Source organism: Parasteatoda tepidariorum, chromosome 5 (genome assembly GCF_043381705.1).
Source record: "Parasteatoda tepidariorum isolate YZ-2023 chromosome 5, CAS_Ptep_4.0, whole genome shotgun sequence".
Classification (NCBI taxonomy): Eukaryota; Metazoa; Arthropoda; class Arachnida; order Araneae; family Theridiidae; genus Parasteatoda; species Parasteatoda tepidariorum.
In genome coordinates, this window is record NC_092208.1 from 48,741,860 (window position 1) to 48,813,948 (window position 72,089).

Sequence of the window (72,089 nt, forward strand, 5' to 3'; positions counted from 1 at the left end):
ATTGAAAGTATTATTTGATGATTTTTTAATACTCTTGAAGTAGAAAAGAATAAATATCAAACTAATGTTTTAAAGAGCGAAAACGTTACAAAAAAATGTACTAGAAACTGATATTAAATTTTTGTCCTCATTAAATTTTAATTCAAATCATCTTTAATCAAAAACTTCTAAGAAGAAAATTCATATTTTTTAACTGGTGTACATTTAAAAACTCAACAATTCTTTTTCATATTAACACGTGGAAAAAAAATTGTGGTTAAATTACCGTACTGTACGGTAATGACCAAATATTTTTATTTATTTTTTAGCTTGTTTTATTTATTTTTTGCTAAATTTGTTACATTAACTTGTTTTTATATTTTATTTTTTGCTAAATGTGTGGTAATAAGAATTATAATTTCGAAAAACCAGAACTTCCGGTAAACCGTTACCATGAGAGCAGGAAAAAAAGACTAAATAAATTGTTCAAATACCGTATATTTCGGTTTTATTAATTACAATTATAGTTTATTTATCAGATATGTATACTAAATAGAACGGTAACTTTACTAGAACTTTTTTCGCCTTTTACATACACCGAGATAGATGCTTATAAAGAACATGCATTACTTTTTTTTCAAATTTGATTATTAATTGATTTGTGTATTCATAACAATATGATCATTAATAGATTTATGCATTCATATGCATAACAATATTGAGTTTCAAAAGGATACACACGTGCCATTACGAAATCTTCAAAAGAGTTACTTTCTTCAGTCTTATCATTCTAGAACTGATTCAGATAACTTTCTTAAATAATATTTATTTGTGAATACTATACAGTGTTTACAGAAAACAGAACAAACTTTAAACATGCATGATTTTTTAGAAAAGCTGAAATCATTTTACCGATAACTTTGAAATTGATACTTTTTTTTTACCCAAACAAATATTAGGTAAGATACGTAACAAACTAAAATTTAAGAAGAACGAAACATTTTATTCTACATTCGATTTAAGACTAGTTTAGATGATCATGGATTTTTAAAAAACCATGAATTTTTACACTGGCTTATAACACAAAAATTTGCTTTTCTGAATAAACATTCATATTTTTTAACAGGGCAGGATTTTTCAAAATAAAAACATTGGAAGTTAAGTTGCTGTCTAGAAAATATAGTCCCATTAATCAAAAAAGCGTTTGAAAGTATAATTTTTTCCTGCAATATTTTATTTACTTTATATTTAGGACTATTTAAGCGTATCAAAAAAGTTTTGTAAGTTCACAGTTATAAAACTGGTTAATCAGAAATGATTCAATGCAAAGTAAAAATTTTATGATTAATTATTTGCTTTTTTTTATCTAATTCATTAATGATACTAAATGTTCTGAATTGTAAGGTACACAAATGAAAACATAATTTTAAACCATGTTAAGTTTTTACAATAAAACTGAATCGATCGAATGTTTCTTAAGAAATAAAATCTTAAATGTTCAAATTTTTTTCAAAATTTTGCTGTTTAAACAATATTTGACTGATTACGTTCAAAATTTATTTGAATCTGGTTTCTAAAATTACATAGTTTAAAATAATGCACATTTTAGATATTTTAACAATTCAAGATATTTTCAATCATTTCCTTTTCGAACGGCATTCACTAAACTCTCGTTCAGAATATGTTGGAAGTGTTGTTTATTTAACGTTACCCGGTGTGCACCCGTGAAACTAAGTCACAGGGGCAAGCAACATTACAAACGCCACACTGTTATGGATACCTGTAAATAGGGTGGGCCACATTCACACATCGGGGTACAACACAGAGAGAGAAACATCCATGCTATGAACGAGATTCGAGCCCGCAACTATTGGCTACGCAGTTAGCCAAAATGGCTCCACGGCAACCTGATTTTCAATCATTATTAAATAAAGTAATAAATAATCTTATATCATAGCATACGAACGGTAAAACTACCAAATGAAAGGTTTAAATACCTTATATTTGGGGTTTTATTGCCAAAATTATGTATTTTTATTTGTTTATTTAAAAAAAAAAACCAAAAATATCATTATCATACAGTACCGTAATTACAACGGAATTTTTTTTCTCCAAGTTCGAATTTGTTTAAAAAATAATTATCTTCTGCCATATAACGTTCTTGTGTTCTCTTCAGGTAATCTCCACTAACCATTAAGAGACTAGATCAGCTAGGACATAATATTTTAATCATTAAATCAAAAGTTATAAAGATCTACTGTTTCTAAGTAGAAAGATTAAAACGAAGATAATTTTAAATGTTATTTATATAAATGCTTAAAATACCCATACGATTAAATTAATTTTTGTATGAAAAATATTAAAAAAAGCCGGAAGGTTTAAATATGAATTATGTAAATTTAAGAAGAAAAAATATGGAAAAAGGAAATATCAACGATTGAGTTTTGAAAATTATTGCTAATAATCAAATTAAACAATAATTTTTATATATACATAAGACATATTTTTTCATTTAAAAGTGTAAGCATTTTCAATTTGTGGTGAAAGATCGATACTGTTTTGCATAATATTTTAATACGAAACTTCGGTTTCAACTATTTATTTTGCGTTGTGCTATTTTTGCAAATAATCTAATCTCTCGAATTCCGAACAAAAGACAATCAACTGGAACACAAGCTCCCAGAAATTGAATTCGAAATTAAAACTGTTTTATTGTTTGTTTCCTTTTCAATAAAAGCATTTCCTTCGCCCTATCGGGAGAAAATGCAAATATATTCGGAAACCCAGAACAACATCTCAGCTGATCACTCCTGCGCTTCTAACATGGCAGCTATGATTAATCACCATGGTAATGTGACGTCACACAGCTCATACATACATGTCTCTACTAATATTTGTTTAGGGTTGGCGGTCTATCGCTGGGATCGTTGGCGAAATATGCCAAATCCGGAAATTACGCAAAATTATTCATTCCAGAGATTCGGTGGCATTTTAATTGTGCAATATATCAAATAAAATAGAAAAGATTGAAGAATAACTTTTTTGAAACACATTTGCACGCTCTTACTTGATTTATATTAATTTCGTAGATGTATTTTTTTTACCAGATAAATTTAAAGAAATAGTTATGAAATATAATTTTCATAACAATTTTGAACAATGTTTTTTAAATAGAAAAAATACTTTGTTTAACCTTTTTAAATCATTCAAATTTGTTTATGTCGTATTTCCATCACAGTTTATTGGAGTTGGGCATTGTTTCCTAAAGTGTGCTACGCGTACCACCAGGGGTACGGGTGCAGTTTAGAGGGGTACGCGTTCTTATTTGAAATACTTTTCTTGCAACAAACGAAAATTTAAAAAAATATTATTCAAAAACAAAGCTGGCCATGAAAATTTACGATTGCGTATTTTTCTATTGGCTATTTTTTGCAGAGTTAACAGTTAATATTTAGTAGTGTCAACAGCCAGTTGTGATTTTTAGCTTCAGTGCAATTTTTTATAGTAAAAAATACATAATTTTTTTTTATCAGTGGAACACAGCATTACGAAAAATTTAGAAAGTGTTCGCAAAAGTCATAAGTTTGGGAAACACTGGAGTAAGGGAACTATATCATTGCCGCAAACGATTTTATTTCCTTACCATAAGAAAATGTATTTTTTCTTCTATAAATGGATTCCAGATATTACAAATAACAACCAAAGTCATCCGTTTTGGTTACAAATTTATTGCTTGATTTTCTGACATAGGGTGATCAAAAATACTTGTTTTCTTTCGCAATTTAATATCGTTCCCTGAAACCTCTGAAAATTTTAAATCTTATTGCTAAGCATTAAAAATCGGATGCACTAATTACATCTAAAGTAACAAAATAATTATCTTAGTATTACTAGAGAAATTCCAAAATTTAAAAAAGAAAAAAAAATCAAAAATTGAAAGTGTCTCTTCCATTGTGGTAGGATAGTGTATCTCTCTAAAGTAAAGAAAGATATTCCAAGGATTTCGCTAACACAAGAATGTGGATATTTAAGATTTTTGTCGCAGAGGAGTCACGAATCTTTGACAAACACTCTCTCTCTTCTTCACGAACCTAAAAAAAAAAATCTTGAAACGTAAATGCAAACGTGTACTTTAAGCTTTCGTTTTTCTTAAATCTCGTATTTGTCATTTTGAAACCGAGAAAATTAAAAAACATTCTGTACGTATTTATTTGGTTTAGAAAGATATTACCATTAGAAAAAGAGAAAGATGGGATTGCTAGCAATTTTGTTAAATTTACTTTCCTTTTTTGATTTCTATAAATAAAAAATTATGCCTTGTAAACAAATGTATATTTTGTTGCTATTATCATCATCCTTCTTTCAAGACCTTCTGTTGAATATTCTTTCAGGACAACTGATTCTTTGTCTTAGACAATCAGTTTTTTACCTCAATAACTCTAAAATCTGATTGATTTTGACCCTGAGCCATCATTAATTTTGTTGCTAGGTGTTCCTAAGTTCACTAAAATTCCAATCAATATATTTTTTGATTGAGGTCTTCTGAGGTATAAAAAATGAATTGTGAAACCAGTTTAAAAGTCAGAAAAAAATCCTCCATTGAAATCAGGAGACGCTTATTCTGAGAAAATGTACTGTTGTAGTTTGTCGTGTTATAACGCTAAATTGAATAGAATGTTACTCAGTACCTACCTTTTTTTCATTAGGATCATCAAAAAATAAAAAATAAATAAATAAATAAATTATTCTATCAGATTAAATATTTGGTAAAAACTGTTGAATATAGGAGACGTTATTTGAGGTAGAATGATTTTAGTATATTTATGCAATCCATAAATTCACTTAAAAGAACATAACATTGTGAGTGTTTTCGTCATTGTTATTATTTTTTTGTTTAAGAAAAAATTATACCTTTAAAATATACAATGAACATACTACTTCTGTAACTATTGGCTTCAATGAATTTTTAATGAATCGAATTGATACATGAGACCACGCGTTACTAAGACACTTGCAACACTCGTTTTGTTCCTGTTTCAACTGAAAACCTTCCCCAGTCTATAATTGACATATTTAATGTCTCGATGTTGCGAAACAGTAAAGAGAACTAATTGAATGTCTTCTGACTTGGCGACTTTTCCTTTCTCTTTCAAACTTTACACAATTAACATTTTATTTCCGTTCAAAAACATATTTCAAAGAATTTTCTTGGCCATAAAATTAAAATAAATACCATTTTAAGCTAATAAGAATCTTTTACTGGTTCTCGCAAATGACGCTATAAATACTTTATTTTGAAATTTTCAGTTTCAATTTTTATTATTCAAAGAAATTAAAGCATATATCGACACTTTTTTAGCTACATATCGTTCGATATCAATAATTTGTAATGTTGGGTTAAATTCAGAATCCTGATTTTAAAATATGCTGTTAATGGTAATTTGTTTATACTTCATTAAGAAACAACAACCTTAAACTCTAATTAATAAACAAAATAATAATTTAGGTTCATAATAATATTAGAAATTTTTCAATTTCTTATGAATATTTAAACTTAAGAGAATATAATTTTTAAAAAAATCATAAATATTTAGAATGAATACATTAAAAACTATGTTAGAAAATTAGGAGAATTTTAACTAGGAGAATTTTAACGATTTTTTACACTTTTCATTTAAGTCTTTATTTTCTTTGACTTGATCCATTTTTTAAAAATTTTTTCGACTGCCTTTCTTTTTGATGTAACGGGGTGGTTTCTATTTTGATGGCGAATTCTTATAAAAGTTCTTAGACTACAAAATAAGCGTATTGTTGTTTTATTCACAGCAGGATATCGTCCCTCTTATTCATTTATAAGTTCTTTGATGACACTTTTCCTGACACACTTCCATCCATGCTCCTGTTGGAATGATCAATCCTACCTTTGAAAAACTTATCCATTCCGTATTGCTCCCCTGTTGTTGGATGTACTGAGAAGATGTTATTTCTAATTTTGTATCAATATTTTAAAGGCGAAATGCTATGTAACCAGCAATATAATTCAGTTCTTCTTTTTCTTAAGAATTGATAATTTTGTTTCCCAAATTGAAGTAATATCCCAAGACTTAGGAATGTAGTTAGTTAAGTCATGCATTATATCTTCAATGTTGTCTAGAACATCAGTATTTTTGAAAACTATGTTTTTTGTTGCGCATTTTTCAAACGCTTTTTCTAACAATTCCGCTGTTAAATAACAGCCTATTTCTGATTTTTTTCATTTCTATGCATACTTTTTATGAAAGATTAGGTAGCTTATTTGCAATTAACAAGCGTTTAAGTTAGAGATAGTTAGATCGAACGCTCCGTTCTTGAAGTAAAAGTTCAAGCTTTGCGCCATCGTGACGTCACAGGCGAAAATCGGTGGTTTGGGGAGGCGAAAATTTCTTCGAAGGAGTGAACCAGCCCTTCTATTCTTTTTAGCCCTGGGATACTGCTGTCAAACAAATATAAATAAATAAGTATGGGTTTTTAAATATGAGATTCTTGTAACTGAAAATGCTTATTGCGCTGGAGAAATTTCTGACTATGGAATAATGAATAAATTAACTCTCAAGATATTTTCAATATCTTTTATGCAATAGTATGCAATGGCTTGTAAAGATTAGTGTTTCTAAAGAAAAATCACATTGTACGTGCTATTGGAGCTAGTTCGTTTTTGAAGTTTTTAACATAAAGAAAAATTACACGGAAAAATAAATATTTTGTTGCGTTTAAATAAATACTTGATCATGCCTAACTTATGTGTAGATTTCAAATCTGAAAGTAGTTTTGCTCCTAAAGCTACATATTATTTAAGTGACATTTTTAGTCTGTTTTTTAAGAAATGTGCAAATTTAAAAGCTTTATATGTAACTAGGGTTCTCGTAGCTCTTGCGATAAACTTCTAAGGGATTTAAAACACATTATCAGAATTAAAATGGCATAGGAACTCTTGCCCAGAAATGTCGTCGTACACGGCTAGAAGCGCTTCTCTGTTATGAGCTGTTCAGAAGCACACGGAGAAACAATTTGTAATGGGGAAGCACCTCTAGGGGTGGACGAAATTTCCAATCATGGGTTTCTATAGCATTTTAATCCTGATGATGTGCCCTAACAACCCTAGAAGTGTATCGTAAATTTATGAGTCCCCCGTGGTATATAACGTTCTTAAACTTAAACTCAACAAAAAATAGACCAAAAATGTCATTAAAAAATTATAGCTTGGAGAGTGAAACTGATTGCGAATTTGAAATCAACGATGTGAACAATCCGAGATCCGTTTAAAAAAATCTCATGCCTCAGGGAAAAAAAATGCTATTCGGTGTCATCTTATAAGCCGAAGAGAAAGTATATTGGTAAAATAGAAGAACTTACATGCCATATTCAGACCTCGAGTGTAAATATAGCCATCCAAGAAAAGAGCCTAATTTCACCAATTTCTTGTTTAAAATACGTACGAAAAAATACAATATTCAAAAGGTGACGAATCTTCCCGATGAAATTTATTTCCTTTCTATATAATTAACCACAGATAGATTTGTACAAAAATAGTGAATCTGTAATGTGGATATCTGAGGGTTGCTTTTGATAAAATAAGAAATTAATAGTTCAAACCCATAATCGCAAATACTGTCTTTATTATTATATTTTATTTTTATATCCGTTGTTGAAAAGCAGGCCTAGTTTTTGGATTTACGATGTCCAAAAGGTGTTGATTTCGATTCCCGCCGACCGAAGACTCCCCGCGTAGTAAATGGTGACTGATGTTCGTTAAATCTGTCGAGTCGCAAAGGTTTCCATGTTTCCGTAACAGATCATACTTCTGGGGGTACTGATCTAGGAATTTCCTTGTCTTCTGGATTGATTCAAAATTATTATTGTATTTAAAGTGCACCAAACTTAATACCCATAGGTAACGTCATTTCATTTGCGTCAAGAAATTTTGAACATAAAGGATATTTTATGGTAAGCATAATCTTGAATGTAAAAGATAAAGCGATGTTTTCAATCCTTGCCTACCTGTTGGAATAATTTTCATGCAAAGCACTTCCAACTCTAGATGCATAATTTTCAGATGCGATATTAACTTCCAGATTCGTAACTTTTTCGTTTAACCAATAGAGGTTTTGATTCGTTTTGTTCTGTAATATTAATTCCTGTTTAACCCCTCTGGTGCAGTGTAGAGAGTTTGGAAATTTTACTAACCTCTAGAAATGTAAAACTAATTGGTTTAAGCGCTTACTGTCACTATCCTATAAACAACAAAGAAATAAAGTACGTCGTTTCACTTAGAATGCATTGTCTAAGATCGCACTTGCTAAGTTTCAGACCGACCAAAATTTTAAACCGAAATTTGCTGTTACGGAAAGAGTTGAAAAATTATTCTAGGAAAAACATTGAATCTTGCTGCAATGTGATATGCTATGCTATACCAAGGCTATATTTTAAATAAATTAATACTCCAAAACACGTATCTATTTGCATTACCTATTTGAGTCATTGTTAAACAAATTATATATTACATGATGATTTGAAGTGACATAATTTTTACACTATTCGAAGCTAAAAATAAATATTTTTTAAATACTAATTGAGGTGAATCGAAATCAATATTGTAATAACACTTCCTTTCCTTTCCCGATAATGAAAAATTCTTTTTGTGCTATATTCATATTAATGCAAATGTATAGTAATCCAATGAATAATTTAAGCAACATAATGGAATTTTGTGAGCAATAAAAAAAGTCTATATACTCATATCGCATGCAAGCTTAGGAAAAAAATGTTCATCTGAATAATCAATCAACACAAAAACTCACTGCTTGTTTGTGTTAATAAAAAAAAAATACGATATGTGTTCTGCTAAAGTGTGTTACACGTTCTACATCGCCTTTATTCTGTAACTAACAACAATTAATTACAAAAATGTCATCAAGCCTTTTATGTTTTATTTGTAGCAACAAAGAAAATCAATTAATGATGCAATTTTAACTTTTCAGTGTGTCTCTCTGAATGTTTATGCATCACAAGGCAAATGTCTAAAATCGCTTTGTTACTGTTTATGATTCATTCTTATTGGACACAAAAAAATCACATGACATGACCAGTCATTAACAAAGAAGACTTCGATATATTTGACTGTCATTAGTATAAAATGAATAAAAGTTATAGTTTTATTTACCTGTAATATTTAATTATTCTCTCTCCTTAATAATATTATCTGCAACTTTGGTTGTTTTGGTTCTTTATAATTTTGGTTGTTATTGAAAATTAAAAGTTTATGAAACTAAAAATTGCAAATAATTATTATAAAATTATAAATGAATCATGAAACTATCTTTTTTGTCCCTTTTTATAATGTACTATTATGTACTATTATTAAGTTCTCGGTTTCGACAATCATTTAAAATTAAAAGCTTTTAAAACTGAAAGTGGTAATTATTTATTGCAATGTAACTGCATGATATTATCTTATAGCGCAACATTTTTATGATGAACGTATTTAGTTAGCTTTTTACTACAGATTAAGTTTAGACAGACGGTTGCAATCAAGTTCTATCATGGTCTGGTATGGTCAATGATCAACGTGGAATGTTAAGACTACGTCACCAAATTAGTCTTCTTAAAATTATCTGAAATCACATGTTTATTATTATATATAGTTTTGCTTTTAGAACGTTTTTCTGTAGAACAAATCAACAGTAACTGAAATAAAATAAAAGTTTTGCACTAAGAAGTAAAATTAGCGAAAAAAATTTACTTATTCGTTTAGAGGAGCCGTCAAAAAATTCCTATGCTATTATTGAAGCCCATGTTAAGTAAATTTGGTAACAGGTAGGGGAGAGTGGGGTCAATTGTAACAGGGTACGATTGTAACAGAGCAAAAATTTCGAGTGTCGGGTTCTAGATTTGGTTCCTAGGTGGCGCACAAGGTGTATTTAATAAATCTACATGTACACCCCTGCTGGCCACCATTTTTATGTGCTTTTGAAAGAATTATATCACAAAAGATATTTTCACGCTACGTTAGTACTTTTATTGGCATTAGAATATTATATTGTAACTAAGTAATTTTGTTTAAACAAATAAAAATTGTTAGCCGAATATGTAAGTGGACACCTTAATTAACATTTAAAAAAAAGATTAGTTTTGGTAATTAACTAGCATTGTTTTTAACAAATGAAGCTGAAATGGCGTCATGGGGACGATTGTAACTATAAGTAAAGGGACGATTGTAGCAGCTGAAAATAAATAATCTTATGTTTACAACCATTACTTAACTCTTTAAGAACCACCAATAGTTTCCTATATCATTTATATTATGTTGCATGTGCATTATTTTATTTGTCACCTTTCACAGCATAAATTAAAATTCTTAATCCCTTAAAGTTAAAAGTTTAACCCTTTAGGTCTCTGCTCATTATTATTTTTACTCCTAAAATATCACTACTATTTTGCTCAATAAAAAAATATATCACAACTATGATAATATGTATAATAAACTATGTTTAAGTTGAATTTATGAACTGTTACAATTGACCCCGTAAGTGGGGACGATTGTAACAAGNGTACAGGAGAAAATTGCTTAACTGTGATAAATTTTAAACGTCATGAGTTGGTCACGAGCATCAGCATTAGGCCACGTGTGATACAATTAATCTTTATTTTGCTGAGATTAAGTTCTAAAAATGGGTTTTAGAACTTATTTTTTATTAGTTAAAAATAGTTAAGTGAAAAATGTTACAATTGACCCCACTCTCCCCTACTATTATTGTTAAATATACTACTGCAGGTACCAAGGTACCCGTAATAGGTACTGTGGCAATTAGTTATTTACGGCCTCTCCGAAATGGACAAGTACAGGAGAAAATTGCTTAACTGTGATAAATTTTAAACGTCATGAGTTGCTCACGAGCATCAGCATTAGGCCACGTGTGATACAATTAATCTTTATTTTGCTGAGATTAACTTCTAAAAATGGGTTTTACTTAATCTCAAAACGAAAAGTTATCGGAAAGGGCAACAAATGATCATAAATAAAAATGAAAAAAAAAATAATTTTAAGCTTTATAAACTGTGTCAGTTCTCGTCCTTCTGCTTTCTACATGATTTTGAAATCTTAATTAACAAAGTTTGTTTATTTTTCGTACTTTGTTAATTTTACCACGTATGAAGAGCAGGTATTCAATGAGTTATAAATAAACTTAACAGCATACTTCATATCATTGTTGATTGAAGCATTGTACGAGTCATCAACCAATTTAAAGATATTTATAAAATATAAAAAAATTTATACACCATGGTAAGTTACAGTCATACGTAAATGCTTTTTTGTTAACTGAATGTTCTTGCGTATTTCAAGCGTTTAAAGCTAATCAATAAAACATGTTAACACTTATAATATCAGGCAGTTTACTTTTTCCCATTGTATCTCATATATCGCGAGTCTCATATACTTTACGAGACCCATAAAGTGAATATTAATAATTATAATAAAATGTATTTTGAAGAAAGTTATATATATATAACTTTCTGCGAAATACATTTTCAATCTATACAAAATACAATCTATTTTAAATATAATATGATTATCTCAAAATCAGATGTGTGGAGATGGAGCCGATGTGGGCGTGGGCGAGTCGTCCATAGCCTCCTCGGTCCGAGTTATGAGGCATGGAATATTTTTTTTCTCTAAATACCTGCCAAACTGCCTTGAACTTAAGAAATGTAACTACTTTATTGCTCATATATTAATCTGATAACAACAATCAAGGGATGGATACAAATATTTTTCTTAAATCGAAAATGACAAACCAAATACTTTTTTGTGTTTGTAATTAAAATATTGATAAAAAGTTTGTAATTTTGGAATGTCAGATATTCTATGCGTTCATAAATAATAAGTGCCCTCTTATAAATCCACTGCATGACTAGACTGGATGCAATGAATCTTGAAATGAAATAGAGGATAGAGGAATGGAATAGAGGATAGAGGAATGGAATAGATTTTAATGGTTGATTATCATTGTTCTTCATTATTTAATATTTAAAAAACAGTCAATTTTTAATAGTCATGAACTTTAAAATACTTCAAAAGAGAAAGATAACTAAATGTCTGTAAAATTTCACGGAATGTCATTTCCTGTGTTTTATGATTGGTAACTTTTATTTCTTATGTTGAGGTTTTAATTCATCGGACAAAGGTCTACTTTTTTTTAATATCAAGTTTATCAAAAATAACTGGGAGAGCTGTAAATAAACCGTTTTCAGCTTCATTTTGATCTAGAAACTAGATAATTTTTTTAAAAACGAATTTCAAAATTAGTTACAAAAGTTCTTTAACATATCGCTGGTTCAAAGTTAAAACGACATTTCTGCACTCACTTCTCATTCAAACAACACTAATTATGTTTTCAGAATTGTCGTTTTAACTTTGAACCAGCGATATGGTTTTGCCAAATGTGACTGGAACACTTGCATGTGTCAGTTAATTTTGTTCTAAGACTGTGTCATGTTGCTGCTAAAACTGGTGGTTGCATCGAAATCTGCCTTTAGCTTGTCTTCCAGTCATCAGTACCATCTGTTGACTAATTTTGTAACTACTTTTTGAACTTACTGGAAGTAAATAACTATTTTCCTAAGAAATATGCAACAAACCATGAATTTAAGTTCAATTTTATTGAAGTAGTAGCTCATACAGCTTATCATTTTCAGAGACTCGGTGTTTTGGTTACTCGATGAGAAATAAACAAAGAAATGGATTTTTGTCATTTTAAAGTAGTTAAACTATGTATTCTTGCTTAATATATAGTTGAATCGAAATGTATTCTTATTTCAGATATCAACTTTTAAAAGAAGATTGACATAGTACGAGAAGCGATTTTAGTTTTTAAATTTGTTGTTAATTAAATGTGAGAGTTTACGAAGCATATAAACAAGAATTAGACTGTAAAATTTTCGATATCTTTGTTGAAAAATATATTTCTACAAAATTATGTAGAAAAATGTGTTGATAAAATTTTTAATTGACAAAATATCGCTTTGACAAAGCCAGTTTGATAAATAAGTAATAAATAAAATAGAGGTTAGGCAAAATATTAATTTGATAAATTGTCACGCTTACAGTGTTTCACTACGTAATATTTTAAGTAAAGCATTCCCGGAACAGCTCATTGTGGGCCAGGGGAATAATGAAGGTTAAGGCTTCACAATTTCGTGACCAATGGCGTGACTGTGGTAAACGTAATATTTCAGTGCAGTTTTAATTTTACAAATACTAGACTTTATTTTGTGAAGATATATAAATCAAACTAGAACATGTTCATAAAAAATTTCGTTCCAATAGGGTATTGACCTTCCTTCACGCGAGCTAAGTAATTTTACTTGACTGTCTCTTGAGTTTTTATCTCTTGATGTTTTAACAAATTTAAATATTTATTTGTACACCCCAAAGTTTCATCAACCATGTTTATTTCAACTATTTTTAGAAATAATTATATTTCATTCTCTATATCCTTGGCATGGTGATTAAGGCCAGGAGGCACTTTTACTATATTCCTCTTTTTCGCTTTTCAGCAGTTTGCATACTTTACTTTTCACCACTTAGAAGATTTATCCTTGCCAACATCGAGCATTTTATCATCATTTCTTTCCCCTGAATTATTAGTATCATAATTGCCCGAAATATATTGTTTGGATTCACTACTTTTATAATTATTTCTATATCTCCTTCACTCCAATCGCTAACAATCTCAAATCCAAATACTTCCTTCCCTTTTTTTTCTTCGTCAGTCGATTCTAGAAGAAAGCGAGGAAAAAAAATCACCTGATGGTATATATTTTTTTGCCATGAAAACCGATATAAAAATTATAGATTCGATTTTATACAAATTAAAATAATACACGCCAATTATTGTCACAAAATTACAGAACACTTGAAAAAGAAATATATTTCGAATTTTCACCCACGACCACGCCTGTGTCGTAAATTTTAAGAACAAACTACCACGTAGCATCAAACCTCGATTAAAAATAAAAATTGTCACATGACTTCCAGTTGGCACATTCCATGATTTTGAGAAGGGTTCAAAAGAGGAATAGAAATGACCTTCAGATGTCTCAGCTGCGATATGCAAAATTCCATTAAGAACAAAATTTGCAAAATTTGCGCGGGCGAGCGTGGGAAGGTTAACCAATAAAGATTTCAGAAGATGTTGCCATATGAAAACTGATAATACATGGAAATATAAAATATTGCTAGTTTGTGAAGCATTTAAAAGAACTTTTATTAGCTGCGTTTTGTTTGCTTCAAGCATTTTTTAAAGCATCTAACTGATACATGAGAATACCATATGTTACTAAGACACTTGCAATGTTCATGATGAATCCTTTATGAACAGAAAACATGCCCCAGATTGTAATTGCCAGGTTTGATGCCCGAATATTGTTAACCAGCAAGGAGAACAATTCCAAAGTCTTCTGATTTGGCGACGTTTTTGCGAACTTCTCCGAGCTCGTAACCACTGCATCTGTCAGAATTTCGCTTCCATGCGTCACTTTTGAACCACTGATTGTGAGCAGGAAAAATATAGTGAGAGTAGATATTGCTGTCACACCAGTATATCCAACTGCTAACGGATTTTTTAACATGGGAGAATTCGAGACAAGAACACTGACAGTGCTGAAGAAATTGCTGAGCATGGAACCATAAACGAAAAACAGAATCACACTCAAGATTCTGTCCACATCTCTTGCGCAATGGTAAATTTGCTTAAAAAGATTGGTGTAACGCAAAATTATGCGATTGGTGTCTCGATCTTGAGCGAGCTCGTTCTTAAAGTTCTCACCATAAAGGCAAATAATTTTATTCACAGAAAAAAACGTGTTCTGGCAAAGCAAAAGCACGGCGAATGAAGTTGCCATATTCATGTTGTGGGTGAAAATCAGTGAAAATATTACCAGCCAGGTCAAGTTTTTGATGCTGCTAATTTCTTTTTCGAAATACATTGAAAATCCTTTTAAAATGGCTTCCCAGTGCAAGTCATAAAAGAACAATGTAGTAATTACTATTAAAGATATGTTAAGAATCCCCATGTACAAGCATTGTAATGCCATGTAACGCCCTCCTACGTATATTCGTGGATCGAGCAAAACCGAAAGGCGAAAAATCTTTCTAATTCTTCCACAGATTTTACTTCGCTTATATATAATAATCCACATATTGATGTGCACGAAAATGCAGAAGCCGTGGTAACAGTATCTAACTGCTGTTTGTGGTAAAAGCAGATGGGCATAAAGCATGCTAAGAGTCATACAAATTGTCTTCATTACTATCATTAAAGCACACCAGAATTTAATCGCCAATGATGAAATCTTCTTATTTGTCTGAAAAGATTTCAAAGAAAAGGGGTACCCGATGACTAACATAATCATGAATGTAATTGGAAAAGCACTGTTTGGAATTTTTGGTTTTTTGTTTGAATATTTCTCAGACAGAGGTAAGACTTCCAAAGGCGTTGCACTGTTGTATACTTTCATCCAGTTATAATTTTGATTCATTTTGCTCTATATAATACAATCAAGTTTAGTTTTTCCTTCTGGGCTAAACGTTTAATCTGGTAGTGAAGATTCGATGTACTTACTTCCATGTGGTACCCAAATGAACTGCTTTAGATTTAACTAGTTAATTTTTGTAACATAACAAATTCATAACTGGTTAGTTATTTGATTTGTTTTGGAAAACTAAATAAAGGAAATGTTATATAAAAACTGACTTCATATGTATGCAAATAACAAAGAAATTTCTTCGAGATAACTAAAAAAAGAGGCTATTTATCTCTAAAAGTACTTTTCCAACTAGTATTAATAAGATTTGATGTCTGAAAAAATGTATTTTAATCAATATTTCTTTTTTTTAATGAAATGCGTGTACATGGTTGAATATTTTTACTTCCATTTCGAAAAAAATGGACAAATTAAAGTCTGTCAAACTGCGAATCTTAATACATTCTGGATTTTTTTTTGTAATATAGTTATTTAATATCGGAAAACCGTCAACTTGAAACAATATTTTTTTTTGAAGTACAAAGGTTAAAAGTCTGTCATTTATGAGCGATTCTTTTGAATTATTTTCCTTGCAATATCAATACAAATTTTTAAATGTGATAATGCAAATTGGCCACAAAAAAGTTTGTTATGCTAAATTAAAATAGATCAATATATGCAGCGTCTTTCATAATTGGGTTTACAGCATACATTGTAATATTATTGACAGATGTAAGTCATAAATATGAGAGTAAAAAAAAGTTCAGAACAAATGTATAAATCGTTATTCGCATAAAGAATGCTTTCAATTATAGGAAAAGTTATGAAGCTTAAATCAAGTAAAAAGAAGTTGCTTACTACAACAAGTTTTTTAAAATCACTTGGCAGAACGAAGGAACCAAATGCCACAGGAATTCCTAAACAGTTTTACTTTCTACATAAAATTACAGCGGGAGACCTGAATACAATTTAAAATTAACTCTGATAGGACTAATTGTTTTTTAATATATATTTTTTCAATTCTGAAACCTTTGCTTCATACTTTTTGATTCCGAGGGATGTTACTCACAATGATGCGCGCTTATTAAAATGTTTATTTTGTTTGTATTGTATAAATGTAACTCCATACCAAATTTTACTTAAATTGGATCATTAGTTCTGTATTAATCACCGAAATATGAGAAAAATCGCCAGAACACCGGTAGAAAGTAAAATAAGTGTGAAATTAAGTTGTATTAGCAATGTAAACAAAACAGGCTTAGCTTTTATTAGTAACTAGTGGGCTGAGCCCCCTGCTCGCTAACGCTCGCCAACACCCGAAAATTGCTACGCAATCTTATATGGTTTGCTTCGCAAACCAAGGTCGCTTCGCTCACTACTAACTTAGGTACATTGCAAATGCACAAAATTCTAAGAATTCAAAACAATCATTGAAATCCGTATAAAAACTTATTTTTTAAAAAAGATTATATCTTTTTAGTAAATACTAAGTCATTAAAATAAATTTGAATTCAAATAAATGAGATGTAATTCATTAAACCAATTAGAAATGTGCTATAGTATAAAATCTTAAGATAAAATTTCTAAAAATGATATCTCTTTAAAAAGGTTAAAATTTTGGCTATAATTAAGTCTATTAAAAATTTAAATAAGTGAATTGCAACGGAAAAACCTGCATAAACAAATAAATTCTAGTAAAGCAAATAAATTCGTGACATAAATCAAAAATCGTCAAATAAATTCGTAATATATAAATTCGTGAAAAAAAGCGCTTTCGACAAAATACTAAAATAGAGATCTATCGATAAAGACTACTCACTTCTGCCTAGCTTATGCTTTCTCTGGCTATTTCAGTTTCCGTTTTTAAAAGTGCTATATGTTGAGCCATCTCAACTAGATTTGGCATGTGACATTTTTAGCGGCAATCATTGGTCGATTTTCTAGCGTTGCCATTCGGGGAGTTGTAATGAGGCCTTTTTTTGTCGCCGTGTAAGAGAAATATATATATAGGTTATACTCTAGCAATAGTTAATATTACACAGACTATAGATGGATGTAGATATTCGGGGAAAACACTTAAATTTTATGCCTCAGAAGTGAGAAGCGTAAGCATTGGAAGACCTTTGACCTAAGTACCCTATTTTACAAAAAAGTATTATAAAAATATATTATTCATACTAATCTAAATTCAGATTATTGGATTTATTTTTATGCTAACGTAAGTGATAATTAATCAGTGGCAGAAAGTTAATTGTTTCATACAAAATATTCTTATTTTTTCTTATATGCACAAAATATTTACATTTTATAAGTGTTGTTTGTCTTGAAGATTATATTATTCAAGACAATTTTCAATATTCAAGACAATGAAATTTTATGTTATACCTTACGTAAAATTTCGTGAAACCAAATCAACTCTTAAATAAAAATAATAGTAATGGATAATAGTAAGTTAGTCGTTGATTAGATGCTCATTTTTGGCTAGATGCCTGGAGCTGTTTTCCCTTTGCCAGCTTCTTCTGTCTGCTCGTCACTGAACTCTGATACGCATGCTCAATTCTTATAGAAAAATTACGATTATCGGATCCCTGAGGGACCAGATATAAGCTGGGAAAATTAAAATCATTGGATAACTGGAGAACCTTTTAAGTCGAGTTTCTAAGTACATAAACATCAAATTTTAATTTTAATTACTAATTACAACTTATAATTACTGATTGTAATAAATCTGAAAAAGCATTAGCGTTTTATTAATTCAACTATAAATAATGATTAAATAAGAAAAAAATGATTGTTTCTGTTTTGTGTTGTTTATGCGTTTTCTTGCAGTCAGATTTTGCATTCGTTGTCACAACAGTAATTGAATTAAATTGAATTTAGAGCTAAATGGCCGGAGACCCATAAGAGCAGCAGTAATTGGTAACAACAGCTGTAATAATGATGAAACGTCCGGAGATTTAACTGGCTTCGGAACTGATGTTGAATAACCCAAGTGTCGTATGATTGGACGTCAGGATATAGGGGCTACTACTGTACACCACTCAGTTCATGCCACACTGAGGTCGTTTAAGAGTAGGCAATTGCAAGACTTAAGACAGGTAAGCAATTTTTCGACAAGATGTCAGAAAAAGTTGAACAACGGTATTGCATAAAGTTTTGTCTTTAAGTTTGGGAATTCTTAAGTAAAGCCAATACTCAAAATAAAACATGCTTTTGGGGGTGTAGCAATAAGTGCTACACGAATTAAAGGATTGTACAATACTGTTCATCCATTGTCCTTAAAAAATCCTAGGACAATTACTTATCGATTTTCTTGGTCCCGCAGTGGACTTATAGTAGAGGCATGGTTCCCAGTAGAGCATAGAAGCAAGCATTACTGGCTGTGGTCAGTAAGCTGGTGGGTGACCCTGAGGGATGTTTCCCTAACCATCGCCAATAGCCCATTGTGCAGCTTTGCCTCGACTTTAATAAAGTACCTAACTACCAATCTACTCGTGATTTCTTCTTACGATGTGATGTCTTTCCTCTACGGTATTCGACCCCTTAAGGTTTTATATTCCTTTCACACGGTCTATTTCTTTTTTGCGTTGGCAACAAAGAGCAGAAATATCAAGCGAGTGAGAAGTCATAAGCAAGAACTTCTTTTCTCGCAGGGACAACGAAAAGCTGAAACAAACTGTCATCTTGCCCAAAATATTAAAAAAAAATGGAAAGAAATGAAAGGTTAACAGTGGACACTTCATATCAACATACAAGTTGTTGTTCATATTTGTGTTGGTTACAATTATAAAATTACGCTGGTCCAATAACTAGAACAGAGACGATTCAATAAGGCTCTAATTCTAACAGTCTCGTGAAAAATTGTTTAATGTATATATATAAGTTCCAAATGTAGAGAAAAGGCGGAAAAATTACATTTTTGATCTTATTTTATGAGTTCTATGAGCAGCTCATGCCCAGTAAATAAAAATTATTGATTTTCTTTTTGTTCTTTTTGTATATTGTGATTTGCAGGATTCCTGGAAACGAGGTTGCCAACTTTTCAGCCAAAAGTGGGGCAGGGGTCCTCCTGGGACCTTTGAAAAGCCTCTCTTTTCATTCTGTCAAGCACCTGGTAAAAAGAAGTTATAATACCAGAATAAAGCAGAAAGCATTATGTGACTCTGCCGGTAAGCCATGGGCTAGAAAAATCTGAAATGCCGGTAAGCCATGCTTGAGGATAAACGGTTGATTCCAGATTTTTCTTGAAGAGCAGCTGTGGCACTTTTCCGCCTTACTACAGGTCATGACTGTTTGCCCGCGTATTTGTATCGGTTCGGGCTTTGTGATTCTCCTTTTTGTCTTTTGTGTGGAAAACGTCAAATTCTTGATGCTTCTCATCTTGCACTTGCTCTGCACTTGTCTTTTTAAATTGTAATGTACAGAGGTATTGGAAGGCCAGAGAACTAATGCCGTCATAGCCAATCTTCTGGGCATTTGTAATAAATGAGTACAGTTTTATAAAGCTATATTTTACTTTTAAAGACGTTTCAAAATTACAGTGGAAGAGCAAGCCCTTTTATCAACGAAGATCGATCCGACATGCGTTTTTTTAAAAATTTTCTTATCTTTTTCTTTAGTTTTTGTTTATTTTGCGAGTATATGAATTAGAAAAGTTGTTATGAGTTTTTGTAAGAATAGAGACTATGTTGGGCTTTCGAACACTGAAGTTTATAAGATTTGAATAGATAAAACCATAATGTAAATAAAGTGAATTGAATGTTTATAAATGAAACATTTCACAGAATTTTTACATTGTATAATTTTAGAATTTCATTTTAAAAAGAGTATCAGCAAACATTCAAAACTGGACTAAAATATATAAGTATTCAATGAGTGATCGAAGTTCCATAGCAATATCGGGGGTTAACGAGCGCAGCAAGCAAGGAGTGGGCCTTCTAGTAACATAAGTCTAATGTAAATCACGTACATAAGTCTAATGTAAATTAGCACAATGCAACTTCAGGGGAAAAAAGAAATGAGTGATAAGTATACACCGAGAAAAAATTTTTGATCATAAGTATCAGAGGATGATAAAATTTACAATATTTCTGGCTCTGTGGGAACACCAAAAATCTCGATAATTTTTACCGAAGTGCTTTGGTAATGATTTTGGCAAAATTAGCAATAAAATATGGTTTTATAACATATGATGAAATTTCGTTACTTTATTATAATACCTTAGAGCATGGCATTAAAACCATTTATTCAGTTAAATTTACTTTTCNTTTTTTTTTTTTTTTTTTTTTTTTTTTTTTTTTTTTTTTTTTTTTTTTTTTGCTACATGTATTGTAATAAGGACTATAATTTTTGAACTAGAATTTCCGAAAACTATGTCATATGAACAGTAAAATTACCAAATGAAAAGTTCAAATACTCTATATTTTGGTATCATTATACAGAATTATGTTTTTTTACTAGAAATGTCCTTAGTATACAGTATGATAATTTCACCAGAATTTTTTTCTCCGTTTAAATATGTACCAAACAAGTGGAAATTAAGCTTATTTAAACAACATATTTACTCAAGTAATTAGCTTCGAGGTGTAGAAATACTCGATAGCATGCTTTGATTTTTAAATATTTAAGGATGTGTAAGAAAAAGTTAAAAATATCAATAAAATTAGCCCATTAATTTATCGATAAATTGAAACGCATAATAAACTTTACATATACACCACTATATTAAGCTACATGTAGAGGAGTTGAATAATTAGATCCTCTTTAAAAGTTAGTAATTAAAATAAGCTCTCGTTCGTAAAATAAAGTACTAAAATATATCTTCTTAATAAACCAAAGCATGTTAATTATTTTTGGCCGTAGCAAATCTTTTGTTCTTTATGTAGTGATCCGTAAATTTAACAAAATTCAAAAAGACACGAATTCATTGTTATTCTGGCAAATTTTTTCTTAGCTAACTGCAATTTGTTTCAGGGAAGGATAAAAGTTTTGTGAATGTCATAAGGAGTTAAATTCAGTGGAGATTTTCCACATCTATTGTTTTTTTTTTCTTTTTTTCGTTTCAATAGAGCCGTTTCCTCTTTTAGCAATACAGCTTAACGAAAAGTTTTTAAATGTAACTTGACATTGTCATCGCTGGAGATAGTTTGAAGTTTATAAAGTTTGAAAAAGTAATGTTCATTTTTTTTATGAAACTTTGACACTAGTAATTGGTATAGTAAAATTATTTAAAAAAAAGTCTTGATAATCAAATATAATTTTACTAAGAATTATTTTATTGCAAATATTCAAGATTTATTTAATTAACCCATAAGCTTTATTTAAGCTTTATTTATTTAATTAACCCATAACCATTTAATTAACCCATAATTAACCAATAAGTTAGTTGCTTAACCCATTAATGCCTATGGTTCATCAAAATCTCAAGAATTTTCAATATCAATTTAGAATGAATTTTTAAAAAAATATATTTTTCGAAATTTCTTTTAGGGTCTGTGTCGTTCAATTAAAAAGATGTAATTTAAAAACTATTATGACTAATTGTTTCCCACAAACGTTGTTAGCCCCACTAATAACACCGAGGAACATGTTTCTTGTTGCATTTATACAAATGCTTAATATTGTCTAATGCAGGTGCAGGCATTTCAAATCTGAAACTAATTTTGCTTCTAAATAACGCAGCTTTTTCAAGTGACATTTTGAATCTATTTCTTTTCGAAATGTACAAGTTCAAAAATGTCATATATAGCAAGGGGTCGCATAAATGTGGCGACAAACTTTTAGGGGAGCATTATCAGGATTGAAATTGCCTAGGAACCCATGGCCGTAAATGTCGTTGACCGCGGCTAGGGGTGCTTCCCTATTATGACCTGTTCAAATGCACGGGAGGAAACAGTTTATAAAAGGTAAGCGCTCTTTGCGGCGTATGTTGACGCTCTCGGTCACGTGTTTGTATGTACTTTTATTCCTGATGATGTGCACTAATTCCTTTGAACATTTGTCGTATTATTTATCCATCCTCCTGTTATAGATAACATTTTTAAACTTGTGTAAAAATGTTATATTTTTAATTAAAAAAAAAGAACTGTAGTTCGGAGAGAGAAACTGGCTGTAGATTTGAAACTACTGAAATAAAAATATCTCAGATTCATTGAAAAATAACATACAAAAAAATTGTTAATCAGTGTAATCAGCAATAGAGAAAAATATTTTTATTTATCTATATTTTAATAAATAAGCATACTCGAAGTTCCGAAAAAGTTAAGTTATTGACCTTTCATCAAAACTAATTATAAATTAGAAGCTTTTTCTTTCATTATAATAATTTTGATGATTACCTGCTAAAAAAATGAAGTATGAAAGGATTAAAATTATTTCAACAAAGTAATTAGATTGAAATTAACTTTAAAAATGTACAAGTTATTCTTCAGTTTAAATGCTAATATGAAATAATTTCCTTTGAAATTGTAGAAAAGTCTCAACAAACAAGTGTATGTTTCCTACAGCCTGTCACGCGTGACATAATGCGCAACTCAAAACAAAATATATATTTGAAAAAAAAAAGATAAGAAATGTGTGAAGTTGAAAATTGCAGATCATGCATTTCGTTGACGTCTTTATATTTTGCTGAGAATTTTCGATTCCCTTACATCAGATTGAAGCTTTTGGAGAGATTGAGGTTGCTGATGCGAGAAAAGTATAGTGAGTGCACTTTTGGAGATAGGATTCCCATTTGAGAATGAGGGTTTTTCCTGTTTGATGTATTTAATATCTTTTTCCCAATGATTGTGAGGCTTATTTTGACTTTAGCGGCGTTTATCTCTAAATCTCCTTTGAAACGAAGTGAAGGTATGACTACTACTTTATTCTTTCCCCTTTGCTATTAGATTTATTCCATTAAAAGTTTTGTTTCTAGTTTGGAGCCACGGATTTCTGGAAATAACAAAATTGTTGGACTAAAAATTTATTTTATTTTTATGCTAACGACAAAAAAACTATAGGTAAAAAAAATACAGTTACAGTAGCGTATTAATGTAAAAAGTACATCAAGTTAAAACTTTTTTTTTACTAAAATCACTCAACACTGCTCTTCATCTACCGAACTTAATTTTTGGGGAATCATTCTATATTTTGAAAAATTCTAATAATTTATTTAATGATCTTTCTAGTATTCTACCGTTTTCCAAAATTCGGTAGTCTATTTCAATTTAATCTAATTCATCCTTGGATTGAAATCCCTTTACACCTGTTTCTTACCTTCCCTTTTTATTTTCTTGTTCGAACTTGTTCCTCTGCCCCTATTGGTTAAACAACTTTGCAGATGTTTTCTCTTTGCTTTCTCTTCCATCATTTGGTGTTTAGGCACTGATAGAGATCTTGTTTATAGAATTGAAATTGCTAATGTCCATTTATGTACTTTCATTTGCGCTTGATTCCCTTTTTTTATTTTGCTTTAGTTTGCATGTTACAAAATATACTCTAACCTTCGTTGAATAGTGGTATACAATGCAAAAAAAGGAAGAATAATGAAACGAAAAAAATTTTAACATTATAAAAACAGCAAAAGCCATATAAAAAATATCAAGATTTTAATAAAGTTAGTGAAAAATGTTTCGAAATCTGTACTAAGAAATTTTGGTTAGATTATTATTTTTTTATAATAAAAGATATTCTGTATAGCGAGCACGAAATTAAAAGTGATTTAGTGAAATAAATTCCTTCAATATTTATCAAATATTTTGTTTAGGGTATAACATGTATTACCCTTTTGAAAAATTCATCTATATGTTACTGCATAATATTAATATAAGAGTCTTAAGATTTATGTAAGGTGTTTCATAATGACTGCTTTTAATATATACTTCTGGTATACTTGTACATCATTTTTATTATCAGTCACACAAATATCGCATTCCTTATTTTAAGGATTATGATGTATCAAACTTTCAAAATATTCGTTTATATGTTATTGTATAATCTTAATATCAGAGTCTTAAGCGTTATGTATGGTATTTCCTAATTAGAGTTGGGAAAAACGAGTCATCTAAGGGATTTAAATCAATAATTGTTTCTTAAATTTCAGTTAGTTTTGTTTCCCAGTGATGGTATGTTGTATGCAGTTAAAAATATCTTGTAAAATCTAAGAGATTCTAACTCATTCATTTTTAGGGGCTTAAGATTTTCCAATTAAAGAGTTCGATGAACTCTGATGAAAAAAAAAAAATTAAAAAAAAAAAAATTCTTTTGCAGTTTCTTAAACTTTTCCATATTTTGGATCAATGATTCGCATCAAGTCATTTAAACTGATACGAATAAGATAGTTGATCCCTGATTTAAATCAAGTTATTTGGATCACTTTTCGAATCAAGTGATACAAATCACTGAGTCAAATCACGTGATTCAAATTACCGTTTTTTATTAAGTGATTCAGATCACAGATTCGTATTATTTAATTCGGCTCCCTTATTCGAATCATATGATCCGGATCACTGATTCTAATCATGCTATACGAATTTCTAATTCGAATCATGTGATTCGGAAAACTGATTCTAATCATGTTCTTTGGATCAATATTCAAATCAAATGGTTAAGATCGGTGATTCAAATCATGCGGTTCGCATCAATGATTTGTATCATGTTGTTCGGAACAATATTCGAATTAAGTGATTCAGATCAGTGATTCGAATCACGTGATTAGGATCAGTGATTCGAATCACGTGATTAGGATCAATGATTCGTATTATGCCATTTGAATCACTGGTTCGTATCAAGTGACCCGAATCACTGATTCGAAACATGCGATTTGGGTCACTATTAGAATCAAGGGATTAATATCAGTGGCTCGAATCAAGTGATTTAGATCACTGATTCGATTCTAGTGATTCAAATTACTAATTCAAACCGAATGATTCAGATCAATGATTCGAATCAAGTGATTCAGATCACAAATCGAATCAAGTGCATCAGATCAATGATTCAAATCATGTGATTCAGATCAGTGATTCGAATCACGCCATTTGGATCAATATGATTCGAATTATGTGATTCAAATCACTGATTGAAATGAAAAGATTCTAATAACTAACCGATTCTTGTATAGTCATTCACATCACTATTTGTCATCAGGGAAATATATTTCTCTTTCTTTATCGTCCGCAGAGGGTATTTGGTGCTCCGCATTAATTGGTTTCATTAGTTATTATAATTAATATTGTTTTGAACCTGCGCAAACTTTGAAAATTAGATGTCACCAATTAATATTTAATTAGGAAATAAAACTTTTCAAAACTCTGACTAATTATTAATGTCGTGAAGAGCAATGGTGGATTAAAAACATCTAAAAAAACAGTTTCTTTATCTAGTGTCCCTTGTCTTTTACCAAAAAAGACTCTTTCTTCTCTGCAAATTCTAATTTGTTTATATACGTACCATCAGTGCTATATGAAAAAATTTTATTAAATGTTTAAAACTCTCAACCTTGTGTTTTACTTTGCGGTGTACTATAATCTTAGCAAAATCGGTTAAACAATGAGGCATAGCATAAATGCTTTTAACCGTACTATAGTATAAATTTTCTGTAACTTTAATAGGGTATTAAACTTAGCAATAATTTCGCCCAATTTGAACCACAATATCTAACAATGCACTTGTAGATAATTAATTTGCTCAGTAATAATAATTCAAGTGATTTGAAATTTCTAAAAATGCCGCGAAGATTTTAGTTCTAATTAAAAGAAAATTTCAACACACATTAATACAAAAAAGCAACATTCGAAACTCAAGTGTTTTTAAATGCATATTCGCTTGATTTGAATGCATTCAAAAAGCAATATTACTTCTTTTCGAGGATTAAATAAGATTTTCTTGCTTCTATTTTATTCAAAGAAGACTCTTATTTAATTAACTACAACACGATTGAAACTTTCTTTTTTTAATGATTAACTAAAGCACGATAATTTTTTAAATCTTAAAAAGAGCAACTTAGTATACTCCCCTCATTAAAAGAAGGTAGATTTTATTAGCAGTTACGTCGCTACATCAAAAGCAAATCTAATATTTTCCTTTTAAAAAACTTTCTTTCAAAGAATTAATTAAAAATTCGAAACACTTTTTTTTTAGAATTCATTTGACTGGGTTCAAATAGCTTAATCAAATTGAAAGGAATTTTTTTTTTAATATTTCTTCTATAAACTAAAGAAAATGTTCCTGCAAACTTGAAAACGATGATAACATTTAAAAAGTGTTTCATCGCTTTAATATTGATACTTAATTAGTATTTTTTAAGAGAATATTTTTAATGCAGTTAAATCAGCAACTGTATGCTTAGAAAAAGGGGAAGAAACAGCTATAAGGAGAGATGAAAATAGTAAATAATTTTTTTAGTATACATATTATCGCATAACTGTACAAATCAGTTGTTCTACAGATTATCTATCAGAGTAGTCCATTAAAGTGCCAAAAATTGTGTTATTTCTCAAATTACTTAAGTAATCTTCAAACTACCTAGACAATCTGCACATTAAACTGGAATGACAGCAACTTTTCCGTACGCTTCATTTTACATAATGTTTTTTTTTATTTTTCGTTCTCTAAAAAATCAAGTAACTACTATCAAACAATCAACAGAAGGTTGTTGAAGTGTGGCATTTGTTTACTTTAGCAACTGTTCTTTCCATTCTATTTCGAGTAATCCAAGTTAGTCAACTATCATTTCTTTTAAGTGACTTATTCTATATTCTTACACAAAGGTTCTTTTTCTATATATTTATTATTTAACACAAAAACAGGCATGAAGCCATGTAGGACATAAAAAAAAATTGTGTATCAAAGTTGCCAGATTCACAAAACAAAAATATATCACTGTCACAATAAAATAAATAAAAAAAAAATCTTAATTAAGTGAAAGACGTAGACGAGAAAAAATTATATTTCAGCAAATTTGATATGCGATACAGGGCTGTATTTAATTTACTTCACGTTAATTAACATTTTAACTTACGTGGAGAAACTTAGCTCAACTTTTATAAGCCATTTTGCTTATGAACGATCTGCTAGCGAAGACGTTATCAGTTACATGTCCAGGTATCCATGATCTTCTTCTTGAAGTGCAAGTACCCAATTAATGTAATTTTTTTTTCAATATCTAAAAAAGTCTTTTGAAAACAATCAAGAAATTAGTTGACAGAGCAGAGAGTTCAACTTTTGAATTTAACGATACAGGAAAAAATGTGCATAAGCGTTTGGATGTTCGAAGCAAAATTTTCAATCTGAATTTGAGTTAAGGACTCTAAAAAGAAGAGCATACTCATTTCAAGAAAGAACATCAATATAATAATAATAATAATAAAGCATTGGATAAGAAAATCCAAATTTGAATTTTTATGTACGTACGAGTAAGTTATTCTAAGGAAAAATTACCTTATTTCCACGGAGATAATCTAAATTATTTTTCTCATATACAAAAAATATTTAAAATGTGTTGATCAAAAATTCACTATTAAACTAATTATAAGCAAAAATCATACTTTATTTTACATGAAATATTTTTATTGAGCTAAATATTTATCTCTTAAAATTCTTTATTTTATAAAATTATAAGTCTCTTTATTTATTTATCTAGTGTAGCCCTTGATTAGATTCATGGGGCTGTAAGTGGCCTTCGTCCTCTCCGCAAGCCACTACGTGATATTATTGGTCAGTATGAACGAATAAATTGTTCTGTTTAGCACCGTATTAAGATTGCATCGACTTTAGCAGAATATTAAGGTTAATGTATTTTAATACTGAGGAGATTTTTCTGAGAATATATTTTAAAATATTCAAATGTTCATTGCTCTGATGCTTATAATTTTCCACGAAATAATCTAATAAGTGATTTCAATCCAAAAACCTATTTTAGGACGGATAAATTTTCTTCGTAATAACCTTCTTTTATTTATCTTTTTTAGGTGAATGGTGACTTTTTTTCAAGAGTTCTTTTTAACTTTAAATAAGTGTAAAAATTATTCACTTTAAATGAATGTAGCACTAAAAATTTTACTGCTGTGTTACGTTTATTTCATTTCTTTCTCTCTCTCTCTGAATGATTTGGTTTGGAATTATATTGGGATAACTTTTCGAACCTAAATCAGTTGCTCGATTTCAACTATTTTTTTAAAAAAAAATTACTTGAATAGTCCTGTTCCAAAATTCGATACGCACTATTCAATTGGAGAAAAAAATTCTGGTGAAATATCCGTACAGTTTGCTAATGACATTTCTGGTGGAAAAAAAAAAAGAAAAAAGTTATCATTCTGAACATAAAACCCAAAATATATGGTATGTAATCATTCATTTGCTAATTTTTCAATTGATATGGTAACAGTTTACTGAAAATTCTAGTTTTCAAAGTAGTACTTATTACCAAACATTTAGTAATGCCATGTTCTAAGGTACCATGATAAATCACCAAATTTTATCAAATATTATAGAAATATATTTTACGGTTAATTTTACCAAAATCATTACCAAAGCCTTTCGAAAAAAATTATGAAGTTTCTTGTTGTTCCTATAGAACTAGAAACTGGGTAAATATTCCTATATTTTGGTAATCTTGGTCTTTTTCTCTTTAAATTTTTCTGTCGTATTTTAAATAGTATTTTCTTCTTCTTTTTTTTACCAATAGTACTAATATTTCACTAATATTTTGGTACTGATTACTATTTAAAGATAAAGGAATTAGATACAGAAATAAGGTATTTAGTACAGAATACTACACTGCTTTAATCATATTCATCTAAATTACTAACCTCTTCGAAGTGGTAAGTGTTTATTTTCTACTATTTCAAGAGCATCTGTACCTTCATCCATCAAATCTAATTTTGTAATTACACCAATAATTCGAAGACCTAAAAAGTATTTTCAGTAATATACCATTTGTAACAAATAGTGTTGATAGATCAGATTTAATACTCAGAAATGTTTGAGGATGCACACATTATTTTGTAAATTACACATTTATAATGCAAGTGATTTATTTTGTTATTGACAATACTTTGAAAGTATTAATTTCTTTCTTAAAAAATGACGAAAAGAAAAAGCAATCAGAGGCTTAGTTAGGTAGAACGAATTCTGCAAAATATTACCTGGCCTCCAGAATAAAAACATATGGTTTAATAATGTAGTCATTGGTAAATATTTTTTCCAATTAAAAATGACTACATTCAACTAAACATATATATATCATAATAGTTAATAACTGCATAGTTAAAAAATATTTATAAGAAAATCTATTTTTAAAAAAAAATTATAATAAGAAATCAGCTTATTTCTAAATGGTCTAAAACAAATCTTGTTCAAGTCGGCATTTTGTTTAAAATTTCAGTAAGATTCTTGGAAGAATCAACGTACATGGATATAAACCATTCTTCCAAGTTGATCTTTATTTCAGTGTTGCTATCAATTGAGCTACTTAGTTGCTAATTATTTTATGATTTGATTGAAACATAAGAAAATAGAAACAATAAACGTCGATAACTGTCCTTTTTATTTAAATACCAAAAGAGGCCTAAATTGCAAATTAAATCATTTGAACATGAAAGAACAAGAAATTAAATTCATCCGCCTCGATGAAAGGGCAAAAACGATGGCGTCGACGAGATTTCGTTGAAATAAATACTTCTGAAACTACGTAAATGAGCTTCAACATTCACTTGTCACCTCTAACTATTCCTTGTTTTTCTCCAAACAAGACAATAATATACGGAAAAACGATCCAACACGTGTCTTTTTCATCTCTTTAGCCTTTTTCTGTTTCATTGCTTCAACCACATTTTTGGCAGTCTCATAACTAAAAGAATCAATGTGTTCTAAATTAAGATTTCTGTACAGCAAGGTTAGTAAACATATATTTATATCATATAAGTATAAAAATTTTTTTGACCGTTTATTTCAAATTTTTCGAGTATTAAACGTTAAATGAAAGTTAGTCATAAAATGCAGCCGCAGAGTGTTTATCATTATAAATTTTAATGATTTGTAACTTTTAGGGGGGAAAAGGATAGGTATATTGATGAATAGGATACCTCCAAGTGACGTAGTGTGTGTATCTTGATCCTGATTGGTTGTTGAAACGCGGCATTTGCTTACGTCAGTAACTGTTCTTTTTATTCTATTTCAAGTTATCCAAACCCGTTAGGTATCAATTCTCTTAAGTGACAGATTCCACATTCTTTCACAAAGATTTAAATTCTTTAACTATATATTTCTTACTTAACGGAAAGATAGGCACTTAGCCGTGCCAAACGTAAACATACTAATTATGCATCGAATTTGCCAAATACAGGAAATAAAAATCTATCACCGTTACAAAAAAAACACAAAAACAAATAATAAATCCAAGTTAAGTAAAAGATGTAGACAAGAAAGAATCATATTTTGACGAATTCGATGTGTGAAACCGCGAGGAATTTAATTAACTTCACGTTAATTAACATTTTAACTTATGTAAAAAAAATTGCTCAGCTTTAACACGGAATCTTGTTTATAAACTATTAGCTGGACATGAAATATCCTCAGTGGTAGACGGATCATGGGTTAGAGTCCCCTGGCCGTCTGTCTAACCGTGGGAGGTTCTCGTGGTCTTCCTCTCCATGTAACGCAAATGCGGGTTAGCTCCATCAAAAAGTCCTCCACGAAGGCAAATTTCTCCTAATACTCGTTCCAGGCTTTCCCTTGTCTTCTGGATAGGGTTCAAAATTACAAGATTTCGGAGTTGAACATTAATAGTCGTAAATACGGAGTGAAGTCGTACGTAGTAGAACATTAATTGTGAATAACATTAATAGTGAGAACATAATTAACATTTTAAAAACAAATGATAAAAACAAACTTATGAACTCAAACAATACCTTTCTCTGCTCATATTTCCAAAACCCCATTTATGAGCGAACATATCTAAAGCAATTTCTGGATTCAGATACAATGCAACTTCTACATCTTCATTATCAACTCTAAAACTATAAAAATCTATTGTGAAAACTTTATTTGCACTTTTTCAATCATTTGAGAGAAAATTCAATTTTATTCACGTAAATTAAAACCTATTTCATTTATTTCATTTAATTTATTATCACATTTTTGAAAACAAAGTTTCACAATATGAATCTTCAGAATTAGATTTTGGATCCGAAAGGACAGTCAGTAAGAAATGTAAGTTCATAAATTTGGCATGTTGAGAACAATGATTTAAAATGAGGTAAAAAGTAATTTCGATTTCAAACTGGAATAAGAAAACATTTAAATCCATTACATATCTGCTAAAGGAATTTTTTACGCAAAGTCTTAAAATCTATTTCGTATTTTTCCTGTAAAAACAGTTTAAAAATTGCAATTTAATTACAATTATAACTTATTTACATTGTTTAAACTTACGTTTTCAAAGGTTTTTTTGCTATTACATGCTTCTTACAAAACCAATACCAGAAATTTGAAGATTCAATCTTGTATCGAAATATTGATATCATGCAAAATATANATGAATATATATATATATATATATATGTATTCTGTTACTTTGATTTGATTTAGTTAAAAATTTAATTACTTTTCAAAATCCACCTTTGCACAATCCCGATGATTAAGGGTGTAACTTTTTTCAAAACTTTCCATTTTAACACATGCTTCAACTTCTTTTTCTAAAGGGCATATTCCAACTCTGAAAATGTAAAAAGCTGTAATGAACTTTCTTAGCAGTTTTTTCTAAATAATTGTTAACAGATAAAAAAAAATGCACTGTTATCCATGTCATTTAAAAAAAATAGCAAATAATTTTAACACCAATGGCCGAGAATCAATTTATCTGAATATGGAGTATTAAATTATGAAACGAAATATTTTGCTTCCAAAGGGCAAGTCAGTAAATTACATCGATTTTATTTATTCAAATATTGCATACCGTAAATTTAAAGTTCTTTTCCTAACTTAAATTTAAACATGAAAGCTAGCAGAACCTAATACTCATTCTATATCAGATGTAAGTAAAAATCAACTTCGTGTTTTTATGCAGAAACAATAGAAATTTCGTAGTTAGCTTCATAGCAATATTTTCCAAATTTACATATAGTTTCCGAATTATCCTTTTCGTAACAGAATACAATAGAGATTGCAAAATTAATTTCATAGATTTATAATGTACATTTTACTTACATATAATATCTCGGTAAGGTTCAAAATTTTACAAATTACCAAAAATGTAGCATTTTTGGAGAAAAATTAAAGAATAAATCTTTTTTTACCATATTGAAAGTTTTACTACTCTGCTTTAAGTGAAAATAAAATATGTAGCATTATTTCTATTTCCTTTTTATCTATTTCCCATTTCCTTTTCCTCTATTTCCTTACAAGTATTTTTAAAACGTTGTATTTAAAACAACATACGCATTAAAGTATTTAAAATTGTTTAGTGCTCGAAATATAGATATTCTTTTAAATTTTCAACATTTATAATAATAAGCCTGTTTAGCAGATTGTTCTTTATCTTACAGTTTTCATGATGTTGACAACGAAGTTGTAATTGAGGAGTTTTCATAATTCTTTGAAATGGCTGCAGAAAATAATTTTTTTTACCTTTTAAAATATTTCGTATGAATTTTCATCATAAAGTGAGCTTGCATGCAATAAAAAGTACTTCCTAAAATGTTTTCACAGATATATTTTTCAGAAACGAGTATCAGTCTTTTTTTATATTTCAATGAAATAATTTACATTAAATTCTAAAAAAAGTTATAAAAATAAGTAATAAAAACATAAGTTTAGCTTAACCTAGGCCACTGTCTGGAAAAAAGTGTAATATCTACTAAAATGTATTAATGACAGTACATGAGTTTCATTGAAAGAAGTTTAGGTAAGAAATATAAGTAACTTTTCAGAGTGTGTTATATTTGGTTGATGTTGCAAACCTTTTTTTTATTTGTTTGGATGTTACAGTCTCTGTCATTTCTGCGTCCATAATTAGTTGAATAAAAATGTCCATTAACAAAAGAAACAAAATTTGAAATTATTTTAAAAAGTATTTTAAAACTCAATTCTTGTTTTTTGAATTATCATTTCTGTTAAAAATCAGATATGAAATTTTTTATAAGGATTTGCTTAACAAATAGAAATTTACAATGACTTTATAGTTTTAAAATAATATATGATGGATATTTGGCTAGAATGTGAAAAATATTAGGAGATTTGGCGACTTAGTATGAATTAAAATTTTTAAAGAAGAAAAAGACAAACTGAAGTTAAATTTTTTAAAAACTCGAGGTGCGTACTTTATTCATTCAAATTTTTTGTTTGTAATTATAAATCCTGAAATATTTTTAAAAAAGTGCAATTTTCTTCGTTTTACAAATGAAACCAATTTTCGAAAACTTTGTATCTTTATTTACGTACAAAAGAAACAAAAATATCAGCAATGTAAATTAGGAATTTTATATTCTGTTGATTTCATCATCAATTAAAAAATATTTGGTATGGTATATGTGTCAGAGATTTTTTGTTTTAAATGTTTAATACATACCTTTCTATTTCTATTTTCTTTCTATTTAGCATCATCGTCACAAATTTGCGCAGAATCACTTCTTTCTGCATAATATGATGCTTCAAAATCTACATTTCAATAAATATACCTAATAAAAAATATTTTTAATTTTTCTTAATTTTCGAGGTAATTAAAGCATATGAATACATGCTTTTAAAAATTTATTTCACTTCTGTCATTAAATCAAGATATTTATTTTATAATCGAATAATGATTTTATAATAAAAATAACAGACGATTTAAGTAAAAAAAAGTTTTTGTATCAAGTTTGAAAAATTAAAGCATATTTAATCTATATAACAAGTCTCCTACTGCATTTGTTAAAAAAAATTGTGTTGAAATGTGAAAAAATATTTTTTCTCGATTATTTTTTTTCATTTTTCAACTATTCTAGAATTACTTTATAAACTTAGTGCCTAGATTTGATAATAAATTGTTACTTTATGCGCTTATCAGAACAACATCTTCCGTATTTATACAAATTTGTGACATAAATTTCAATAACCCATGCATGTAAATTAACGTTTAGAGACTCGCCTTTAAATAGAAAGTTTTTAGATATATGCAAACAAATAAAACTATATTAAAGAAAAAAAAATTATTCCATACAACCATCATTTATGCTTCGAATTAAATAATTTTGTATTTAATTGTAGTCCAACTTATGACATTGAAAAATATGTATCTTCTTTATTTTAATAATAAACAGAAACTACTACTTATAAACATAAGTACTAAATATAATTAGAATACCAGCAATCCTTTCTTTAGAATTTTTTGCTTTGTTGATATAACAATTTTAATGTAGCAAAGAAACTAAAGAATATTTGTGACATGTATTAAAATAGTTTTTTTTAAATACTATTTTGTTTAAAATTTGCATAGATGTCCTTCATTGTCAACAACTTCACTTGCCAAATTAGGAGGAACGCTTTTCTCTTCATATTCATATTCGAAAGAATCATGCATCATATCATTCCAAGTATTTTCATCAAGTCTAAAATAATATAATATAGAGTTTATTTATTTTTATTTGGTTTGGTAGTTTTAGCACATAATTTCATGCATAAATTCCTCTTCTGTTTATGTTATTTGAATAAGAAATGTAACTTACTAAAATCGAAGAGTTTTCTGAAAAATTTTGAAAAGTGAAAAAATTTCAAAATTTATATCAAACTTAAAGACAACCTTTTATTATTTTAAGCTCTGAAATATGTAAAAGTGTAAAATACAGCTGTTAAATGAGAATAAAAAGTAAACACCCAGGATTAAATTTTGATTTAATGATTTACATGATGATTTGAGGTTCTAATATAGAATATGATAATAAATTAGTTCTCCTGACCAAACTATTCAGATAATATTCTCAGGATTGTTGCTACCCGAATATTTTGAGAGTTAAGATTTCAAATCTGTTGAAAAAAGGCATAGTTATTCAGAGGCAGTTCATTTGTCTGATTTTGCAACTTAAAATATTGTATGCAGTAATTAATTAGCATATTTAAAATAACACTTTCAAAATATTAAGGAGTCTTAGTAAGTGATAATCCGAACATTAGATCCAAAGTTATTCAGAATATTCTCCTTTTAAAAGCTTTAAAACAACGCATTCCGTAATAAAGTAGATTTGCGTATTAACTTTAACTGTTCACTTTCAAAATAATCAGTATTTAATAATTAAATTTCATTAATAATTAATTTTTTAATTAAATGTAGACATAAAACTTACATTAATAATTACAAAAATCAGTTATTTTTAATGGCTTTTAAATGTTTTCCTTTAGAATTTTTAATAATTCTAATAAGTCTAGATTTTTCAGATTTAGTTTTTTGTTATTTCATAGGATCAAACATTAATTTACTTAACATTACAACATAACATTACTTAACATTTACAAACATTAAGAGACTAAAAAACGAACATTTTCTATATCTCAAACGGTAAGTAGGTATTTGTTTTTAATTCTTTTTTATAAAGACTACAATGAAGTAAGCGCAGAAAATAAATTCTGGTAAAATCTCCGAATCGTATATGGCAGGGGAATTTCTGGTAAAAAAAAACCCATAATTCTAGTTAAAAAAAAACAAAATGTACGGTATTTAAACTGTACATTTGAAAATTTTCCTCTCATTATCTCATTTTCCTCATTCTTATAATATAATGGTTTACCGAAAATTCTGGTTCTTAAGATTATCGTTCTTATTGCAGCACATTTAATAAAAAATACAAAACTGAAAAATAAATTTAACCGAATAATTGCTTACAACATATTCTACGGTATCATGGTGCAATTACCAAATTTTATGACATTTACCGAATTTTACGACATTTACCAAATTTTACAACATTTACCAAATTTTATCACTTATTATAAAACTATTTTTTTTTCTCAGTGCATAGATTTAAAAAGTTATCTTTTATTTATGATTTGCTTAATTTTCTTATCTTCAGAAACATTGAAATATTACTTGTTTGATCTTAATTTACTCAGATCCTGATTTCAGATCTTGATCTTGATTTACTCAGATCTTGATCAGATCAGATTTAAATAATCTTGATTTACTCAGCTACAGAAAACTTATTATTTTTTAAAGTTGTTTTCAAAAATCTCCTAAAAATCTCTCTTATACTCCCTTTCCTGCAACTGTGAATGCATTTGAACTCTTCAACTCCCTTTCTTAAGAAGCTAAACTGACAAACTCTTCCTTTCTTCAAATTTAGTTCCTGGTTATAAAATTTGAAGAAAAAAAAAATGATAGTGGAAGGCCTATTTAGAAAACGGAGACATAAGGGAGAAAACGGGGTCATAGTTAGATTCAACTTTACATAGTGTGTAAGAATCAAGAGTAATAGTGCCATGGTTCAAAATTTCTTTTCTGCGATATAGAGTAATTAAAGAATAATTGGCATGAAAAAATTCTAATTAAAATTTAGATCAAAAACTATTTTTAAAAGTTTTATTCATACCTTTTTAATTTTACATCATTGTCACCAGACTTTTCAGAAACACATTCTTCTGTATGGACCAACTGTTTAGAACCATCGTCCCACATAAATTGTCTAGAACAATAATATTTTTTTTTAAAGTTTACCATTGCCCAAATTTAAAGTATTTATTAGCGTATATTTTTTATAAATTTCTTTCATTTATGTCATTAAATTGAAAGATTTATTTAAAGAGCAAATGGATATTTTTCTTTTAGTTTTGATTAAAAAAAACTACTAGTTTGCACTATCAGTAAGCAAAATTTGAATCCATTGTAAAACTAAGCTGTTAAGATATTACGTTGCAGTGTTGAGTAGCTAAGGCTGTGGAGAAATTTAACTACGAAATAGTGCAACATTATTCAAGTGCAACTGAAGTAAAGTCTCGAATACAGTAAAATTGAGCTGTTAAGAGCTTTTGCTGCTAAGTAAAGCAATCCTCCCGGATGCGAGTTAATTTCAACAAAAAGTCCTTTTCCAAAAGTTTTTCCCAATACTTGATTCAGAAGTTCCCTTGTTTTCTGAATTGGGTTCAAAATTATAAGGCTATGGAATTGAACATTGGTAATCGTAAGCTCAATTTCAGTTGTTCAATGACTGTTATAAAATATAAAATAAAACTATAAATTGAATATTTGTCTTCGTCTCTTTTTGTATTAAACTTTCGACGCATTGTTTCTAACCACAAAAACCTGAAACATTAAAGTTTTTTTTATTTAGAAGCTTAAATCCCCGATGAACTTTATAATCTTTGTAATTGTTTAGATTCTCCTTTAAAAAAAAGTAAGTATTATGTTACCTTTAACGCTTGGTTACAAATACTTCTAATCTTCGTTTAATACGTTGGATTGAATATATAGGATTAAAATCAATAAGGATATGCTATATGCACTATATGTATGTGGGTATTTCAAAATGCAGTTTGGTTCTTTGTTTATAATATAAAAACAATCTAAAAATTGTACTTAAATATATGAAATTGAAAGAACTATAAAATGTAAATTTACAAAAAAAAGAGGAATGGTTACTAAGATTACATTATCACTATTATACTACTAATAATACAAATATTACTATAATTCGAATATTACTATGGAGATTTTGCACTACAGAGAATAGCTGTTGCCCCTAGTCCTTCAACACGTTTAATTAAGAATATTATTCAAGAATTAGATTATACATCATAAAAATATTTCTTAAATAAATTAATGTCTGTAACAAATTGCTATCGAAATGTCTAGACTAGGAATTTCTCAAACACACCAATGGCCTTTATCCATAATTATTTATTTAGAATTTTACATTGAATTTATTTTGATGCTTATGGTGCTCTTGTCTTGCTAAAATTCAACTAAAAATATTAATTTATTAGACTCGCTTTGAAAAAATGTATAACCTATTATGACCTATATTTACTATATTTTACCATTACCTTATAGCAGTAAACCTTTCATTTATTAAATTAAGTAAATTGATATTTAAAACTATTTGATTGATATTTAAAATTAAAGTGTTGACTATTGATTTTTAATGTAAATTTATTACAGATATACGCTACAAAGCACTTCAAAATGAAGGAATGTTTGGAGGTGACATGATTTTACCGTCGCATCGTATGTTGCGAGTAAATATTATAAAAATTATTTATTTTATTGGCAAAAGTTATAAACTATTTCTTTAATTTCTCAATGCTTGAGTAGTACTTTCTTTAATATTATTTCATATTGAGTGTCGGAAAATATAACGCTGCTTGCACACTGATTGTTTTATGTGAAAAAAGTATTAAGTTTTACGGTAAAACTTTTTGTTACTATATATATAAAAACTCATTTTTAATGAGATTTCAAAATTTCAGCGTTCATTTTCCATGACTATCTGCATTGTACTAAATGTTAATGTGAATTTCCATAATTATGTTAAATTTCCTGCGTTTCTAGTACTATAAAAAATAGTTTTTTTTTCTTCGAGTGTTTGTTTTTAATCCTTTAGAAAAAAAGAAATATTTTATACGGTATGATTTTTATTTCAAAAGATTAATAAATGCGTATAAAGATCAAAGACCTTATTAAAAATATTTAGTTTTAAAGAAAAATATTAAATAGTTTTTAATTAATGATTTCTTGAAGAGTTAATTAAGTAAAAAACGAGTTTAAAACTCACTAAACTTAAAATGCAGCATCAAAATTTATTATTTTATCCCATAATTTTAGGTAATATTAATATATTATTTTGCTATCTACTGAATAGATTTTATAGCATTTGTAACGATCAAAAAGTATTTTGGGATTTTTGGGACATAAAGAAATTGCAATTAAGAATTGTAACAATGGTTACTGAAATCTCGATATTATATAAACTGCTGCAGCAATTTTTTTGTAAATTACAAATCCTTACAAAACTGTATAATAATGTGTAATAGTAAATATATACAATATATAATTGATATTTCTCAGATCAATTGAATGGCTTAGTCCTTAAATAGATTTTCTATTTTTGACAGAATGGAATATTGAGTGAGGATTATAGGTGGCCTGGTTATCCAGGTGCAGCTTTTATACCATTCATTATAGATTCATCTCTTGGTAAGTGGTGTCCAAATTATCCTTTAATTTCAAAATGATAAATATATTATAATAAATTTCCTAAATCCACAATGCAATGTTATTTTTTGTGATATTTATAAATAATAGTTATTATTATTGTTTTTGATTTATTGTATTTTCTATATATCTATAAAACATAATACCCTAAAAAATCTCCACCTCCCCCAAAAGAATAAGCATAAGAAATCAATATAAAAGTAATAATAAATAAGAATAAATACGAACGCAAAATTGTTTTATAAACCATGTAAATATGGAACAAATCTTTTCAGCTTTCTAATTTTTCATCCCTTTATCTCTTTCACCAAACAAACATTGTTTGTTTCTTCAATATTTCACTTATTTGTAATCATTCGTATTGTGAAATTTATTAATTATAACCACGCAAAAAATTTTTTTACGCTAACTGACTTTGTTACGACTAACTGACGCTAACTGACTTTGTTTTAAGACAAAACCTGTGATGATTGCAACGTTTGATGTATTTTATCATTTATTAATAATGGAATTAATATGATCGAATCTGATGGAATTTATTAATTAGTATAGAGTAGAATCGACCATTGGTTTGAATAGAATCAAACTAAAAAAATCAACAGGTATAAAATATATTCAAATTGAATATAAATGATTAGAATAAGCCACCACCAAAAAAGTAACCTGAAAAACTACCAAGTAAGTTTCGTTTCATCTCGACGGCTTTTATTTTGTTTTATAACCGGCGTTGAACAGCCGACTAAGACTCCTAGCTTCAACTCCTTAGTAATTTTTAATCTCACCCAAACGACAAGGGATCTCCTGAATCAATTTTTTGGACTAACTAGCCTACAGAAAGGACTTTTTGATGGAACTAAGCCGCTTTTGCGTTACGTTGAGGAAGATTGTTGCTGTTGTTGTAGCTCTTTTACGTCGCACTAGAGCTGCACAATGGGCTATTGGCGACTGTCCGGGAACATCCCTGAGGATGATCCGAAGACATGCCATCACACAATTTTGATCCTCTGCAGAAGGAATAGTAGAGGAAGAATACGAACACTTCCCAAGGAAATTCTGACCCCTGATCCGTCTGCCAAACTAAATTCAGTGGCGCGACAGCCCATAGAGGGCCAAGGCCTACTGTGCCCATCTCAGTTTTCTTGTCCTTGGGTTCTGGTGTGCAGGAGCAGATGTTCCGGTCAGGTGGTCAGCCGAGCGCGGAAACCCCAGTGTTTAGTTCCCAACCCATTATTACTTGGTACTCATTTATCGACCCACTGAAGGGATGAAAGGCTGAGTCAACCTTGCCCGGCCCCAGGATGATCCGTCTACCACTGAGATATTTTACGTCAGCACTGTAATCGGTGCGAGTCGAGAATCTCGACGGCTTTGAAAACTATGGATATAGTGTTAGGATTGGTCATTTACAATCAATTTACATCTTATCCATTATCTCTACCCCTCTTCAAGCACGCCTTACGCATGCTCAGAGGGTAAAAACTGAGACTTGAAACAGACCAAAATGGACGTTATTCATTTTGAGTAATACAAAGGAAAAAAATATTTGCCACTATCTGTGGTTATGTTGCTTTTTAAACCTTGAAAAATTGTTAAGGATATTTAAATAAGAAAATAATTATTTTGCAGATTGTAAATTAAACTTATACTAAGTTTTAGAGCAATAATTCTCGGATGGTCGAAGGTTAAATTGTTATGTTCGAAGGTTATGCTGCTAGGTAGGCTCGAAGTGACGTCATTGTAGGTAAATTATGGAAGCTAATCACGCACGTGATATCGCTTACAAGTATCCAAATGAATCTGATTTAAATCACATGGTTAAGCATTATCACTTCATTTCTACTCCAAGTGCAAGTACCCAATTACTATATCTAGTGCCTAAATTTCAATTAATTTCAAATTTTCTTGAAAATTTCAGAAGATGAAAAGAAACTTATCTTAGAAGGAATGGAAGCTTACCATAAAACTACTTGCGTGAAGTTTGTTCCGAGAACCACAGAGCGAGAATATGTCAAAATATATAAAGGTGAAGGGTAAGTGTTCTGCCCAGAATTTTTGTTTAAAACCAGAATCTGTTAATTTTAAAATATAGAGAAAGTGTCAAAATATATAATGCTGAAATTAAGTATTTCTGTACTTAATTGTATCAGTTTTTATCACATCATTACTTGTAACGGAATAATTTTTCCGAATCCAGTTTTGTTTATGTATCATATACTTACATCCGGAAAAAAAAGTTTGGAAAATTTACTGTACTGTATGGAAATGACTTCTCATGTTTCTGGTCAATAAAAACCAAAATGTACTGTATTTGAACCATTCACTTGGTAATTTTTCCATTCATATGGTAAAGGTTTACCAGAATTTTTTTTCTTCAAAATTACAGCTACATGGATGGGGAAAAAATCCGGCAGATTTTAAGAAATAATATAAATTTGATATTAACTGTTGCATAATATACCAAATATTCTATACACAAAGAATTTTAGGGATTTTAAAGTCAATAAAATACAATAACTTTATTACACTAATAAACAATGGTTTACAATATTTTCATTTATATGATTACTCATAATTTTGAATAGTAATAGAAATTAAATTTTGAATTAATTAAAAAAAGGATTCTGAATAAGCTAAAAATTTTAGAACCAAAAATAAAGAAGTTTTTAACAGGTTACGATTTATTATGCATTAAAAATACTTATTTAAACAAGCAAAAAAATGTGTGAACATTTTTTTGATTAGGAATTTTTTTGGTGCAATTAACTCAATTTTGGGGAATTCTCAAGAATGCACAAAAGCTAAGAGTAATTTTACTGAACCAGTAAACCAGGAGAAACTGGCAAAACCCAGTTGTCTACTGGAAAATCCATTAGGGTTGGTAACTATGCAGCTGTTACCACACATTCAGTAAAAATTACAAAACTGAAAAACAAATTAAACTGAAATAATGATTTTTATGCGATGCTCTAAGGTATCAATATAAAATTACTAATTTATTACCACATTCACCAAACTTTATTAAACATTATAAAACCGTATTTTGTTGTTAAATTAACCAAATATCATTACCTAAAGCACTTTTGTAAAAATAACCAACTTCTTGGTGTTCCTAGAAACACGATTAATTTCACCATATTTTGGTGGTCTTCACCACACTTTTTTCTGAGAGCATGATTATAATTTTTTAATGAGAGTAATGTAGCAGAGAATTTTTTAGTTTTATATTTTGTCTGCTTATTACCGTATTCTCCAAAAGTGGAAAATGTCATGACTTCGGATAAAAGATGTCAATTAAGCAAATCACCCATGAATTTTTTTTCCTATTTTTTTTTTAAGAGTTATTTTAAAATGCAGAACTTTAAACTAATTTTTTAAAAAAAAAGAAGTTTTGATTTTCAATTTTCAAATAAATAAATGAATAATAAATGTTATAAATATCATTGATAAATTTTGATCAAACTATGAGCCTTTATTTTAAGGAATTTAAATAATTATGAAACAAAGTTAAGAATTATCTAGGTATATCTTCTATTCCATTTGTAATATATTTGAAACTTCAGACGTAAGGGCAAAATTTATTATTGGTAATTCTTATTTAAAATTTGTTTTTACTTAGCAATGGCCATGTTCGTAAGGGGTTAAAATAGTTTGCGGTACGGTTAATTTAAGACAAACTCTGTGCAAAAACTCTTCAATATTATTCTACTTGCCGCTATCATAATTATCAAACGGATAGAAAGACAAGATTAAAAGTTGTGTAAAGTAAATAATGACTTTCTTAGTTTGTTTAAGTAAAAAATATTTAATTTTACTTTTTGTTGTTCAATATTATAACCAGTATATTATTGAGTTTCATTACAAAGTTCATAATTACAGAAATTCATAAATATTAATTTAACTTTTCTGAATTCTTTGTAAAGAGCTCTGAGATTTAGAATGAAAGTTGAACCAACTTTTATTTGTTCAACGATTCGGCCTTAAATAGTCTTTGCATTACCAAGTGGACATTAATATTTGTTTTGAATACATGGTAATGATGTCTTAAGTCAAAGCAATGAGAGTTTGAAATACTTTTATGTGGAAAATATAAAACTCAACATCTACGACAGTTTACCTATTGGGAAATGTAACAAGAATCACACAAGTATTGCAACCGAGTTGCAGTTGCACCTAATCTATAAAAAAGATTAGTATAGAGAGTACTGGAGAACAGAAAATCGTGAAATGGCAACACATCACTGTCTTGATATTTTCACAATTTATCCGTTTATTATCAATAATGAACGGTAATTATTAATAAAAATCTCGCTACTAATAATCCGTATTCCATGCACTTTTTTTATTAATGCATCGCAAAAAAATAACGAAATTTAAAAAGAAAACATCAAATTTTAACTAAAAAAATAATAAAAGGGAATAAATATTTTAATACAAAATATTTAATTATGTTTAACTTGTAAATTATGTTCTGAAATATTTTTGAAGCCAAACCATAAGATCTAGGAACTAATATCGTTAAATATGAAATCACCACCTTAAGCGAAAAAACCAAGCAATTCATTTTTCAAGAGCGAAACAATTGTTGTCAATCGCTTCAACTTCGAAAGCCTGAATCGGGGCAACATTTATTAAACACTTAATTTAAAAATTTGCATAAACGGATCTTAGCGAAAGAATTTTTCTTAAGGAAATTAATCAAAATTTGCGTTTCATGAAGAAAAAAAACGTCAAATTCTATATATTAGTCTATACATTAATCAAATTATCACAATGAGCCTAATAAATGATTCATCAGCCATTAGCTTTGACTTAGAAGTCATCCACTGGCCTGTTGATCAAGTCACATCTACTGTCAGAAATAACCGAGTTCATTGAATCATAAAAAAAATGAAGAAAAAAATGAAAAATGTTGAATGCCTTATGCATCATAAGCAAAGTCCTTTCCCTTCTAATGAAAAGAAGAAGAAGAAAAACTTTTAGCAAAAACAATCTAACTTTCCCAATTTTCTTTGTTACAATTTTTGCGGCCCTCAATTTACCAATTAACGGCACATAATCATTTACATGATTCAATCTTTCTAATATCTTACTTTTTTGGCAGCTTCGATAGCCAAATAGAACAAAAAATAAAAATGTTCGCCCAAAATAAGATTTCCTTCAGTTCTGAAAGTTAATTCATTAGATAAGTTAACTTTTTTTTTGCATAAAATTGACGAACTTCCTTTCAGGTTTTAAAACTAATCTAAGCAAGCTCTCCAAACTTATTTCCCATCGGATTTAAGCGCCTTTTAGCTTCGATGTCTTGCAACATTAACCCTGTCAAGAGAGAAATTAATTCAAAATTTATTTTTAAAGTTAAGTAGATTTTGTGTGGTTTTACTGCTGATAATGATCTTTGTCGAATATCCGTCTTGTTAATTAAGAGGAAACAGGTTCTAGTGAATAAACTTTTAGCAAAACACTTTTATAAAGTTTTTCCTTTTGTAATTAAAAGGGTAAAATAGCTTTTGAAGCAATTTGTAAGTTACAAGAAAAATCTACCCTTTGATGGTTATAACTGCTTAAAAAATAATTTACGAATAATAATTGTTTAAATAAATATTTGGTTAAGGCGTAGAATCAGATGCCTCTTGATGTGGTAATAATTTTCATTCAGTAATTTATAATTTTCATTTTCATTCGGTTATAATTTTCGTTCGATACTAAATTTCCATGAAAACTAATTTATGGTTACCATCATATTCTTCTTTGTCTTTGCTTTTAATGAAGTCACATTCGGGTTACTGCAACTTATGTTTACCATTATGCGATTGGTTCTTACTTTTATGTTTCAAATCACCGAATATAAAAGGGCTCCCCGAATGGTAACTATTGCCGAATACTTTACATTGTTGTTAATAATCATTCATTGTTTAAATTTTTTTTCGGCTGAAAAAAACAGATATTTAAATTTTTGCTGTTTTTTTTATCTCTATGTGAAATAGAACTTTTACAATGTAGATCTCTAAAAAATTAAAAATACATTTGAAGTAAGAAACAGTATGTTTTTAGATACTTTGGGAGTTTCGTAAAAACTACCTTAAGTATAAATTCTTTCAGATTCCTTGTTAAATAGCAGTCAAATATTAAAATTAAAGCGAGATAATGATAAACAAAAAGCAGAAAAATCTGATGAATCACTATAGAGAAAAGCGGAATCAGAAAAAAAAAAGAAGACTGTTTGATTGTCTAAGGAGGCAGAGAGGTATAGAAAAGCGCTTATTACAAGAAGAAAAAAATGCTGTTAAAACTATTTAAACCATTCATTTGGTAATTTTTCTGCTCATATGGTAACGGTTTACCGGAAATTCGATTTTTCTAAATTGCAGCTCTTATTACTACTATAGAAAAAAAAAAATACAAAAATACAAATACAAAATTTTTTTTAATAGTACTACTATTAAAAAAAAAATACAAAACTGAAAAGTAAATTTAACCGAATAAATGGTTTTAACGCCAGGCTAAGATATCGTAATTATAACAGACCTTTTTAGTGTTCCCATTGAGTCAGAAACATGGTACATTTTACCATATTTTGATAGTTTTGACTATACTTTTTTTCTTGTTCTAGAAACACCTCCGAGTTAAATCGAGAAATGAAACTGATTTTTACGTTTTTCACTCGGTCTTAATGATTTGACAGGTTAACGACAGAGCTTTTGTCCCATCCCACTGTGGGCCAGAAGACCATGATCTTTGGCCAAAAGTCAAAAATTAAATTTTCAATTAGAATATGTGTAGGCAGTTTTAATATAGCCCAAATTAAGCATTCATAATCATTCCAAGCATTATAATTTACTTTTTGGACAGACAAGAGTACAATGTAATGAAAAATATGTTAATTTTTTTTTAATGTAACTTTTAAATTTTTATTTCAGAAATATATATAGGAATATTTCACCTCACTGTTACATTTTTATCAGATTAATTAGTCTGAAATTATAATACAATTTTTCAATTTGTTGGATAGGTTAATACTCTTGACAAACTTATAGTTTATATCTTATCATTTGACATTTTGCAATGTTTGAATGACTTTCGAAACTTAGCTCCAAAAAGTTCCACGAGGTAATTAACTAAACTTTTTTGTTGTCTTCTTCGATGTATCTTCTTTCGAAAAAACCTGCCCCATTTTGCCCGTATTGCAAAGGTAGACTAAATATACCAAAAAACAAAAATTATGTTTTTTTCCCCTCATGTTTTCGCGTTATTTTGTAATTAATTCGAGTTATTTTGTAATAATACTTCGGAAATATAATTTGCTTTTCATTTTTAATATAAAATTACAAAAAATATTATATTTTCATTGCTATATTTAATTATTTAAACGTACTATCTATTTTTTTAAATTTTTGCTCGCCATATTTCAACCGCCATTTTGTTTTTTGGGGTATTTTTAGTGTATTTCAAAATTTCAACTATGAATTCAATTAACCTGCACATAAAAACCCTCAAATTTTGAAACAAATTTCATCAAAATACTAATTTTGGCTACAAAACCTTGGATGCTGGCCCACTGTGCATTCTATTTAAAATACGAATTTACTAATCCTCTTACTTTTTTACATTTGAACATGGTTTCTAAAATTATTAAGAACAGTCACCACGGAATATCTGGTAACAATTCATAATATTTTCATATAAATTTCTTGCTGCATGATTCTTATTATTTGCATGCAAATAATAAGAATTATGTACGCATAATAGCTTCAAGAAGCTTTCAACGGTGAATAAGAAAAATTACTGTTTCATCAACCAATAAGTTAGACTTCCTTTCACTTGAAATAAAGAATTCTTATACTGCATTTTTATCTTATTGTAGGTGTTTTTCCGCCGTCGGCCGAGATAGAGAATCCGTCCAACCACAGGAATTATCTCTAGCACCCGGATGTCTGAACATAGGAACAATCATTCATGAACTTGGACATACCATTGGTTTCTACCACGAACAAAATAGATCGGATAGAGACGAGTTCTTAATCGTTCACATGAATAATATACCTTCGTGTGAGTACCATTTTTTCGAATGTTTCGGTGATGGAAGAGGAAAATCTGAATGTTTCTAAGCGAATAAATATATGTTATGAACTGGTGAATATTATTGCATTTGGAGTAATTTGTAACATAGTCAGCTTCAACATATTACACGTAAATAATGGAGGCAACTTTTTTTTTTCAATTTAAAAATTAAAATAGTTTAGTTGTTAACTAATTTAAAAGAATGATGTATTGAGCTGTTTTTAACTTCAAATGTCTAAATCGATCCCCATTATTTAAAGTGTAAATTGCATAGAAAAAAAATGAAAGCATTATAAACAGGTATAAAAGAATTTATAACAAAACATTATTTAAGCTCTCAAATACATACTTCACTATAAAAAAAACGGACCACATTGAATAACTTTTAATTTAATTATCGGATATTCACGTTCTAGGACTCAATCTTAATGGTTCAAAGGGGTGTCCTTAAATATGCTAATTAGTTAGCGCAGACGATATTTTAAGTTACGAAAGTTAACCCTTTAATGGGCCATTTATTTCTAGTAAGGGTAAATTAAAGTTTTTTTGGAATTGAAATTGTTTTAAGAATTGATATTAAAAAAAAACTCATTTAGTTTATAAAAATGCCATTTTTTGGTGGTAAATATATTTAACACGACATATTACGAACTTATTGACTTTTATTTTTCTTTATTTATAAAATGAATTTCATAAATGCTACAAACTTCAAAAGGAATTATGTATTTTACAACTTTTATACATTTTTTTAAACTAACAAATGGTTACCAATTTTATTCTAACGCACTTCAAGAAAGCTGAAGTTATTAACCAAAGGAAACCTAAATTAAAAGTGGTGATAAGTATACTTCCCACGGCCTTCGAAAGGGTTAAAAAAGAGAAAAACAACTCAGTCGAAGTCTATTTAGAGCATAAATTCAATTTAATTTTGAAAAATTTATTGAAAACATAATAAGTATCTATAGGATTTAATTTGAGGTGCACAGGTGTTCATAATATTATTAAAAAATACTTATGTTAATTTCATAGTTGTTATTATGTATTCATTTTGTTTATGTTCATGTTTTTCGGCTATTATTTAAACACTTAATGTAATATTTTGTTACTTTTATATTATTTAAAACTGTTTTAAAATGTTTATGTTATTTAATCATGTTCCGCAAGAAAATGGAAGGTTGAGAAAATATCTTTTGCAATTAGTTTTTAAATTTATCGTACAGTTACAACATGGTCTAAGTATTTTTGAAGTTTAAGCTAAATGGCTTTTTTATTGTTTTGTATCTGTAGTAACACTTCTTAATATAAATACAATTGTATGTTTTGTTATAAGAAATTCGCTATTTTATTACTGAACCAAATTTTTTATTTAAACTCTCGTAATACTTTTCATTTAAAGTCAGAATTTTTGCACAGGAATTCAAAAACTACCGGTTCCATAAATGGTGAAAAAACAGTTCTTAAAATGAAAAAGAAAAAAGCGTGTTTTGAATAATAAAAAGAGAAATCAAAATTCATGCTAAAAAACAGCTTAAAACAACAATTTGAAAGGAAAATTGCGCAATTTCCTGGCTTTCTTGCAAAGCCTTTGGGGTACAGAGAGAGCAAATTTTAGTCCTTTGTCTAGCTCTCTCCATTGAAAAGGTTAAGTACTATTTTTATGATTTCCGGGGCTGGTACCCCCTGACGACGTCAGCTACGGTTGTCATTATTATATTTTTCAATTTTTTCTTCTTTGTTTACAGCTAGCGTGTTTCGAACACTTTTACAGCTAAATGTCTCAGGGAAATTTTTTTTCCGTACTTCAGGTACAGTTTATCCTGCCAGGTACAGTTAGTCTCGTCAGATGCAGGTTGCCCGGTAATGGGCACCCAAAAGGTACATTTTTAAAATCTTAAATATAGTAAAATCGTATCCACATAAGAGGTGCAAATTACTAAACATGGAAAAAACGCAACAAGAATTCAACAAATCTCTAGCACTTTAAGCATCATAGCTCGTTTGAATGCAAATGAAAAAAGAGAGGAGCTGAAAAGTTATTATTGCAAACACCTTTAAGTTTCATTAGGCAACCAGACTGGTTTTAATATTTTAAATATCGTATTTTTTCCCTGAGATTCATGAGAATTCGATAGTGTTTTGTTTTCCCCTTCGTTAAATATTAATTGTAACCTCTAATGCATATAATTTTTTTACTTCATTTACGCTAAGTATTCTAATAATATATATATAAAGGGCGGCGAATACAGAACAATCTGAATACGAAATATAAGAAAGAACTTAATTTTAATGCAAAAAGAAACTCGATCTTTCAATTAAATTCCAGAATTAAAATCGCGTTGAGGAAAGAAATTGCAAACGCTATTCAGCTTTGTTACCGAGGGGACAAAGAAATAAAATTTTGTTTCATTGAGTTAGTATTTGAAATGAAACGTTCTTCTTTCAGATCAGAGACACAATTTCAGAAAGCTTAAGATGGATGAAAACATACTTTTGACTCCTTTTGACTATGATTCAATAATGATCTATGGGAACTATGCTTTTTCCAAAAACCCCGATGAAGCCATGACCATCGAAGCCAAGACAGGACAATTACTTTACGATCCTTTTAAAAAAGTAAATTTAACTCTTTCTGATATTGATCGAGTGAATAAAATGTACAAGTGTTAAATTTTAATCACTGTAATATCACGTATTCATCATTTTACTATTTGTTTTCAACACATCATGATGAATTTATGCACATAAATCACTTGAAATATTAGTGTGTGAAAAAAAATTACAAATTGATAATGAAAAGTCATTTAGTCCTTGGCATAAGATTAATGTATTGCATTGCATTTAAATTAAGTGTGAGTACACAATGCCAGAAGCAAGTTTGTTTTATCATTTGCCAATTAATTTAAATCCAAAAACATAGATTTAATGTGAAAAAAAAACATCTTAAGAAATCAATTTCGATGATAAATGGCTAAAAAATTTAAGACGAAAAGAAAAGAATTTTTTTCACACTATTGTCCAATACGAAAGGTTATGTGCTGAAAATTCATCATTCATTTTTTTATTTATTATTTATGTTTATTGTGAAATAAAAATTCAACGCATCAATAAGAGTGTTGTAGTTCACTTTTTCATATCAATTTTTATTCATTTGAAAAATACTTCAAATTACTTTGCTTTTTTATATTTAAAAAGTATACTTTTATTATGCATTTGAAAACCGTTTCAATCATTTTCAGGTTGTAATTAAACACTTAAGAAAATTATTAAATTGAAAATATGCGAGACTGAAATATCGATCTATAATTCTTGTTTATGTTAGAGCTGCTATGCTAAGCTCTTTTATCGATAATTGCTGAAAATATAAGAGCTATTTCATAGTACAACTAATATTTCTGTCACATCGTGTTAGTTTAATTGTCAGAAAAATACTTGAACAGCTTAGTAGAACCAGGTAAGTGATATTTTAGTGCATTTGAGTAAATGAGCTTTAAAGTTTATACTTTCCTCATTTTTGTTAAGTCGCTCATTTTTTATGTTTTTAGTATATTTGAGAAGACACAACTTATAAAACTTTCGGGATTACATTATTTGATCAAAACTTTATAAAGGAGGATTTTATTGATTTTTAAACTTAAGATCTTGGAGAATATGTGAATATTTTTCAGCAAATATGATTTTGTTTAAAGAGCTAAATTAAATATACATACATTGAGGCTTATACTCACGAAATAAAATTTTAACAACCCTTATTCGGTACTAACTGGAATCAAGTTTTATCTAGTCTTCTTTGTTTGCAGATCTTCGAAAACGATTCAGTGGAAGAATGAGTTTAACATCTATTTGCGAAGTTGGAGTTTTACTGGTATTTTCCGCTAAGTTGGCGAGAATTTGGTAATAATTGATATTAAAAAAAAAAGAAACATTTAAATAACACGGATGAAGATTAAAATGTAATAATATTTCGTTACTCTTAAAGGTATGTAGGAGACTGAATAAAAGTATTTTTACTAGCTTTATACAAAAAAATATCTATAGCTTTTGACTAACATTAATTATTTTCAATACTTTTCAGTCAAAATTAGCAGTCTTATGCAAAAAATGACATATTTTTTTTTCAATTTATAAAAATTATGCTTAGGAAACTGTTTAGGGTATTTTTTTTCTGCTATGGTAAACTACGTGGTTAGATAGGCGACGTTTATTTTTCTTCATTCTCAGGGTTGCCACAGAAAAAAATGAACAAAATAGTTGATTTTAGTAGCTTAAAGCATGAAAATAGTAGCCAAAAACTAGGAAAATAGTTGTCTAAATAAGAGCAAAAATTCATCAAAAATATGACTAAAATTTTGTTAATGACTTAATTGTCATATACCATGATCCATTCAGTCAAGTTGGTGGCAAATATGATAATTTTTATATAAACGTAAATAAATAAATAATTATATATGAATTCGAAATTCACGCATCGTAATATCGTATTAAAAATGTTTTTTTCTTTTTTTTAAAAAAATCATGCGGAATTTCGCAGTAATAATCATTGAAAAGGCGATCGAGAAATGAAATAGACTTACAATGGAGTCTGTGCAGATTGAACGAATTCAAAAGTGAAGACTGAAATTTACAATTCAAAATTTTTTAAGAAAAAAAAAGTTCAGTGTGTTCAAAAACTCTTGTGGGGTGCAGATTTTCCACCCAATTTATGCTTTAAAAAATTAAATTAAAAAAAAATATCGCAAGGAGTACAGAAAAATCTCCCAATAGTCTCCTTTTCCCGAAAATAGTTGCTTTTTTAGCTTTTTCACGCAAAAAAAGTTGCCATAGTCGCCTCATGCCAAAAACAGTTGCATTTTAGTCGCCTGTGGCAACCCTGCATTCGTCAAGTCATTATTTTACAAATTTCCGGCGTTGAACAACTGATTAACACGGCGGATATATGCAGATTTCTTCATTTTCAACTTCCTAGCCTAGAAGACAAGTGTACTCCTGCTGAAAAAACTAGATCACATTCACTTTCAGGAAGAATTTTTGCAAGCAGAACTATTCAGTATCTGTGCAAAATGGAGGGAAAATAAAACCCCCCACGAAAAAATCTCATTGTTAGCCCTATGCTTATGGAGCTCTGTCTCCTACGAAGCAATGCAATTTTTGTGGGCAGGAAGCAAAACAAAATGTGATTATCTATCTGTGGTTCGTGTTGTTGTTGCTGTTTCTAATGTCACTTGCCAATCTAAGTGATACCCCTTTTATGGGGGGGGGGGATTGTAAATTCTTATCTAAGTGACATTTCAGGTACAGTAAGAAATTTTGCATAATATATATAAGGGCAGGCCATGGAAGATAATCCCTAACCGACCTGTCTAATCAAAAGCCTAATAAAAAGGGGCATTTAATCAACGTTTTTGGGACAGTGCTGAACAAGTTACAGGAGAGATCCATTATAATCATATTATCCAAAAAAGGCACTGCAAAAACTAAATTCAATTCAATAAATCTCACGATATGTCATGTAAATATTTAAATAATTTGGCTGAAGATTTACGGTTAGAAAGTTCGTTGGAAATTAACATAAACCTAATAACGTATATGGTAATGTTTACTGTGGTTGAAGAAAAAAAGTTAAAAATATATTATGTTTAGTTGGCGTGACATTGGATTAAAATTAGTTATACACTTGCATTAAAATAAAAAGTTAGCCATTCATTTATTGAGAATAGAGCTATTTGCATTCACTCTTAATTGAAATTAACAGATTTATTAATTTAAAAAAGAAATAGGAATGATTAAATTTATGAAATAAAGGAACTAAAAAAGCTAGGAAACACGTAATGGCTAAAATGGTATCACATAGCTAATGAAACAAAACTAGTTAGCCGAAATAACTTTATAAAACGGAATAACAGAAAAATTTAATTTAATGAATTAAGCTGAAGTTATAAAATTGCAAGTTTCTTCATCAGATGAAAGCATGCAGTATTTATTTGAGAATTAAATTTTATTAATCTCTGTTTCTAAAAAAATGTGGTTTTGAGTTTTCTGAGTATCATTTATATTAAAACACATTCTTTTATTTTTACCAAGGACAAATTTATTTTACCAAAGCAAATTATCCACATCAGGTTCACAGAAACAATCAAAACAAACTATGTTCAGGGTACTATCTGCTACATTTTAGATTTTCAAAACTGTTATACTCTGCATCTTCATATTGATTTCAAAAAAACAGAGTAAAGAAAGAGTTGAAGCAATAAAATAGCTGAGCAAAAAAAAAATTTTTTTTCCTGCAGAATTATATTCTAAAGATACTTTTCTTGTTCATCAGAAAGGAAAGAAATACTCCTGGTTTTTCTGTTCTCATTTAGGAATTTAAAAAAATTGCCAATGACTGGCTTGCTTCAGCTAGAATTTTAAATTGATAAAATAAAAAATAATAATTCTGAAATCACAGAAGTTTAAAAGATACTTTGGTCTAGAAATGATGTTTTTTCTTCTTTCATTTTTTGAAAGAACACCTTAATTTTTAAATAACATGATAAAAAGTTTTATATTTTAATAAAATATGACAGAGTAGGGATTTTGTTACAAATTCAAATATTCAGAACACGATGAAATTAGGGGGAGATTCCATTTCAAAAATAAAATTTTTCGGCCACCTAAATCCATGTTTTTTTTTTAAAAAAAATAGCTAAAATCATGACAAATTTTGTTCAATACCAAAATGCATAATATTCCATGATTTTTCATAACTTTCCAGGTGCGCTGATACCCTGTATGTTAGATTATCAGAATTATATTCGTACTAGAATATGAAATCCAAAAAAGTAGTTAGGAAAAAAAATTTCCATTCATTTTTAAAAATTTATCAATAATTTATTTTGTAAATCAAAGAAATTCTATTGATGAATTACTGTTTCTCTTAGATCTAAATAACAACAAATTCGAAAAATTGTTTGGAAGTGAGCCGTGTTTAGGTAGAAAAAGAAACCAGTGTTTCATGCTGTACTTTAAAATCATAATTTTTTTTTAAATGGTAAATATAATATTTTTCACTTATTTTTGCCTATATTAATACAAAATAATAATAAAAAAGGATGAGAAATAGATTAAATAAAAATTCTGCATCAAAGGGTTAAAAATGCTATTGCACAATATCCTAATTTTGTCCTTAACTACTGGGAGCTCTAATTATCTTTTCCGTATAAAATGAAGCCTTTTCTTAATTTCTTTAACTAAAATTTTTTTTCAAGTATTTTAAAATAATTTTTTTTTCACTATGACATAATTTTATTTACGATATTTTTTTTTGAAAAAAAATTCAGAGTTTGAGAAAGGGCAGCTTAATTTTTTTAAATTTTATTCAGCAATTAAAGAATGTCAGAAAAAATTTCGATGTAATTAAAAGAATAAAAATATCTTATTTTCAGAAAAAAGACAACAATATTGCACGTGTTTAGAAGTAAATTGATTTTAAGAAAGGGAAAATTCCACCATTTCGAATGTTATATATTTGCAAAAGTTGAAAAATTATAAGTTAGTTAAAAAATATTTTCAGCAGTTCAACTAATTTCTTGAAGTCTTGGCGTCATTCACATTTGCTCTAATTTTTAGAAAAGTATTTATTATTTTTTTTATTTTAAAAACTGGCTATTATAGATATAAAATAACTCTGGAGAACAAATTTTTTGTTGCATTTATACAAATACTTAATCTTGCCTAATTCGGTTGTTGTCTTTAAAATCTGAAAATAGCTTGCTCCTAAAGCTGCAGATTTTCTTTAAAATGACAATTTTAGTCTTTATTTCGGTCAAGATGTACAAGTTTAAAAACGTGATATACAGTGGTACCACGAGATACGAGTGCCCCAACATACGAGTTATTTGAGATACGAGCTGTCGAGTGAACGAATTTTTGTTTTGAGATACGAGCGACATTTGAGATGCGAGGAACGGCCATGAAAGCCCTTCTCGTCCTCGACAATGCTCCTGCTCACCACCGAACCTCGAACATGACATTCTCGAAGAGTTCAAGTTTATAAAGATTCTCTATCTACCACCTAACACCACTCCTATCCTGCAGCCCATGGATCAGCAGGCGATTTCTAATTTTAAAAAGCTGTACACTAAGCACCTGTTCCGGCGCTGCTTTGAGGTGACAGAGAGCACAAAACTCACCCTTCCAGAGTACTGGAAGGACCACTTTAACATCGTAATATGCCTCAGAATTATTGATCAAGCCTGGCTGAGTGTTACAACGAGGATCTTGACCTCTGCATGGAAGAAGCTGTGGCCTGAGTGAGCCTGTAGCTGAAAATTGTGCTGTTGCATGAGTCTATAGATGAGACTGTAGCTTCGAAGTGCCATGGGAGGAGGAGATTGTGTCTCTGGGAAAATCCATGGACCTAGTGAAGGGGGAGAGAGACGTGAACGAGCTCGACGAGGAGCACTCTCAGGAACTGACGATCGAGGAATTACAAGAGTTACAGTCGCAGCAGCATTCGGGGGTTCTGCAAGAAATTGGTTTCGAGGAAGAGCCAGAGGTGGAGGAGGTTATCTCTACAAGTGAGATAAAAGAGCTCTTGGGAATATGGGAGAGAATTTCACAGTTCGTGTAAAAGAAACACCCAGAAAAAGTTGCAACTGGTCGTACATCGGAGCTATTTAATGACACTTGCCTAACTCATTTCTGCAGCATTCTGAAAAGGAGGAAGAAACAAACCTCCTTGGACAGTTTTTTTCAATCCGGCTAAAAAAGCAAAGACCAGTGAAGAGAAAAGCAGAGATTAAAATTAAGCATACAGTAGCATTTAAGTTGTATGTAAGTTGCATTTAAGTGACCAAAATACAAATATGTATGTACACTTTATAAAACCAGTTTTTTTTTTTTTTTTGCTTTACATTCTCTTTTTATGTTTTTATACAATATTTGTCATTTATAAATAAATTTTTCTTATTCAAAAACATGTAACAAAAATAATTGGGAGTAGCATTTTTGGGGCTGGAACAGATTAATGGCATTTCAATTAATTTCAATGGGGAAAATTGCCTTGAGATACGAGCAAATTGACATACGAGCAAGGCTACGGAACAAATTAAACTCGTATCTCTAGGTATCACTGTATAACATGATGTTGCTTAAATATTATGACAAACTTCTAGGGAAGTTAAGGCACATCATAAGAATTAAAATTGCATAGGAACCTCTTGAGCTCGAAAATGTTGTCGTACTCGGGTAGGGGCGTTTCCCTATCGTGATCAGTTCAGAAGTACAAAAAGAAACAGTTAATAATTGTGAAGCGCCCCTAATGGCGTAAGATGACATTTTTGGACATAGGTTCTTATGCATTTTTAATACTGCTGATATGCTCTAACTCCCCAAGAAGTTTATTGCAACATTTACACAACCCTCTGTTATATATAACTTTCTTCAACTTGAGCATTTTGACAATAAATAGACTGAATATGTGGTTTAAAAAACAAAATGTAGCTTGGTGAGAGAAACTGATTGTAGATGTGAAATCTATGAAACAAAATTATGTAAGAAAATGTTATCTAAAAAAAGCATATCTAATTAAAAGTTCTCTAAAGCAAAAAGCATATCTGATTAAAAAGAGTTGTATATATATATCATATATATTACTCAATAAAGAGACAAAAAGAATTAAAGAAAAAATGCAGTAACAAAGAAAATAAGTTTTATTGACTGCACATAAGCAAGTATACATAGAACCCAATAATAAGAAAAATGCAAAAAAAAAAATAATAAATAAATAAAAAAAATAATATGATATGTAATAATAAATAAATAAAATTTTTTTTCCAAATGATTAAAAAAATAATAAAAGGCAAACAAAACAAAATAAAAAAATTTATATAAATCTTTAGCTCACACGATATATCCTAAAATTAGAGTGCTTATTAATAGTGTATTAATACCAAAGCAAACTATATTAATATAATAGTGTGAGGAGCATTAAAAAAAATCTAAATGATAAAAAAAAGACATATCAAGCAAAACACACACACAAAAAAAACATAATGAAACAAAAAATGTGAGATATAAAGCAAGTAGTGAAATCAAATGTCTATTTATTTACTGACAACTTTCAAAAAATGATTAAGTTTAATTTCGTAACTAAGTTTGCCAGATTACAAAATATGAAATTAAAGCCTAAATAGAGAATAGTGGGATATATTTTATGGCATGTCCTTACTTATGTACAGAGCCACATTTGACTTGTCTGTTATCTTGGATTGACCCGAAACTGGATTTGTGCAAGATAATTATATTATACTGTATGACTAGAAGTTTATAAATAATAAAAGATCAAAATTTAATTATAACATTCAAATTTTGATGATTATTAACTATTATAGAAATTATTAACATTTACTGAAAATACTTTATTAAATATTAGAAGATTTTAGCCACGAATTTGCAACAATTTAACAAAAACAATTTGTATAAATGAATTCATTAATAATTATAACACACAACTCAATATAGAATTCAATAACATCAGTTGGATATCCATTGTTTTTAATCAAATTTTGGAAGAGTTTGTCTATAACACATTAAGTAATGGATAATTGAAGCAATATGATAATAGTACTATACATAAAATAGTTTCAAAATCCCCTAAAAATTTATTAATAGCACTGCACCCCCCAAAAAAGATACTTATAAAAATTTAACCAGTTGAGAATAGTAAGAAAGTGAATAATTGTAATAGTAATCAGAATTATACATATAAACACAGATAATTTTAACAGTGTATAATTATTATTTAATTATAAATTTTTTTTTCAAAATGGAATATGAATAAAAAGGCAGTATTTTTAAGGGATGGCAGCTTATCATTACAAAAAGGGCTCATTTATTGGGATCAAAAGGCAAGCAGGGTGGGCCGCCCTTCTAAAAATACTTAGGAAGAACACTGGTTTATCAACAAATTCCAAATATTTTTTTTCTTCACAATGAGTGAAAAATAAATTCTGAAGAAGTTGAAGGATTAGATTCCTTCACATTCCTTGAAGCAATAGTAAATAAACAAGGAGTCAGCAACAATGATAGAGGAACCAACGAATCGTAAAAGCTAGAATCCATTTCAGAAGCCTCAAACAAAAAAAATCTCCACAAAAATAAATTTTTCTAAAACTATTGTTCACTCTATAGTTTCTTATGGTGCTTAATGTCGGAACCTGAGCAAAACTGAAATAGTAAACCTGGAAACATCCCAGAACAAATGTTTAAGAATAATTTAAAAAATTTTCAGGCACAACACTATTTTAAATAAAGATCTATTAATAAAGGCAAAATTATCACCCATTTATGAGGAAATTTTAAAGAGAAGATGGACTGGATATATCCTTCCGGATATATCCAGTTAACATCGAATTTACTTGGGAACCTGATGGTAAATGCAAAAGAGGAAGGCCAAAGCGTACTTGGCAAAGATACATGCACCAAGATTGGTGTAAAGCTAAACTAAATGGATGGGAGGAGGTAGGAGGACTGGCTCAGAACAGGCGTGCCCCAAAAAAGAGACTTGAGGCCTCATGAGCCAGATGGCATGGCATTAAGAGGATAGGCAAGTGGTCACAATGATCTTTTTAATCGGATTACATTATATTTCCCTACATTTTTGCCTATATCATAATAATTAAAAAAAGTTCTACAAAGAGTTTTATTATATTTATAGCTTTAAATTACATTAAAACTTTTAATGGGAGCAAATTCTTTAAATTGTCAAATGTACATTATATGAGATTTAAACAAATCAAAAATAGGGTTTTGAAAGCTAATAATGATTCACAAGTTACTTAATTATTTATTTTCATTATGATAAATTTTACTCAGTTTTCCTTTCACAAGACCAAAACAAAGAATTTTGAAGTGCAAATTAGTAAAAGAAAAGTTGTTAATAAGATCTTGAAGCTTATAGATATCTTTATCTTTAAGGGAGAAAACAAATCTTTCATCGGTTTAATATTGCAATGGTTAATAAAACCTTCTTCCTGATTAGAAATAACATTTACATTTAATTTGTCACGATTTAAAGAGTATTTATTACATCTTGATCCCTGGTTACCTTGATTTGTATGCTCATCTTTAATGTGAAAAAGTATAAGAGTTATTAAAGTTAATCTGTGTATATTAGAAGATATCTTTATCCTGTATGCAAAATTGTTTAGTGTAAAAGCATATAATAGTTTTCTTTTTGTAGTCTTAAATCAAAATCATCTACAATGTCTAAATACCAAAATTCTAAGTTATTAATTTTATTGCCATTTATATTTGAGCAATGTTGGTTAATTCTAATGTTATGAGTGTTACAAGTTTGTCCAACGAAATTCATATTACAAAAACTACAGGTTAACACATAAATTACATTATTAAATTGGCAAATAGATTTACGACTATTTTTATTTTGAATTAGATGTTTAGTATCAATATTGGGATAAGTTACCTTTTGAAGAGACCTTAAACATATCAAACTCAAAAACACACCTATGTTATTGTACATTAAAGTCAATTTAGTAAAAATTTTCTTTCCTAATGTCAGGTTCTCAATTAACAATTAAGACTAATTAGAAAAATAGTCTATTTGTTAACTTTGATATAGTCTATATTCTATAACACTTTTCTTTAAAGCATTGTCTCCAACTGTATTAGCTTAGCAGACATTTTTCTATTCTAACACAGAAATTAAAAAAAATAATAAATTTTTTTTTCAATAAAGACTTTGTATTTGTGGGCAATAATCAAAAGTTTTGGAATGTTATTACTGTCAGAAACTTTGAATAAATCAGTCTAAAAAACCTTAAAATTAGTTTTAGTGTATCAATAGGCACACCTAAAACATCAATGAGAATTACTCATGATTATCATATTACTCATTCATGAGGATTTTTCCTGGTCAATCATAGCACACAAGTACCACACTAAATTTTCATAAATCACCTACTGTTTCGGTTTTACTTTAGTACAAAACATTTCAAACTTTCTATGAAATTTAGTGCATCGATTGTTGTTCTTTACTCGTCAATGATAGTAAGTTCAGTTTTGGAAATTCGTTGAAAGTTAGTCCAGTTTAAGGCAAGATATTCAGATTTTAATGATTCAAGCTCATTATATCTTCGGTTCTATGTGAAAAGAGATTTGCTCTTTCGAGTTGGTCCCTTTCTGTGATGTTTTTTTTTTTTTTTTAGGAAGTTTCAAGACTTGGCGATTATTTTGCCACAGGTCAGGAGGGGATGCAGGAATCTCCCTCTTATATTAACATTAAACAGTATATACAAATTTTATATTTAATTTATAATAAATTTGTATAAAATCATAATAATAAAAAATAATAAAATTCCCGCTTATTGTTTACGCTTCTGGCTACTTATTTCTGTCATATCAAGATTTAAAGCAGTAATAAAAATTAAACCTTGATTTTAATTTTTTTTATCCATTTACACGCATATACTAAGTAATAATTACATGAATGTTAGAGAAAGGAAATATTAAGATTTATTTTCAGATTTATAATTTGGAATTCAAAGATAATCGGAAGTTTTTTTATGTAAGCTTAAGTCTAGTATCTCGCAGAAATAGACAGTCGGAAATATTAGCAAAAAAATCGCGCGGCTCTGTTTGTTTGTTGGTGAATTTGTTGTGGTCTTTGGTTAGGAAGTAATCATGGATGAACTGATTCAGAATAATGCGTCGGATATGATTGTTGTTGATGAAGCCACAGTGGACATTTTGCCTGATGGCGAACCATCTAATAGCTATTATAATGATACAGAAGCATTTGAAACAAACCCCTTTTCTGGGCGGCAAAATGAGGAAACCAGCGCTGCTCCTGAAAAGCTGGAAAAGATCGTACAACTTCCTTTAACCAGGATCAAAAGTTTTATGAAATTAGATCCTGATGTTAATTTAGCTAGTCAAGATGCTGTATTTGCTATAGCCAAAGCTGGTGTAAGTTTAAACTAGATTAAATTGATAGTAAACAAACAAGTTAAAATATTTCTCAAATCTGTGCCTTGGGTGGCTAGCTTCTTTCCCAGTGGATAAAATCACCTCGAAAGGTATTTTCCAACCAAAGTGCAGGGCTTGAAATTAACGGTGTTCCGAGTTCAATAAAATTTGACTCAGACTGCCATAAAATAATTATTAGTTATCCGCCACTGGCCAACAGACGATGTAATCAGATGTTTTGCTGTTTTGATATTTAGTTTCGTATTTTGGACGGTGTTGTTGTCATAAAATTGTATATTTCATCCTTATCGTAAACTATTCAGATTCTTTATATTGTAATTTTTCATTCAAATTCATATTATTAACTTATTGAAAACCAAAAAAAAGCAGATACATGTAAATAGAGTGGTGTGAATTTGTCCAGGCTAGTTATATATTTTAGTTATTGGTTATGTAGAGATCAGTGACTAAATTTTCCTGTTTTTAACCTTGCACATGGAAGAAACCTTTATTTAATCAATTATTAAAATAGTTTTTTTTAAAGGTTTAGTAAAGGAATCCAGTTAGAGTGATTTCATTAATTTCCAAGCTATAAATGACAATAATAATAAATAAATAAGGGAAAACTAAAAATCAACAGTTAAAAGCAAAAATGAATTTATTGAATTTCTTTGGGAATTTAAATCAAGGAATTTTTTTTTTTTCTGTTGCAGGTAAATGAGTTTAGTAAAAACTAGTTTTTTTCTAAAAAGGAAAGAGAAGCGTCTATATTATCATAAACATCTAATAGATTTTGATGAAATAATTAATCAATGAAATTGATTTTAGTCATGTCATTACAAACTTGATATTTCTTTATTGGGTGTGAATACTGGAATATAAAAAAAAATTGATCTACTATGTATCTTTATCTTTTTTTGTTTAAGTGAACTGGAATTTTGTAAAGTAAAACTATTGGATTCTTGTATTGGAAATAAATTAAAAAAGTGCATAATAATGATGGGAGGAGGTTAAGAGTCTTCCAATCCATTAAGTTTTCGATGCCAAAACCGGCTTTTGACATGACTTGTCAAAAACTTATCTAAAAGTGTCATAAGCTATTGAAATATGACAAAAAAGTTTTGACTAGGAAAATCTTAGGGCAAATTTCTTCCATGTGAGTAACAACAATTTATTAAAAGTTAAACTGCATAATTGTTTAAATCACACACAATATTTGCATTAAAACTACAACTCTAATTATGATTCATAAAATGTTCATAATAAAAAATCATAATCAATATCATATCATGCATAAAAAAAAGCTAAGAATATTGAAACTCGTTATTGCTTTTTCAAAAAACATGGTACTATTTATTTTTTTAGAATATAAAACTATTTAAAATTCATAATATTTGAAATATTACAATTATTTAGTTTATATTACAGATAATAACTGTGAGTTGTTTATTGTAATCATTCTAAATAGTGATTTTAATTCTTTTATGCCTCAATAAGAGTAAGAAAATTTGAATTTTTATTAATTTATTATTTATTTCCATTAATGGTTATTTTACATTATTAGACTAAAAAGGCCACATCATTAAAATTTCAGCTTATCAAATTAAATTTTAACTATTGGTAGTAGCATTTGACTCCAAAAATAATGCTAGTGTGCGCAGGGTTGGGGTTTTGGACGTTCTAAACTGGTTTTGGACAGGACAAGTGGGTTTTACTGTCTTAAACTGGGTAAAACTGTCCTTAACTGGGTAAAACTGTCCAAAACCTTGAACTTTGGTAAAAGGTAAAAATTCTATAGGTGTAACTATTGTACACATAATAATTACATGTATCAATAAATATTTGAAATTTTTTATACAATTTACTTTAACTTATTAAAAGAAAATAATATAATATAATAGGAAAAGGTTTATAATTATTNATCAAGTTGTTAAAATTTTTTTAAATATACAAAGATTAAAAAAGCAATTTTGTTAATATTTATTTCATTTTTAATTTAAAATTTGAAAATTACTTTAATTACAAAATTACAATCAAAAGAGAAATTTTTAAAAAGTAAGTATTCGGCTTAAAATTTGGCCGAATATTCAGTATTCAGCGCCATCACTATTCGCTACATCACTAGTATTTTCCAACCTAAGTGCAGGGCTTGAAATTAACGGTGTTCTGAGTTCAATAAAATTTGTTTAGACTGCCATAATATAATTATTAGTTATCCGCCACTGGCCAACAGATGATGCAAAGAAATGTTATGCCGCTTTGATTTTTAGTTCCATATTTTGGACAGTATTGTTGTCATAAAATTGCATATTTAATCATAATCGTAAACTATTCTAATTCTATACATTGTAATTTTTCATTCAAATTCATTTTATTAACTTATTAAAAAAACTATACATGTAAATGGAATGGTGAGAATTTGTATTTTCTTAGTATATATTTTAGTTATTGATTATGTAGACATCAGTGACTAAATTTTCCTGATTTTTTACCTTGCACATGAAAGAGATGGAAGGATTTAATCAATTATTAAAATAGTTTCTCCTAAAGATTTAGAAAAGGAATCTAGTTAGAATGATTTCATTATTTTCCAAGCTATATTAATGATAAATAAATAAGGGAAAACTAAAAAGCAACAGTTGAAAGGAAAAATAAATGTATTGAATTTCTTAGGGAATTTAAACAAAGGAATTTTTTTTTCTGTTGCAGTTTGTTTAGTCACAATTTGCTAGAACCAAGCCTCTTTTTATTTTGCTCTTTAGTACAGACTTAATATATTAAAATTTAATTTACTTTTAATTGAGAATTATTCAGTTTTATAAGAATTCATTTCAAAAGCAAACTATAAACAAAATAAACATGTTTCTCATAACTTTAGGAATACTAATACAGGAATGTAGTCCTCATGTGTTATCCTTGTTTTTCCCATTTTCTGATGTAATGAACCAAAAATAATTAATTGAGGAACATATATGCAATAAACAAAATCCAATTTTAAAAACTCCCTACTAAATGTACTAATTGAAACTTTTAAGGATTTGGGGCTAAAATTGTCTCTTGTACCCACTGACTAGATTCCTAGCTCAAATGGTTTTGGTGTTATTAGAGAAATACATATACAAGCACTTAAATTCTTTCATTTATTATTATTGATCTACAGCTTTAGAATAAAATAAGGAATAATAAGAATTTTTTTTTTCTGTGTTACTAAATGTTGCACAGCAAGGCTGCAATTTTTCTGTATATTATTTTGTATAAAAAATGTGAATTGGCAAAGTTTTCTTACCGTTTGAGATAAAGCAAAGACAGCCTTAAGTTATATGTTGTCATATTTTGGGCAATATTTATTGCGCAAAAGTATTTCAACATTAGAGGTTTTTTAATACAATTTTTGCTGTATCATATCAATTGATTAATATTTCAATGTTATAATAAATAATATTTCATTTTTTTCTTCTCCATATTTTAGGAACTCTTTATCCATATGTTGGGCAAAGAAGCTTACAAATTCACAAAACAAAATAAAAAGAAAACTATACAGAAAAAAGATATAAGTAAGAGTTTTTAAAATTAATTATTTTTTGACATTGAAAATTCGGGTAACATCTATTGGGAACGTATTTTGGGTAACATCATTTGGGAACCACTGTCTTAGATAATTATTTTCACATTCTAGAAATTTATTTACATGGTAAGCTTTATTTATGTGACTGCTCATTGTCATTGTTTTCCTTTTCAATGAAATCTTGGCCAACTATACCCTTGAAGCAGGAGAAAATTGAGTTCCTTTTATACACTTCAAACCAATTACAGTGCTTGTTTCAAAGGCACAAACACAAAGCGATTTTCAGCAGTCCAACAAGGTTCCTATTTATATCACCAATCCTCTGCTGCCATAACTCTTCCCACGGACCTTAAAAGTTCTTAAAAACTGCTTAATTTTTATTTTGTAAAATAAGGGCCCTTAAAAGTACTTAATTTTGGTACAAGGTTTTTAAAAGTCCTTAATTTTTTTAACATAACTATAGTTCATAGGAGCAATTTTTCAGTTCAATTTTTTAAAACAAAATGTTGTTCTTTTATCACTTGGAATTAGACCATGCATCGAGGGTTAAGCATTTTAGAGAGACAAAAATTAATGTGTGCAGGGGGGCTATATGTAAGGGGAAGAAAGCATGTCTAGTCATTAATATATTGGTTCTTTCATTAATATATTCTGCCTTTTTGCTTAGAATGATACTCTGTGAAGAGAGTGAAGCATTCTAAAAGAAAAGAATAGTGGGGGATACTGCACATGGAAGAGATAGTGCTTTTTTGGGGGTTACAGTTTTAAGGTACCTAAGTAGAAGACTCACTCTAAACTTCAAAATTGACAGAATGCAAGCAATTCAGTACAACTGGTAACGCATCTGCTTATAGGGATTAAGTAAAACGCTAAGAAAAGAAGTATCTGAAAAGTTTTGAACTAGAATCCATAACGATAACTATTTCCTAAAATCTTATAAATCTTATAATCTATTAAACCTAAAATCTTATAATCTATTAAAAAAATACGAAAAGGCTGTGACTGATATGAGATTGAGGTATAACGATGAATTCTTGGTGTAGTTTTTGCCTTTTCATGGGAAATAATAGTAAGTTTCTCGCAGACAGATTTCTTATGACATATGCAAAGAAAGAAAGAAAAAACTGATTTTAAATTTGTAATCTATAATCAATGAGTGACATAATAATTTGCAATCTGAAAATTCTAATTGCATAATTATAATATGCAAAGAGAATTTGCTTGGAAAGATTAATTATCTTATGTGAAATCGAAGAAGAAAAAAACAATTTAAAAGATTTAAAAAAAACGAGACAAATAATGATTAATACGAAAATGTAACTAAAGTAACCCCGAAGCCTAATTTATGTTAAATTGTTGTTAATGAACTAAAAATTCTGTAGGCTAGTGAGTATATCTATTTAGTAGACTGATAAGTGTTTCATTTCATTTACGATACTTTATTAAAGGACGAATTATATATTGAGTTTTAGAAGTCTTAATGTAAGAAAAAAAGGGAAAAAAATTTAAAGTAATAACTGCAATCATATGATAGTGATCAGCATATGCATCAAGTGCTTCTCTGCAATCTAAAAATTTTAATTGAAATAAAAGAAAAACATGATATTTACGAGCAGTCATTACACTTAGGTATCTGATTTCTTCTCAGAAGTGTCCCAAATCTTCATCAGCTGTTAGCTTAGTTTTAAAATAAGAAATTCACATTAATGTTTTTATTAAAATCTTTTTTTTCTTATGTCATCTAATTGTACAAAAGTTTGATTTTTTTTTAGAAATTATTATATAAAATATTCTCAAATTAATTAATAAAATTTCTTTTGAAGGTGATTGTATTGAAGCATGTGAAGCTTTGGCTTTCTTAGAAGGTAAGTGTATAGTATCTTATATCAATTTTTCCAAACTACAGTAGAAGCTTGGTATCCTAAAATTTAGGACAATTCAAACTGATATTATTTTTCAAAAATTATAAATGAAAAGAATCTTTGTTAAAATATTCATTATGTAACAACAAATAATACAAAGGCTTGAATATTAATACAACTGCCTACTCAACTGAACTTTCGATTATGCTCCTAGATTTTTTTTTTTTTTCTGCTGCATGTTTTAGAAAATTTGATGCTTCATTTACAGATTTTAATCTAAAGAAGAGGAAAAAAATTCAAGAGTTTATCCCAGTATTTTATTTTTACATTTTAGATAGATTGATTTTGAAGCAAAAAGAAAAGTTGCAGTCTTTTGTTAGACAGTTGTAATGTCTAAGAGCAAATTTTTTGTTAAAGAAAGGACAGAAGTTGAAATGTCTTAAAGAAATGATGATGGTTATTAAAAATTCAGAACTTAGACAATAATTATTATGCATTAAAATATTTTCGTTACAATAGAAATGAAAACAAATGACAAAGAATGTGATATTTCATTTTAATTTAGCCTATTTAAAATTCCGTCTAAGAAAACTAATTTTTAAGGCCCAGAATTTGATGACATTTGCATTTTTGAACACTTTTACTTATAGGCCATTTTTTTTTGCATTGTAGTGCCTTTTTTAAATTTTTGGGATATTTTTTTTTCTCAGTTTTTAATTATTTCTTTGACTTTGGATCTTTTTATTACATTAATTGCAAGATTTTTCTTGTAATTTATATTGTAACTCATAATACCTTGGACTCCCAAGTTTTCCCGTTATGTTATTGATATAAAATCTTGAGTAATGGTAATTTTTTCCATCTCTTAACTGTCTTCTGTAATTTTTTCAACTTCTCTGATTTATATTATTTAGAACATTACAGTTTTCTAGCAAGGATTATACTATTGAAAGAAATTGTGGACGGACAACATAAATAAATTCTGAAAAATTTGATAATGATCTAATCTAGTAACTTTGATGTAAATCTGATATCTAGTGATATGGAAATTTTTATGTCCATTAAAATTTTTATAAAAAAAGAAAATGTTTAAAAGTCAATATATATTTTCCATTTTTCGTTATTTTAGCTTGTAACATTTAACTTAAATAAATGTGGAACACATATGATATTGCTTTGTAATATATTTTGATGTGTTGTGTTTATGAGAAAAACATTGCTTTAGTTTATATTTTTATATTTTTAAGACAATTTTTGCTCTTTTAAGGCATTAATAGGGATTTAGACAGGATTCAGATATATCGGGATTTTTTCCATCAAAATCTGGGCTCTTCTTGTTATTATTATTTCCTTAATTATTTCATGAAAAGTAAAACAATTAGAGGAATTTAGTGCTTTATGCAAATTATAGACGTACAATAAATAAAACAAATTTAATTTGTCAAACAATAAATTTCAGAAGTGACATCATTCAAACTGATTCTAACAAGGCAAAAGTAACATATTAAATACTAATATAATTAAAAAATTTCTTCCTATTTCATTTTAACTTTTTCTGGGAGGGGGGGGGATCTTTTTAGGTTGAATAATTATTTCAAATTAATAAATAGAAATAAAAGAAATGGTAACACTAAATCTGAAATGCTTCTGTAAACTGAATTTAATTTTGAATTTTTTTCTTATGGCTAACCTTGAAAACCTGAAATTATCAGGGAAATTTGAATAAAAATCAGGGAATTTTAAACAAAAGCTGGAAATTTTTTCTTAGATTTTTTTTATTTCACTAATTTAAATTATTTACTAATTTTCTTAATTTAAATTATTTCATTCATTATACCCACATTTTTTAGACGGAAATATGTCTCCAAACAGTTAAAATGTCATCAACTTAGCTATTACTTTGCTTGCATCAAAATTTGCTCCATTATAACCCTGTTAAACTAGAATGCCTCATAAAATTCTCTCATGGTTGCTAAACTAAAAAACTGTGTGTTTTGATTGGAATCCTTTAAATGTTTTAATTTCAAATGGAAAAAAAAAAGTATAAAATTTAAGGAATTTTATCTTCTTTTTTTTCCCCATAGAGTATAGAACAAAAAATTAGACAATTTTACATTTGTGACATCTATTTTTGTATACTGAATCTCTTAAAATAATAATGCTAATTCAAAACAACGTTATTGAAAAATTTGACTTGAGATATTGGTTTAAAGAAAATATGATCAATGAATTTTATAAAAAGCACTGGTAAGAAAAAAATACAGTATAATGCAGTATATAGTACAGTTTTGTATTGAAATGTAATTACAGTGACTCACAAAAGTGTTGTTACACTTATGACTTTCAATGAAATAAGACTACCCATTCATTAAAATGAATATATTTCAGAATGGATATTTAATTATAAAAAATGTATTCTGATCTTAACAAAACTGTAAGAAATATTTTGAAAACAAAGGAAAAGTTTATTTTTAATACATCAATCATCAAAAAGTGACAATAACTTTATCCCACAAAAGTCATCGACACTTTCAAAAAAAAAAAAAAAACTATGTCTATTAGTAAATTATTTATTTTTTCATGAAATTAAGATTTAGTAGAGTTTCCTTTCGCCTCTACAACAGCTTTTAAATACATGTAGCTAGTTTTTTTGTCAGGTGAAATTCGTGCAGAATATTTTTTTAAAAATTTTACAGAACTCAATTGCGAATTTATGAATTTTTCCACAGATTTTATAATTTTAATCTCTGATATGAAATCCTTCTTTTAAGATTTCATCACATATTGCACAGTGCAATAGGACACAATAAACTAATTTAACATATTTATTACTGATTTACCTCTTATGATGACAAATAATGAAATTTGGTCTATTGTTTCATTACGACTACGAGCCGTTTTTAAATGATAAAATAACATATTATGGAATTAGTTAGCAAGAATTAAAATATAATTTTGCTGTCATAAGTTTGATACTAAATTGAAAATAAATAAATAAAAATTAAATGAAAAAAGAATTAAAGCAATTGACGATAATTTTTATTCTGAAATCCGAAAACATTTAACTGTACAATGACTTTCTTTGTGTAAAATTATTGTTACTATTTGATTATTGATATCTTAAAAATTAACTTTTCCTTTGTTTTTAAAATATTCCACGCAGTTTTGCTAAGAATCGATTATAACATCTTATTATTAAATGCCCATTGTGAAATATTAAATTTAATTAATGAATTTTTATTTCCTATTCCAATAAAAGCACTGAACAAGCACTTTTGTTAGCCACCGTCATTATAAAAATCTATTGCTTAATGAAAATATATTAAACAATATTTATCCGAGTTTTTATTGGTCATTCTGTTTTTGCCATTTTATAGGTACACTTTGAGCAAATACTACTAAAAGTAACACATTAAAAAAAATTATTAAACAATATTTATCCGAGTTTTTATTGGTCATTCTGTTTTTGCCATTTTATAGGTACGCTTTGAGCAAATACTACTAAAAGTAACACATTAAAAAAAATTAAATTTAATGAAAACAATATGTCCTACACGGTAAACATATTATTTTCTCCACATATCTTAAATTTTTAAAAATTAATGTTGTACAAAAACTTTAAAAAATAATTTTTTTTTTCATGATGATATGTTAAAAAAAATGACATTTTGAATGAAATATTTTATGATATAGACACTTTTCTTGTACACATCCTACACTTTATAAGAAAAAAACAAAACACGAACCTGGAAATTTTAGGATTTTTACCTGGAAAAATCAGGGAAATTTTAAATCTGATTTGAGTGGCCGTCCTGAATATGGTCTATCCAAATTTTATTATACATGAGGCCTTTTAAAATAAAATGCACTCCTTGTACTGCATGCTAACATAGAACTGATTCTTTTATGCAATTAACAAATTAATCTTTCAAGAGTTGGTGAAGTTGATACCTTTGAGAAAACTAAAAATATCTGTCAGTTGGAATTTTTGTTGTTTCATTCATTTTTTTATTACAAGTATACCTTTTATTTTATAGTTGGACCATCGTGATTTCTTCTTCTGTTGAAAGAAAGCATGTTATGTTTTCAACACAATTTTATAATACTCTAATGTTTAAATTATAATAGGGCAAAAGTCTGACAAAGTTTGAACTAAAATATAACTCAAAAAAATCAACTTCCAAAACTCAATGAAATCTTGTGGCGATTTAAAATCAAATGTAAATGGTTTGCTTAACATAGTGGGTAGCGCAGGTCATGGGTAAAAGTTGTATCTTTTTTTTTATTTTGTTTGGTGGCATAAAAATATGAAGGAAAAAAAAAGGGATTATAGGGTATCATTTACGCCACATAGAATGAAGAACAGTGTCTGAAGATCAGTGTATAAAGTCCAAAAATGGATATTCTGTGGTTATATTTCTTTACTTTATTTGTGCTTTATTCACATTGTTTTTCCCTCTATTCTACACCAAAATATGTTTCTTTTTATTTGCAAAAATATCTAATCTTTTAAAGAAGTTGAGTTATGAAAGATTACATTTTACTTTGATTTGATTTTGTATGCATGTTTTTTTTTCCTTATTTAAATGTTTTTATTTTCATATGCATTTAAAGTATGGTAAGTTGTTAGCTATAAAAAAAAAATATGTATGAAAGTTTTCATGTATATTTAATGCATTTCCTTTTAAATGTCTAAAATAATTTCTTTGTATAGTGGTGGTGTTGGTACTTTTTCAGCCAATGCATTTTTTCTAGTTTTGTTTTTGTACCTTTCTTGTTTTGCATTTTCTGTTTCACTCTCGGTTACGACAGTTTTTCTAGCTATGTTTTTCAAATTTTATTTTCCATTTTCATTAGCTGCTTTATGTTTTCTGTTTCATATCTCATTTGTTTTCCTCATTCACATCTGGTGAGTCTTGAGAATGGGAGCCTATTTTCGAACGCTCGA

At 28.6% G+C, this 72,089-nt stretch overlaps 2 protein-coding genes and 1 long non-coding RNA gene across 4 annotated transcripts in view; 2 read left to right on the top strand and 1 right to left on the bottom strand.

Annotated features, from left to right (window-relative positions):
- The first annotated feature begins 23,181 nt into the window (after positions 1-23,181).
- On the top strand, positions 23,182-50,854 carry LOC107450136 (astacin-like metalloprotease toxin 5). Of its 2 annotated transcripts, none has more exons than XM_016065870.3 (6): positions 23,182-23,388; positions 38,639-38,715; positions 39,592-39,673; positions 41,607-41,721; positions 47,553-47,737; positions 50,193-50,854. In XM_016065870.3, the coding sequence occupies exons 1-6, from the start codon at positions 23,322-23,324 to the stop codon at positions 50,414-50,416; spliced, it is 750 nt and encodes a 249-aa protein (XP_015921356.2). In that variant the 5' UTR covers positions 23,182-23,321; the 3' UTR covers positions 50,417-50,854. The 2 variants fall into 2 exon arrangements, with proteins under 2 accessions (XP_015921356.2, XP_071037525.1); XM_071181424.1 differs by lacking the exon at positions 23,182-23,388 and adding an exon at positions 30,584-30,666.
- Positions 30,048-32,849, bottom strand: LOC139425708 (uncharacterized). Its single transcript, XR_011636860.1, has 4 exons — positions 32,725-32,849; positions 32,123-32,233; positions 31,428-31,535; positions 30,048-30,367 (listed from the first exon to the last, which is right to left on the bottom strand). It is a non-coding gene; the product is annotated as an uncharacterized lncRNA (long non-coding RNA).
- Positions 50,855-61,357: 10,503 nt separating the features above from the next.
- LOC107436816 (DNA polymerase epsilon subunit 4) overlaps positions 61,358-72,089 on the top strand; it is a 14,946-nt gene continuing 4,214 nt past the window's right edge. The window contains exons 1-3 of the mRNA XM_043046828.2: positions 61,358-61,714; positions 65,184-65,268; positions 67,103-67,144. Of these exons, the coding sequence (XP_042902762.1) occupies positions 61,430-61,714; positions 65,184-65,268; positions 67,103-67,144 (412 nt within the window). The 5' untranslated portion in view covers positions 61,358-61,429. The remainder of the gene's footprint in view (positions 61,715-65,183; positions 65,269-67,102; positions 67,145-72,089) is intronic.

Excerpts from the sequence above, each read along its gene's own strand:
- LOC107450136 (XM_016065870.3), top strand. The coding sequence starts at position 23,322 with ATGATTGTGAGGCTTATTTTGACTTTAGCGGCGTTTATCTCTAAATCT. Across the intron at positions 38,716-39,591 it reads CGTCGCATCGTATGTTGCGA|AATGGAATATTGAGTGAGGA; the intron begins GTAAATATTATA and ends TATTTTTGACAG. Across the intron at positions 39,674-41,606 it reads CATTATAGATTCATCTCTTG|AAGATGAAAAGAAACTTATC; the intron begins GTAAGTGGTGTC and ends TGAAAATTTCAG.